Below are 72,089 nucleotides of genomic sequence, written 5' to 3'. Positions count from 1 at the left end.
AGATAAATTAGCCGCATGTGAATATCTTGTTGAGGATCCACCCAGCAAAGTGAAGAATGGTCGTAAGAAAGCTTCGGATGAGGAATGCGCTGTTGCCAGTAACTTAGATGACGAAGCTTCTGTTTCACGGACCCGAGGTACTCGAAAAGGTGCGAAAAAGAATAGTAATAGTGTTGATAACTCCGAAAAAAACAAAAATTCAAGTGCAACAGAGGATGATAACCTGTCGATAGAAATGCGATCTACCCGTGAGAGGAAAATAGCCGAATCGTCTGAAACCGATGATAAAAAAGCTTCTGTACCCCGTACAGTGAGAGAACGCAATGATCAAACTGAAAACAGCGATATCAAAGCGGCTAGCGAAAACAGCCTTCCCGAAGAAGTGAAAATAACGCGTTCGTCGAGGAGAATAGGACCTACTCGTGCAACAAAAGGACGCAATAATAATGCTAAAGATTTCGACCAAGTCAACACTGAGGAAGTAAAAAATACGCGTTCTTCGAGAAGAAAGGAGCCTACTCGTGCGACAAAAGGACGCAGTGATAAGGCTAAAGATAACGACCAAGTGTCCACTGAGGAAGTAAAAATTACGCGTTCTTCGAGAAGAAAGGGGCCTACTCGTGCAAGAACAGGGCGCACTGACGATGCTGAAGATAACGACGGAGTTTCCATCGAAGGCAACTTGTGTGAGGAAGTAAAAATAACGCGGTCGTCGAGGAGAAAAATCGTTGATGGTACTTCGCAGTCTGAACCTGTGAGAAAATCACGCCGTCGAAATGTAGATTCGGCAGAAAAATCGGCGGAACCAACACAGGAGAAGGGTGGCGCTAAGTCGGAAAAAGTTGACGATACAGTGAAAAAGACCAAGAAACCTTCAGGAGAAAAGCGAAAGCTAAAAGAAATTAAAGCAAACATCAATGAGCCAGTTAAAAGGCCCCGCCCAAGAAGAGGGAAGACTCGAGACACAGAAGAGGAGGTTGTTCCGCCAGTGACTAGGCGAGTAACACGAAGCAGGAAATGAGGATCATGAATATATCTTTTCAAGTTTTTTAGCGCAGTATATATTTTATTTGTACTTTTACTTGTCTGAATGTAATTTTAAATAATTCTTTTAAGCGTTTTAGACTCATTTCTGGTAATTTGATTATTCATATTCTAATATCCAAACAGTTGCTATATCTATGAGATCAGGTGTTATATTTTGTACATAAACCAGTTTCAACATATGTGTATTCTTCATATGTAACAATATAATGTGTGTGTATATGTATATGTAGGTTGTATTCTTTTATCGTCTGAGGTTTTTGTCTTGCATGTCTAGCCAGGAGACCCAGCATAATTTTTCTTGCCACGAGGACATCAGAACAATTAAGTGGGAAAAAATTCCACTTGGTCGCTAGCGAATTTCACTCCAAAAAATTATTTTGTGTCAATTGATATATAAGTTTGTTGATGTCAGAATTTTCGCGAATCAAAGATTAAAAAGATAAACTGTACAAAAACAATATACCTGTTCATTCATTAAATTAACTTGTATTTACCTTTATTAATCAAATCCTAATTCATTTCACAAAACTCAAAATTGTTTCCCCCGAAATTAAAATTGGCGATCAAAAAATGTCTATACGCAAAATTTTATTAAAAATATCTTACTGCAGTAGCCGAAAATTTTTTTCTTGAAAAATATTTTGTGTCCATTCCCAGTTTAATTATTCTGATATATAAATCCAATAGAGTGGAGGATAACATCAGTTATCTAAAGTTTTACTTTGACTTAAGTTGATAAATTTTCGCGAGGTCCAAAAAACGATGTTACTGACGAGACAGGTTCTCTTATTGCTTCGCTCTTTCCTCCGGGTTCTCCTATTGCTTCGCTCTTTCCTCCGTTTCTATTTAAAAAAACACGACGAGAACGCGTAGCACGTGTAGTAGAAACATCTCCATTAGAATTGCTTGCAGTTCGCGATTTAGTTTCCTAATAAAAAGTAATGGCGACACTGGTGGTATTTTTTTGTCAAATTGGTGCGAGCTGGCCTAGTTGGGCGGCCGGACTGGATTTTCAGCATTTCGGTACACGAAACATTCTTTCTGCAAATAAATATCTTTTTCATGCGCAAAAATAACGCGGAAAAGTTCCATCTGGGAAAAAAAAGTGGAAATGATCAGGTAGTCTAATCTAGACTTTTTGTATAGTCCGAGGTCTGCTCTACTAAAATGTTTTTTAGAGATGTGCTACCGCAGAGGCTCAAAAACATTGTTTTTATAGGAACTTTAAAGCTCGTGCGATAATGGTAATTATACATCGCTTGCGACAATATTGGCGCATACGCACACTTTTCCTGCCATAAATGAAGTTTTTTGAACCATGTCGAGATATCTGCTAATAGGTCCAGCCGGTCTCAACAGTAATATAAAAACCCGTTTTTTAGAAATATTGATGCTTATGTAAATAACCTTAGTACATCTGTGCGATGCGGCATTCTAAAGGCTGGTCTCAACTTGTTCAAATAGACGAAAAATTCCCATTGGACGGAATTCTAAAAGTTGAAAACTTTCATCTTTTGTAGTTTTTAATCACTTTTCACAGAATACACATGTATAAGAATATGCTATCCTGCTCTGATTTTTATCATTCATATAAATAAGGTTGTGTATGATGTATTGCTCCAACAGATTTTAACACGAATATGCATGTATGTACACTTGTTTGGTAAGGTTTTGATTTGGGTCAATAAGGTTCATGCGACCTCAATGGTGTGGAATAACCTTTGTCAGGCATGTCTAGTGTTGAAATTGTGTGACTTTTTCTAACTTTTTTTAGCAGGGCTCTCCGTGCCAAAATATGACAATTTCTTTCAGTTTATAACATGAACCGAGCATATGCACCTAACTTTTTATCAACGTGCATTTAAAAATGGAGTGAATCTTACAAAGTTTAATGGTCAAATTAGATTTCTATTTATTTATGATCCTGTATATACTTTCTCTTGTATTCTTAGCATTGATAACCAGATATAAGCTTTGATTGAAATGTGTGTATTTTGCATTTACAAAACGTAAAAGGTTTATTAACAATAAAAATAAAAACAGTAAATTCTGTACTTTCTTTTCTATATAGTCTACACAAGCATTATAGCGATTTCCAACATGTTCCACTGCTTTTTTTCCCTTTTTATTCTTTCTGCTGCAACACAGGAAAATAGTTGCAACAGCATTTCCAATGCATCAAACAACGTTGCACGCTGTGCTACCTCCTTTTTCGTTTTCTCGTTCTTACTTGAGCACGATCAATATTTTTATGTTTTAAGTTCGCATGTACGGCTCGTGTAATAATTCTTTCTAGTTCAACCTGCAAGGCTTCAACTTCTCGTTCAGTGAAAATATCTTCAAAGCGAAAGCTAAAACAAAGATAGATTATCCGAAAAAGTTTATCCGGCGAGTAGACATAAAAATCTCTTTTGCTACCATTTCGGAAATATCATTTTTCTCTACAAAAATAGGGGAATGCAGTGAAACCTCCTTATAGCAGACATCCTTTAGAGCGGACACCTCTCTACAAAGGATACTTTTTTTGGGAACGGATGAAACGACGATCAAATTCTCATAACAAAACCTGTAGCGTGTAGCGGACACCTCTATATAACGGACTTCATTTCAAGGTCCCGATTGACATTACCCCCTGGAACTGACCTCTCTACAGTGAACAGGCTTAAGAATGGGTCATACAAAATAAATTTTTGTAAAGAATTTGTTTATATTTACTTAAAACAATGTTCTTATATTAATCTTTTGTATGTTATCTTTCAGCCAGTTTATGGCTTTTTCAGGGCCATAAAAACTTGCAGGGATTTCCAGGCCGTATCCACCTCCGCGGTTAACGCGTTTCCCGGTCAATATAATTTATATAGAGCAATAAAGGTGGGATAGAAACATAAACACGACTTGTCTATCTTTTAATTAAAACTTTGATTCATTGACAAAGTGGAAGATATTAAATTGTCTTCGCAAAGACGAAGCAATATCTCAATGTTTTTTGTCAAGTCCTGAGATTGTTTTAGTTTTGAAAGAAAGGTAGAATAACTTCAATATATTGTCTCAATACGCCCCAATAGAAATTTGAGCTCATTTTTAGGAAGAACCTCTATGTAGCGGACATCTCTCTATAGCGGACACTTTTTTAAGGTCCCGATGTGTATGTAATCTGGAAACTAATCAATAAAAATTACATCATCAGTTTCGTCATCAATAACATCATCGCTATCACTGGCAACGCTCGATTGCTCGTCCTCTCTGAAAAGTTTTCATATACACCTCTTGATTATCAATTTCAATGCCTTCTGGAAAATCTACATTATAGTTAGTGGATATAATTTCTTTCAAGCGCTCTATATATTTTCGGTTTTCATCGGCTATTTTAAAATGTGACCATCAATAATATTTCAAGTTCCCCTTTAGGAATCGGAGAGGGATAACATTGTTTCTCCAAAACTTGCCCAATTACTTTGCCGCCTCTCGACATGAAATAAAATGAAATTTCCTTGGGAACATGTCCAACTACGTCACAAGTTATTTTACTGTTGTTTTTCTATTTCCAAGCGATGGAGTAGGGATCATCTTCTAAGGCTGTTGAGTTTGTTTCTTTTTCAGCAAATGCGCTCTCATTCTTTTTTGGTCGTTTCCACGTATTCTTTCGGTAGTAATTCCATCCACGACTTGCAATTTTGCAACTCAGAACTGACTCCATTTTTAACTCTCGATATTTACATCAGTTGGTTTGAAAGGAACAACAGTTTCGAATACATCTGTGTTATGCACTCCTCGGCAGCACAAGCTTTTTTTAACAATGCCACGCACGTGCCATTGAAACAATTAAAAATGAAATACAAAAACAAATGCGAAAAAAAATAATTCAACAAGGAGGAGAGCAGATTATTTTTGTTGAAGAACGTTTGTTATATTCTTTGATAACTGAAGCGAAAAGAAGCAGACTGAACAAAAAATATGTCGTTGTTAAATTATTTTCAAACACTTCCAACAGATGCTGCTCGTGTTACTACGTCAGTTTCCTCCAAATTGATGGGTCAGGAAACAAAAGAAGTTTCTAAAGAACCAAAAAAGGTACAAGACAAAGGGAGAAAAAGGAAAAAAGTATTGTGTCTGGACACCACAACAACGGCTTGAAATTGGCGAACATGCCGCAAAAAATGGAAATGCCAGCACGCTCCGATTACTTTCTACAAAGTATCCGCGTTTGACAAAGCAATCCATTACTGATTTTAAAAAAGCTTACACAGAGCACAAGAAAGGGTACTGATCTTTCCGAAGGAATTATCATGAAAAACAGGGGTAGACCAACATTGCTTCCAGAAGAAATTATGAAAAAGACAATAGATACTATCAGTGCGCTAAGACTATCAGTGCGTTAAGAGGAGCATCTGTCACCTCTTCCATCATCAACGCTGTTGCAAGAGGAATTGTCTAGGCTAACGATAGAACCCTACTTGTTGAAAATGGAGGACATTTGTCCTTATCAAATGATTGGGCGAAAACGGTTTTGTACCGAATGGACACCTTCGGACGGAAGATGACGCGACATATCGTTACCACTGCCAGAATTCCTGGAGCACCAGCGCTTTTATCAGAAACAAAGTGCAAGATTCGTCAACTGCAACTGGCGCATAATGCCTAAAGGTTACCTCCCGCGAAAAATAAAGTTAATTGCATATGAAAGAGCTTGAAAGGTTGTCTAGGAATTTAAATATTGTATTTGAAATTCTTGATTGGGGTTTTTTAGACTAGGAAGATTCACTAATTATGTATGCTCTGCAAGGGGTTAATTTAACATTTTTTACAAGCCATATAGATATATACATTTTACATAAATTTTATTATTTAGTTACCATAATTATCCTCAATGCATACTCATGACGTCATAATTTCGCATAATTAGCACAACTTTTAAGACAAATATCTCGAGAACGAATAAAGATTTTTCAAAAAAATAAAAAGATTTCTAGAGAACTTTCAAAGAACTTTCATATGAGCTCAACTTGATTTTCCGCGGGAGGTAACCTTTAACAAATTAATAATTACCTTTGACCAAACTCCTTTGCCGTACGTTGTTACTGGTAACAGCACTTTACATGAAAAAGGCGCTAAATCTGTACCATTACAAGGAAAGGGAAAAAAGAAGCAAATAACGGGAACGTTTGCTGTTTCAATGACAGGCGACTTCCTTCCAATGCAGCTAATTTATGAAGGGAAAACACCCCGCTGTCTTCCTAAAGATGTAAATTTTCCAAATGACTTCGATGTAACATTTACTTCAAACCATTGGAGTAACAAGGAAAAAGCTAAGTAATTGTTAGAAAAGGTTATCTTCCCTTACTTGAAGAAAAAGAAACACGATCTTTGCCTACCTGATGATCAAAAATCTTTGCTGATATACAACGTTTTTGCTGGAAAACCCACTGCAAATATAAAGGAATTTGTTGAGGAAAATGACTGTGTCATGGTTTATGTGCCAAATAACATGACTAACTACTTTCAACCATTAGATCTTACAGTGAATTCTGTTGCGAAATGCTTCTTAAAGGAGAAATTTGAGCTATCGTATGCAGATAAAGTAAAGAAACAACTTGACCAGGGAATCGAAGTTTATGAAATGAACGTTCCATTGTAATTGTCCATCATAAAGCCCATCCATGGACGCTGGCTTCTTGGTTTATATGACCATCTCAGAAATAATAGAGAAATGATAGTGAATGGGTTTGAAAGTGCTGGCATCACTGAGGCGATCACTCAAGAATTGCCAAATGAAGATCCGTTTGCTGACCTAGATTAGAACACAGAAAGCTAAGATCGATTATTGTTAATATTTGTTAAACTGTAAACCTTAAACCGATTTGGGTTATTGCAAAAGCATTTTGATTACCAAAAACAGTTTAATGTTTTATTTTTGTCCCTATGTGTAGCTTTGTACAATGTCTAGGTCATCTAATTTAAAAATGCAATAAAATAAAATCTCTTGTTGTCAAACAAGTAACATTTTTTAATCTGATAATTTTTCCTACATTATAAAATCTATCCGCAATTTTTTCGTCCGAAATTGGAAAAAATGTAAAAATTTCCGCCGAAGTTTTTCCGCCGAAATTTTATCTGCTGAAATTTTTGGGTGTTAATTATATAACTCCTAATATAATATGTCCATTTGTCTGCTTAATTGTTGTGCTAACACAGGTGTAATATAATATGTCCATTTGTCTGCTTAATTGTTGTGCTAACACAGGTGTACAGCTTTTGAATGATGTTCGTTATGTTTAATTAAATCCATCCTAAATGAGCACATTATGGTCATGCAATGTTGGGATAATATAACAACAAAGTAAAAACGAACAAAGGTATCAAGCATCACTGTCGATGCTGTCACTGCTAACATAAGAATCCATATCGGTTTCACCACTGCTATCAATTTTATTTCTCATCCACACTTTCTGCTGATTTTTAGTAGGTGATAACAATTGGACGCTCATCTTCTTTTGATGTTGCTGAAATTCTATTCCATTGCAATGGTTCTATGCTTTTTCAAATAGCTACTTAACGCTGCATGCAAAATATCGACCCTCTCAGTATCAGTCCACAAAGCGTCATTGCCGCTTATTAAGAGACATAGAGACATCCTCCATGGTTGAATGCTTTATGCGCAATCTTCGATTTGAGGGAAGGGTTGTTAAATTGCTGAAAATTCTTTTGACTGCAGAATTTGACAAAGACCAACACAACTCAGCTAATTTAAAAATACTTGGAATTTTTGTTTTTGCGATAAATGAACAACCTTTTCCACAATGTTTTGATGTTTCAAAGTAGAGAATTAACAGTGATTTGCAATTATTGCCATTCAATAAGCCCTGTTTTTTATTCGAAGCCAGATGCTTCAAGTGACACTTTAAATATTTTGCTCAATAGCTTGATGGAGTCTCGTCCGTTCTCTCGTTCGTCTATCCAATACTGAGAATCTATCTACGTCATGGAGTCAAACACATCTATTTTAAATGAGCAGAATAGTTCAATGATGAATGGTCCCCACACTTCTATGGCATGTTTTACATGGAGTCGTTGGTCGTAAACCTCATCTTATCCGTTTTTAGTTCAACAATTTTGTGGTTTGCTGACTTTCTACGCTTGTGACCTTCTTTGACATAAATCAAGTGACTGTTACCAATCCATCTTAATTCCTTACTACACACTTCCCCAAAAAGCTGTCAATGGCTTCAATTTCATTTTTATCTTTCATGCCACATATGTAATTCAGCCTTATTTTGTTTATAATATATACGGATTTATTTCTCAAACCTATGTTTGCATTAAAAATTTTGTATTTTGTTGCTAATGGAGCTCTATATGATGTTCATGAATAATCAAGCCAGAGAAAAAAAACTCACATACAATCTTTAGCTAAGTAAATTCATATCCCGGATCTTCCTAATTTTTATTTTGTTGTTATAAAATTGTTCTGTACTTTCATCCCGCCTTCAAAGTGCACATGTGTAAAAAGGGGAGAAGGACTTGTTTTGTGCATTTTATATTTTTCCAAAAAAACAATATCATTCACTGATTGACTGTTTAGGCGATTCCAATTTAATTAGTTGTTCTACAGGCGAAGTCGATAGTAACTTACGGTCGGTCGGCAAAATAAAAATAATTTTATCGAGAATGTATGGTCGGAACAACAAAAAAATAATAAAATATAACAACGGAGGAGGGTGTTACGACAACAATTTTTTTCTATGTTTTTTCGCATAATATTTTCACATGTATTTTCGAATAATAATAATTTGTCTCACTAAAAAATATGTAGCTAGTTTGCAAGGTGAAAACATAGTCATAAGAAAAACAGATAGTGTGGTGACAAACAATAGCGCATTGTTCTCACTTATTAGTAAACGGCCGCGCTAGCGCCCAAACTTCCAATAGGGCACAGAAAAGTTCAAAATGGCCGGAGAGAGCATGTGTATTACTGCATTTTGATTTTGTTTTTTATTATATATATATAAAATGATATGCCTGGTGCAAACTGCTCGATACTTTACTTTCCAACGTCCCGTAGACACAAAGATAAAAGTATATTTAAAGTCCCTCTTCCCAATAACGAAGTGAATAAGAAGTGGAGAGGTGAATTGATAAATATCATTACAAAAGATCGTGTAATTGACGATGTATTAAAGAAAAGGATTTCTTCTACACAACTGTTCATATGTGAAAGACATTTCAGAGAGGATCAATATTGGAAATGTAAGTTGGTCGGTGTCCTGACTGCTATAGCTTGTCGCTATAACTCGTGTAAACTTCTCATTACCAATCCAAGTCCTTGTTCACTTTGTCAAAGTCATGAATTTAAATTTATATATGAGGAAAATAGGAAAAAAGTTAACTTATTGGAACCTGCAAAACTGCATGCACCTCTTAAAAACACATCTCAACAAAAAGTTAGCCTTGCATTACAACAAAAGCGTTTATATTGTAAAAAATTAAAGTCAGAATTGAATGAAAGAAAGTTGCCTTAGAAATGCAAAGCAAAGAAGTTTCTTTGTTCAATGAATGCGATAAACAAAAAGTCCCTCATTTCATGAAGCTTTTTTGGGAGGAACAACAAAAATATATCAATTCTTCATGTGCGAATAGTGTTCGCTACCATCCTATGATAATAGAATACTGCCTATCTCTAGCTGCTAAATCATCATCTACTTATTCTAATCTTCGCTATGACAGCAAAACTGGTTCTGGCATATTAATCATTCCAAGTTTAATAACATTGAGAGATTAACGAAACTATATACGACCACAAAGAGGATTTAATCATGAAATTGTAAGGGAACTAAGAAAAAAAACGGAATTATTTTATTCTCCAGAACGTTATGTAACAATTTTGTTTGCAGAAATGAAGGTGCAGCACGATGTCGTATGGGATAAGCACACTGGGGAGCTAATTGGATATGTAGATTTAGGAGATGTAAGTGTTAACTATGCTACATTGAGTGATGTTAAAGAACTTGCTACACATGTTTTGATTTTTCTTGTAAAAAGTGTTGTGAATCCTCTTTCCTTCAGTCTTGCAACTTTTGCTACAACAGGTGCAACATCATTTCAAATTTTCCCCATATTTTGGAAGGCTGTCAACATTCTTAAAAATATCAATTTGAAAGTAATAGCAGCTACTGCTGATGGTGCCTCACCCAACAGAAAATTCTTTAGAATGCACAAAAATCTTGATGGTAATGGTGGAAAAAACGTTGTGCATCGTACAAAAATTCTTTTTGCTCGTGATGGTCGATTCATTTACTTTTTTGCTGATGTACCACATTTGATCAAAACCACATGGAATTGTCTTTCAAACTCTGGTGCTGGTCGTGCAACACGGTTCATGTGGAATAGTGGTTTTTTCATCCTATGGTCTCATATATCTTAATTTTACTATCAAGATTTAGACTGTGGTCTAAAGATGCTTCCAAAGTTAACCAATGATCACATTAATTTAAACCCCTAACGTGTGATGAGGGTGCGGTTAGCAGCGCAAGTGCTTAGCGAAACAGTGGGAAAGGTAGCGTATTACTGACTACTACAAAGTATTACAGTGTATTACTGAATACTACAAGGTATTACAGTATATTACTAAGTATTACAGTGTATTACTGAATACTACAAGGTATTACAGTGCATTACCGAATGCTACAAAGTATTACAGTGTATTACTGAATACTACAGGGTATTACAGTGTATTACCGAATACTACAAGGTATTACAGTGTATTACGGAATACTACAGGGTATTACAGTGTATTACCGAATACTACAAGGTATTACAGTGTATTACTGAATACTACAAAGTATTACAGTGTATTACCGAATACTACAAGGTATTACTGTGTATTACTGAATGCTACAGGGTATTACAGTGTATTACCGAATACTACAAGGTATTACTGTGTATTACTGAATACTACAGGGTATTACAGTGTATTACCGAATACTACAAGGTATTACAGTGTATTACCGAATACTACAAGGTATTACAGTGTATTTCTGAATACTACAAAGTATTACAGTGTATTACTGAATACTACAGGATATTACAGTCTATTACCGAATACTACAAGGTATTACAGTGTATTACTGAATACTACAAGGTAATACAGTGTATTACTGAATGCTACAAAGTATTACAGTGTATTACTGAATACTACAAAGTATTACAGTGTATTACTGAACGCTACAAAGTATTACAGTGTATTACTGAATGCTACAAAGTATTACAGTGTATTACTGAATACTACAAAGTATTACAGTGTATTACTGAATGCTACAAAGTATTACAGTGTATTACTGAATGCTACAAAGTATTACAGTGTATTACTGAATACTACAAAGTATTACAGTGTATTACTGAATGCTACAAAGTATTACAGTGTATTACTGAATACTACAAGGTATTACAGTGTATTACTGAATACTACAAGGTATTACAGTGTATTACTGAATACTACAGGGTATTACAGTGTATTACTGAATACTACAAAGTATTACAGTGTATTACCGAATAATACAAGGTGTTACAGTGTATTACTGAATACTACAAAGTATTACAGTGTATTACTGAATACTACAAAGTTTTCCGTTTGTTAGTCAGCTAACAGCTTTATGTAGCACTTTGAATTTTAGGACAAATACATTAGTTACACGCCAGGGCACACATTAATTATGGACCAAAAAGTCTATAAAAGGGCTACTTTAAGAATTTGAGGCTTTTGGGTGGGTGGCTTTTGCTGAAAAAAAGGAAGCCTGCTTGCTCCAGCCACATAAAAACCAAACGTCTACAAATATCAAAGTTCTTACTATCTGTGATTTCAAATCAACTTCAAACTCTAGCCTTTATTTTCTACTTCTAACTTTCTTTACTTCTACAACCATCCACATAATCTTTGAGACAAAATAGAAATTCTATCAAAAAAAAAGAAATGGCCGTTGACGCAAATGTCCATTTTTCCAACAGAGACGGTTTAAACATGTAAAAAGCTATAATTTAGCCTATAGCAGCACCGTATTATTATATAAGATTATTGACGTCGCGCCGTAACGTCAGAAAATTTAACATTTGAGACATAACTTTTTCGGCAACATTAAAGGAAAATAAACACACCCACTTTGCCTGTCACAGACACACAGACACACTTAGCGTATTATTATAGAGACTAGCTGTTTCCCGTGGAAGATCCACTGATTTCTCATTTAATTCATGTAACAGATATACATCCATCAAAAAGCAAACAATACAGCAGTGGCAAATCTTACAATCTGCATTATTATATAACTGACCAAAAAATTGAAGGTATCCAACAACTGCAGTATAATGTGACATTTAAAATCTAAATCTACTAATATTACTTGCTCTGACCCTCTGAAAATGCAAAAATTATTCGGAAAGAAGTTTACCAAAGCATTTCAAACTACATCTCATCCATAAAATTTATGCCACTCAAAATGTCACATACAAGAAAAGCTGATCAATGTCAAAATCAAATCTTTGTCAATGTATATGTTAAATCAGTTAGTTCATTACAAACCCTGCCAAAGGTTGACACAAAATGTGAAAAATAAGCAATAAATTGTGCCTCTGGCAAAAATTTTTATTTGGGTTTAAAAAACTGGATTGGATAAATTATAATGCAACAAAGTTTTTTTTATATATTGCATACAGTCCTTCCTCAACCGACTGTTTTGGGCAAGAAACTTTGGCCTGTGGGACCTAGAACTCGAAGAACTTCGAAAAAAAACCTCGCAGGAAGCCATGAATGTCAAATTCTGACAATCTGAGATCCTATTGTTTAAATAATCAAATAACGCATTTCTATTGGCTTTTTAGAAATTGAACAATTTCCAAGCCGAGAGTAAATACTTTATCCTGGACACCGCGCGTCCAGGCTCTAGGTGGTCCCTATCTCTCTATCTTCCAAGGCGATTTTAAAGATTCCGCCTTATGCGGCGGAAAGAAATAATCTAGAAAAATGAGTTTAGCGAATTATGAAGAACGCCCCAAAAATTGTTTAGTCTTGTTTACTTTAATAAGATTATACAGGGCGAATTGTTCAAAGTTCTAAGCAAAGCAAATAGCTTAATTTTTGACCATTTTTTCACCCCATGCAAATTGTTTAGCAATTGTTTAAAATTTTTTTCAATTTTCTGGCTAATTATTTAAATTTGTTTATAGAAAAGTGTTATAAAAATAAGTGATCACCTCACTTTCCATATTACTGTCATTTTGACCGGTGTACATGTATTTGTGTATCTGATTTGATTGATCCACTCGCATTTATTTGGGCGGTATGAAACTCTGATCCTTGCCATGTTTTTATTCATTCATGTTAGATTCATTTTGTCCATGGTTCCATTTCATTGTAGTTTTGAAATTTTCATTATATTTATGAAAAAAGAAGGTTTTGATTATCACAATACAAGACCATCACAATACAAAGAAAAATATGCCATTTTTTTTAATTTATTCACCCGTTTGGCAATGTTTAAAAAATACTTAATTATAAATAATTCAGCACTCACAAAAATATAAACGCAATTTATGGGGATTTTTCATGAAGCAGACGACCAAGCTTTAAAATCAACACTCATCATGAAATTTTATTCAGCAGCCGTGCCGCAGCGCAGTTCGCCTGTCCTTTGAAGATGTGTTTCGTTACCTACTTGGTCCTGTTCCCTGGGCACTTCTCACAAGCATTGAAGAACTGGTGAAAACGAATAAAGCCTAAATCTTGCAGGAGCTAGTGAGCGGCAAAACTACTATTGACCATGAGAAATGCGTTTGCATTACCGATGATTCGCACAAATTTATTCACAAACTCTTGAATGCAGTCAAGAGGAGGCTAATGCTAAAATTAAAACGAACATTGCTGCATCAACCGAAAATTTCAAGACGCGATATTTTCAAAGAAAACTAGGCTTAATTTTACATGACTTCTTTTTGTTTTAATATGTTCTTGTTTAAAAAAACGTTTTTTTTATCTTTTAAAGCTTTTAAGATAAAATTTGTTGTAACATAAAAAATAAAGATAACTTTGCAATCGCCAAATTAAATGCTCGCCAAAAAAATCAATTTGGTCTATCGCCAAATTAAATGCTCGCCAAGATTTGTACGCATAACGTAGTTTTTCAAGTTTTAAAAAAATAGTCAAAATATCGAAACGCGAAATTAAGTCCCCGCGACATGCTTGATTTTCGCAGATGAGCTCAAGCGCGAAATTAAATCCGCGGAAAAATTTATCACTATAACCTATTTGAAGAAGAAAAATAAGAGCATGGAGAGAACCAAAAGAACGAAAGTTAAGGGAAAAGAAATTGGAAATGATAAGGCAGGAAATAGAATTTCGACGCGATCAGGCACATGCTCAGAGACAGTTGATGGAAAAACATTACTAACATCAGCAGACACAAATTAATAAGCAACAAGAATACTTTCAGCAAACTTTAATGCAAAAGCAAGTACAACAAACAAACGTTACTACGAAGACATGATAATAGTAAATATTTTTTAACAAAATGAAAAACCGCCGTGGTGTATAAATAAAATATTAGCTATGTACAGGGAAGTTTTGTCCCTATGTTACATTAGTGTAGTCCCGTTGATCCATATCCATTTTCTCCTCTTTCAGTTTCGGTTAATTCCTAGAAAAGAGTTTTATAAAAACCTTAAACTGGAAACAAAAAAGGCAAATTTTAATCAAATTTACAAGAATTAGGCTACTCGATGATATATTAAGGTGCGAGTCGGTCTGCATTTTATGTTTGAAACATTCGTGGGGCAACGCGCAATATTCTGCTGTTAAATTCTGGTCTGTGAAATTACTATGGCTAACGCAAGAATTTCAAAACAAGCTGCCAATGGATAAAAATAGTATTATTGTTCTGGGAAAGAAGAAATGGATGTATCACCGTGTTAACCCCTTCTTCTCTTTTTTTCCTTACTTTTAACATTGTATGCATCCGGACTTTTGTGATGCCAGATAGATGCTTTTATAAAGTACTACTTAGGGATTGATCAGTTACTGTAAAATACAAAAAACTTTCAGGAACTTGAGGTTTAAAGGTTTCTGTCATATGAAATTAATTGATCAGGGTACGTATTCCATTCAGAGAAACTTTTCGTGAGAAAAACTTTTCAAATATCTGTAGAAAGTTAAACTTTAGCAGTCTATTTTGTAAAATAAAAAATTGAATTTTGATATCTACAAAAAAAGTTAAGTAGGCTATGTGTAAATCCCTAAGCATATATAATACACATCTGTATAGTTTTGCATATTTATACCCTGTTGGTCTAATGGCTATGCACTCATGCAAATGAGAGATCCAGGTTCAAATCTTGGACAGGGCTAAATAAAACATAATTATCTTGCATCTACAACACAGTCAGGTAATAATGAGTATATGATATGTATATAGCTATGTGAGGATAATTGATATTCTTTAAATTGTAGGGGAAAGTGTTTAATGCATTCATCACTTTCGTTTAAAGACCACAAAAATGCCATGTCTGGAGGATAGTGAACTGAACTGATCTAAAAATATATTTACCTCTTGTATTTTACAGATCAAAACATTCAATAGAACTGATAAAACATAGAAATAATATGTTTGTTGGCTCATTGGACGATCTTTATCCAATGTCAAGAAAAGGCAGCTAGTTATATATATACTTGTTTGTCTTGCCATGTCTCAAATCGACTTTTAAGTGGCTGCGAGAAAACACATTATGCAGCTACCATATTTTTTTGATTTCATTGTTGTTCTCGGCTTTTGATTGGCTTACGATTTAACATTTATTAGACACTGCACTTTCTAAACTTGCGGACTAAGCTTCAGCAGCTTATAGCTGAAACTTTGTCATATGGCTAAGAAAAGAGTTTGGGGCAACATGTATGCACTAGATACGTATATATAATTATTATTCGTAATAAGCCATAGAGTGAATGCTACAAACTATGTCTCCCTTAATGTAGTACCTGATCTATAAACCATGTTATTCACACAAAACTTTGAGTCAAAGAAATTTTTGAGGTGGTTTTTAGCACATTACGTTGAAGTAAAGCTCTCCTGGATGTTAAGGAAAACGTGATTTTGAAAGTTATATTGATACAGTTCTCATAAGCCAAAAAATGCCTTTCAGAAACGTGTCAATGTGCTGCCCCACCTGATTTTCTGTGAAAACCATGTATTGATCACAGGCCTCTTACGTCTCAACAGCTACGTGTGAGCCATTATGTTTACAACCAAAAAAAAGAACACAAAATTTGCTGAGCAGCGGTGGTTCACTTTTTATCAGACTATGAAAAACAACTGAGAAACAGCTCATCAAAGTTACGCCTTTTTTAATTTACGAAAAATGATAATTTCTGCACTCGCACCTTAATATCATTGAGTATTGACGACAATTACCTATAGCAGTCACACGGAATTAAATAATTAATTAATTAATCCAGCTTAATTAATCTGTAGTGTGATCATGGGAGTTTTCAAATAATTAATCTTTATCTGTTGAATCCATGTAATGAATCAAAAAGATTCATTACATGAAGTAACTAATCTGAATTTTCTACTGAATTGAATGAAGAAATAGTTCGCTGAAGTCACACAGATTAATTAATTTCAGATTTATTAGATTTAGATTAATTAATTAATCAGACTTATTAATTAATTTGGTCGTGTGACTTAGGCTAATGATTTGTTCATGGCACAAGAGTGTTATTTTTTAATAAAACATTTTATACAAACTTTTCATTCTTCTAAAGAAAATAGGTTAAAAATTCCTGGTTTAAGCCACATTACTGAACATTACAAATTTACCTCAACTTGTACAAGTTTTGGCATGCATATTTTTTCGACAATAAACTGTGCCACTCTCATTCCCTTGGTAACTTCAAAGTCCTTGTGCAGATGGTTAAAGAGAACAACACCAACATTACCACGGTAGTCGTAATCAACCACACCAGCACCAACGTCAACAAAATTCTTCACTGCCAATCCAGACCTTAGGTCATAAGATTACAGATAATAAATATTTACATTAAGCTTCCAATGGATCCAAAATAAAAGTTTAAATGCACATAAATAATCTTATCAAAACAATTAGCCAAATAACTAATGAAATGAAAACCTTTACACTTATATCCTAAGGTTTATAAACAAACTTACTGACAGGTCAGATAGAACTTTTCACTTATTCCACAATGCTGTTATTTATAAATTTTTTAATTAAATATTGTAGTAATAAAAATATTCACAAATATCGGAAGTACTACACCAACTTATATAGTGTCTGTACCTGGGTGCAACTCTACCATATGTGCCTTTGGGTAACATAACTGCTATGTCAGTTTTAACTATGCCGTGACCATTTGCAGCAATTACTTTGTTTTCAGCACTGCATAAATCAAAACCTTTAAAATAAATTAATAAAGTCTTAATTTAAGAAAAAAGAATTGTGAAACAATAACAAGTAAAACTAGCTATAGACAAGCAGTAAACAAACCTGCAGCATTTTGAGATCCTCGAATAGGAGTTGTTGCATTTTCTGATAACTTCTTAAACTTTAACACAGTGTTATCATCACTAATGTCATTGTATTTGGACTTATTTTGTCTGCTTGTGTTTACAATATTATGGGCTGCTTTAACTAAAAAAGAAATATTATTATATCATGAAGGTGGAGATACATTAAAGAATCATAACCACACATTCCAACAATGCGCAATACCCATGACAACAATTTTCCTCAAGAAAACGCAACATGCCAGACACAGGCGAGTGGACCACAACACAGGCTAGCTCTATTTTGAACCTGATCATGTGTCTTTCATGGGCATATTCCAATAAATATTTTTGCCATAAGCATAACCTAAGCATATTTTGAGCCTGAAAAAGTACTTTTCATGAGCATCCTTTAGCCTCATTTCAGAATTTCAATTGCTTAAACGTTATTTTCGTTGTGGAACAAAAAATGCTATTTTTCGTCGGTCAGTGTATTCAATAATCTAAAATGGCGATTCTTAGCAATACAAAGTTTTGAAGAATTTAAAGTTTATTCCCTAAGAAAGTCAAAAAATCTATGTTTGTAATTTTTGTATTTTTCAACTTTTGAACACCTTTTTTCAAATCTTGAAAATTATATTTTTTAGCTCTTGCAAATAACAAACAGGTTTTTTTTGCAATGTACTGTTTTGAGAACATTTTTTGAAGAGTTTACGAGGCGATAATTTTAGTACATAGTTGCTCCACAGTTCTTTAGCCACCCAGCTGTCCTTTTTGTGTTTTTATAACGATGAGGATTATTGTTTTCTTTTTTTGTAAATTTTCGAACTACACATGTAAAATTTTAAATTTCTATCCATGGAGGTATAAAAGAACAGGAGATACAACTCACAAATCTTCCATTTAAATTGTATTTAAATTTCTATAAAACTTCTGCATTTTTGTGAGAAAGTGGAAAACATTTAAAATATGTGTTGATGGCGTAAAACATAATATACATGTGCAGTTGTAACACCGTTATGGCCATGGCGCAAAAGATGTTTAAGAAAACGTCAAATTTCAAGTCGAGCCATTGATGTTTGCACAGTTTATGTTGCGGTTTGCTGAATGACTCTTTTGTTTCATTTCTGTATGCTAAAGTTTTGTTTATTTGAGATCACTTATCGCTAAAAAAGAGCATGATTTTCAGAAAGCATCTAAGATTAAAGCCTGTAATTATAAGACAAATGTGACATGTTTCATGTGAAGGAAGAAACGTTTTTTTAGAATGATCCTTTAGAAGATTTCTCGAAACAAGCATGAGGTTGAAATAGAAATCCAAATATGTATTTTTGTTAACATTTTCAGTCTGTGTGACGACAAACTATTTTTTTTATTTGGTTAAGGTGTGAGAAGGGAAAGAGTGTGATGTTTTAAAATAGCTTCTATTAAAATTACATGGAAGTTGTAATATTATTGTATATTTTCTGAAAGTTTATAAAATTGCCTAAAAGATGATATAAAAATTATTGGAAACGAAATAAAATTGAAGACGTTTAAAGACGCTAAAAAATGACCCCTCCTTTACTAAATGCATCTCCATTTACAAAACTTTTAGTTTTTCATGATTGGTGTTCACTGTTTTGTAATCACAACACATTGGTCTAAAAACGATCTGAAAATTATAGTGTAATTATTTTTCGTTTTGAAGATATCTTCAATTAACTTTTTTTATTGAATTACAAACCTTAATTTGCTAAAAAATACGTCATAACTCGAGATCTGTTCACACTTATGAAATAAATTTAAAATTGTTCTTAGATATAACATCTATCTTTAAAAGCCGCTCACCCTCCACCTTGTACCTTTTATAGTTTTGTATATGAAGATGAAAAGGCTAGCAGTACTAACACAAAAAATGAACATTGGGAAAAAGAGCTTTAAATATTTTTAAAAATATCATCACTTTAGTATAGTTAAATGGTCACTACGGATGTTTTTAACAACTTCTGTATAACGCGCGTGTCTGCTCATATTCGCACTTAAAACATATTCACAAGAAGAGAGATGTGCAAAGTGAAAAATAAACTAAAAGGAAAAATATAATATGTTACAAAATCTGATGGAATAGAGATTAAAAAAAAATGATATGATAACAGAATTGTCTGAGTCGTATTCGCTATTGTTGGATAAAACATCCATTATTTTCTTTGACTTACACTTTTGTTCAATTAGCGGATTATTTTTTATTTTCAATCTTCACTTGCCCGGAGAGTTAAAACACATTTTTTTTTTTTTTTTGAAGGAGCAAAGGTTTTATGACGCTAAGAAGACATTTTTGAATATTTTATATAGCTTGATATTGTTAGTGTTGCTCGCTTGTAGAATGAAACTTTTTCTCAAAAAAGCATAAATGAAAGTCAAAGTGAAACAAGTGATTTTTAATTGATCAAATAAAAACAAACAAAAGAAAAGCGATACAAGAAATTCAATGGTATCGTTTTTTACAAAGTTGGTTGTGATTACGTTATTGTTACAAAATATGCTAATATCACAGTTCATTTCCAAAGTGATAAACACAAACATTTACAATTATATTTGACCTTTTTAGCACATTCAGCTGGAAGACAAATGATGAGGATTGTGTTGTTGGAAAAAAGTCGCATTTTTATCCTATTTTATAAAAAAACAAGAAGCCCTGGGGGCTCTAAGAATTTCCGCGCGTTACCAAAATATCTATGAAAACCTGCTAATTCGTTGTATTATTGTGCCAAACATTCGAAGAGGTTTGGTGCATAAACCTCTGAAGATAAAGCACACCAGTGACATTATATCTTACAACAAACGCAAACAAAACGAAACGTGTCATAATAAACTCACATTTTAAAAGAAATTGCTAACAAAAAATATAGCCTATCATTCATGGTTGAAAGTCTTGCGATTGAAACGTTTATGGTCTTAAACGGCATTAGTTGACAAGAAATTTTGATGTGACCATCATTTTCAGCATACTTATTTTATTAACTGTGTCAATTTTTGTCGAAAATAAACAGTTTTAATTTTTGGATAAATTTTGGCCTGAAATGACATTTAGGTGACAAAAAATCAAACTTTTGTACCATCATCATTTTCAGCATACTTTATTTGTTAACTGTGCCAGATTTAGCTGAAAATGAAGTGGTTTTAATTTTTGGACCAATTTTGGCCTAAAATGACATTTAGGTAACAAAAATCAAAATTTTAATGTCACCATTATGTTCAGCATACTTTTTTTGTTAACTTTGCCAATTTTTGTTGAAAATGAAGTAGTTTTAATATTTGGACCAATTTTGGCCTAAAATGACATTTAAGGTGGCAAAAAACCAAAATTTTGATGTCACCATCATGTTCAACATACTTTTTTGTTAATTGTGCCCAAATTTGTCAAAAATAAAGTAGTTTTAATTTTTGGACCAATTTTGGCCTAGAATGACATTTAGGTAACAAGAAATCAAAATTTTGATGTCACCATCATGTTAAGCATACTTTTTTTGTTAACTGTGCCAAATTTTGTAGAAAACAAATACCAATTTTGGCCTGAAACGTGAATACGAGACTTCCCAGTAGTTAAGGAGCTTGGGTACGAAGTTTACATCTGTGACGGAGGAATGTGAAATCCCAGGGTCGATTTTTTCTCAAAAAATGCTCCGAAAGAAAAAAACGACGGTTTTAAAGAATTTCCTACGCCTTTGGGCGCGGAAATTCAATATTTTCACAATTAAAAAGTTCACTTTTTTTTATAAAAGAAGTTAAAAAAAAAATTGCAAAAAAAAACTATTTTTTTCCTTACTCACACCTGAACTCTTTTATGAAGACTGCGTTCGTAGTTTTTGTTAGCTACTGCACCTTAATTTTTCAGTCGTTCTCACAATCCTTTTTGTCTGGAATTTAAAATATAATAAGTAATTTTTATAAATTTAGCTACATCTGCACAATACTTGGCGACTATTTGCACGAACTAAATTGATTAACATTGGCCAATAACAAGCAAACTAACTTCTTCCAGGCAAATTTAAAGATGAGTTTGTTTTCTTTGAATGCGGCACCTGTTTTAAAATAAAACTTCGAAAATATTAAACACCTTATATTATTCTGTTTCTCACCCGTTATTCAAGGATTAAAAATAACGAAAAACCTAATTCAAAACCTCATCCGCAAATTTTTTTGAGAATATCGATCTGCAAAATATACCACTTTCCCCACCCGCGAAATTAAGTACATAATTGTGAAAATTTGTACCCTTAAGGTATTTTAAATTGATAGAAATGGTGTCATAAGATGATGGCAGCATTCAAATGTGAAATAAAAGGGAAAAAATCTGTTAAGTTTAATACAAAAAACGTTTACTTTTGTTGTTCATTTTGATTTGTTACAACAATCGAATTAAGGGATCACGAATCACAATCAGTTTTTATGGACTAGCGATCTCAAGATGCTCTTTAAATAAAAAATCGTAAATTTAAAATTATAAGTTTTTCATATTTTTACAGGAGTCTATATCATGGATGTAAAAGAATTGCAACGCACACTGTCAGTGACACCATATTGTTTTGATTATCACAACAGGATATCTTACATGCTCTCTTGTATATTTTTCGGATATGTTTTCGCAATTTGCCTACCGGCGATACAGTTCCAAACAAATATAAATATGGTAGCAATTTGGCGATGACAGGAAGAAGCGTGTTTGTTCAGCTACATGAATAAAAAAGAGAGCGTAGCGTCAATTTTGAGGTAGTGATTACACCATTAAACTTATGGCAAAAGCATTAAAAAAGATCACATCGCGAATCAGATCGCGAAATCAACAAACTTGTCACCGGAGTTGGAATTTTTTTGTTGTGCAAAAAAATTTGTTGATTTATTTACACTTAATTCGCTCCCTGGGTTATTAACCATATTTGTTATTTTTTATTATTAACCAGTCATTTGTAACTTTCTTTGTTTTTATTTAAAAAGAAAAGATTTTATATAACAATTACAAGTTTGTTTGCTCCTGTTTTGTTTCCTTTTTTCCTGTTTTATAATTTTTTTTTAGATCTGAAATTTTGAAATTCTGTCAGAAAATTTTTACACCGAAACTAATGGGGATCAATGTAGTCCTGAGTCCCTAGAAACGGAAACATATGGAAAACCTCGCCTGCTACCAATAGTTTAAAACTGCATGCTCTACATAAAACATTAACATTATTTTTAGCAACTTTGATGCTAAATATCCCCATATGACTTAAAGATAGGACAAAAACTTTTTACTGTTCCTAGAGCACATTTACATGTTAGCCTCATCCCGGAATGAAAACAGCATAATTTCATACCAGGATGAGAGATCTCGTCCCGGGATAAAACCTTACTTTTGCTAACTTAGCGCATGATAATTCAAAGTGTTTTTTTTTAATTTCTGAGTACAATTCAAACAAGAAAAGCAGAATGATGGTGCCTGAGAGAAAAAACATAAGAACCATAAATAATGATTGAATGTTTGCACTGGTTTAAAATTTATATGGAGCTAAACATAGTTTATCTCATGTTAATTGCAGTTTCCAGTTGGGTTGCTAGCTGGTTGAGTGAACTAAAATATAAAAACACTATATTGAGCTTCAAAATTGGTGCATGTTGTTTACCCACATTGGGTATTGCCTCAATTAGCCAGGCCACTGAGCCTAGCCTGTTACCAATGGCATATAAATTAGGAATTTCACATCAAATTGGCCTCTCTAAGCTGACAAGATTGCCTTGAAAAAACAACTAAAGATTTCTTTAGACTTCGTTTTGTGGTGTGTGCGTACTCATGAGATAAGGGCAATTTTACAGGACTAGTTTCGAAAAAGAGAGAAAAGAACCAACAAGAAGTTAAAGAGAGAAATTAAACAATGAGAAGTTGTAAAAAAGAGAGAGAAAGGAAACAATAAAAAGTTAAAAAAGAGAGAAAGGAAACAACAAAAAGTTGTGAGAAAAAGAGAGAAAGAAAACAACGAAAAGTTATTAAAAAGTTATAAAAAAGAGAAAGAAAACAACAAACATTTGTAAAGAATTTCGAGAAGTTGTTTGAGACATACGCTTTACGAGACTAGGATAGGTGTCACTGGAGGAGAGTGTTATTAAATTGGAGTCTGACAAAGATTATTTTGTGGTGCTGGACGAGCTAGAGAATACAACTATCACATAGCTATATTTGTGACCATATTTTTGTCCAGGATGGCAGTTAAAATAAAACAAACAGTCTGATTCTAATTTTCGTACCTTATGCAAGAAAGGAAAAGAAGATAAGTCATAAAGTTATTGCCTAGCTACCGTAGTCAAATTATGCGTTTATCCTCTGCCTGGAAGTGATGAAATAATCTACTTGATAGAGAGATAGAGTTGCTATGGTATCAAAATAAAAAAAGGCTAACTACCTGCTGTTTTAAGTTCTTCAATACTTTTATCTGTTTTAATTGTCAAATGACTGCCATTTGTAGTATCAGTCATCTTTCTAGCTTTGTTTACAGGTTCACAGGACATCTAACATGTAGCACCCGCTGTGCAAACCTCGATTTTTAATGTTTTGCGCGCTTTCATGTTTTTGTCAATGTTACACGTTTATAGCCAATCAAGGACTTTTACAAACAAAGTTGACTTTTTAAAAAAGTTTCGCACTCGGAATTGGAAGTTTGGACTCTAATTACCTTGGTTAGAAAATATTAGCGCGGGTCATTTTAACTAGAAAACGAAGCAAAAACATCACATTAACTAATTGCCTTCATTACAGAAGCCCATTAGTGCCATTGCTCTTGTCTATTCATAATTTTAAAAAAGTTAATAAGCTAATAACTATTTTTTTCTTGGCTAGTCACATTTTCAAAAAAGTGAATAGACGGGAATCTTTTTTCGCGTTTTTGGCTATTCATAATTTTGAAAGTGAACTCGTTCGCAGAGTTTTATATAATAACGGTGGAGGAATCCAGACAGAACAAGAAAATAAATATGGCCGCCGCAAACACACTGGAATTAACGGAAAGGCAGTCATTGCCCCATTCTCTTTTTAATTTTTTTTGGACGCACGCACCGTGGGCTTAGCCAGATGCGCTTTAGGGCCCTTAAACAAATGCGTGCGTAGCGCGTAGTAAGAAAAACAGAAAAAAGGGAATTGGAATATTTACAATCAAGTTAATTTTTTCTTCTTATAATAATAAGACGAATCTCTCTTTTCACCGCACTCCCATAGGTTTTTATATAAAAACAACAAAGTATTTTGTGTTATCTTGTGTTTTAAAAAGTTTAACTAGATAGTTGGTAGATCATTTTATTTTATTTTGATTTATTTCCAGGTAAAGATAATTAACTCCTATATGCGGAGGTGTGGCACTCGAGTGCTAAAATATGCTGATATCAGCAGCAAAAAACTGAAAATCATAAGGCAGAACCACATTTTTTCAAAATTACCCAGGGTTCCTCGACGTTGTCCGTCATATTGGCCAGCGCTGAAACTTGTGAAAGAGACGCGGTTGGTACTAAGAAAGTCTTAGTAAATTTTTTTTTCATTAGATACACAAGAATTTGAGGAACCCCACAATGAGAAGTAAAGAACAGAAACGCCTTTCTGATGTCTGATGATGAAAGATGGTCGCATCTGGATAATATTTATTTTGTGATTTTTAGCTACCTAGCTAGTACCATGCTAGCACTCCAGGGGCACATTTGTTATTAAACAATGACGTGATAAAGTACAAGAGCTAAATATATTATTTTTATGTAGCTAGCTACACAAAAGATTTTTCAAGGCATTCTTTCATTTTAAATAAAGATAGCTAGCTAGCTATTTGGACCTCCCATAACAGTGGACAGTCATGACTTGAGTATATAGCTAGCTAGTTAGGTATGTAAGGTATTGCATGTTGGTTAAATAGATTGTCGCAACAAACAGAAACCTGTATTGCATAAATAAATTTCTGCAAATGTTCAGGTTTCTTTTATCGAAGGGGAACCTATTTTCCATAAATAAATTTTAACCTAACGGTTTCTTTTATGAAATAACAAAATTTGAGAGAGTAGTGATAGCCAGAAGTAATATTCGCTTGGAGCGGGAAGACCTAAAGTCTCTGTCCAGGTTAACACTCAGTAAAGGGTAAACTGTGTCACACGGAGGACACTTCGTGTAATGTGTTACAAATCCAGTGGAGCACTTATTGCATTAAAGATACAGTATATTTTTCATAAACCAACATTCACAGGACTTACGATGAATCCTATTGATACTTCTGCAAAGCAAATACAGTTGTTTAGCATTTTTCATTTTACATAAAAAGTTCCTGTGGATATTCAAAAATTAATTGTGAGTGGCACTAGGCTGAGCAATTAGTGCAAGTAAACGTGTTGCAGATCCCAGTGAAAAAAATAATAACTTTTTAACCACTTTGTATATATACACATTCCCACTATCTCTGAGCTGGATAAGATATTTGGTCCTAAACCTGGGACACATTATATCTCTTTGAATTATTTTTAATCCTGAGAATCACTTTGAATGTTTTCTGTACACATGGCTTGTCAAAATTGATATGCTGTCAAAAACAGTTTATCGGAGTCTCCAAAAATGGCTAAATTCAGGAACTCAGAAACTATGATAGTAGTAAAAAAAAATTTTGGGTTCATTTCATCAAACTGGTCTAAAAACATATAATACCAAGTTTCAAGTCATTATTTCAATTTTTACTGAAGTAATAGGACTTTTACTTAGTATAGCTTTTCACACCGCTTACACCAAAATGGCTGCAGGGACTAATTGGTTTGAAATTAATTTATAATATTTTAATAACAACCTTTTTTTCTGATGTGTTTTTATTTTCCTGCAAAAGTTGTTGCATAGCTTATGTAATGACATTAGGATAAGGATGAAAAAGTTACTGTGGGACATGGGTTTCAAACCTTCAAAATTTCCAGTGAGAAATTTTAAAACTAATAAATGACAAAATTGCAAAAGTTTATCTTAAAAATTTTAATTTTTGTTAATGTAAAAGTAATTCACATGAAAAAATCTTCCATATTACCCATATGGGATAACTTGATAAACAATGAATTTTCCTGCAGGTGTTCTCATATATGGATAATATAATTTTAAAAACTGTGATTTAATTTTCCTTTTAAGTTTTGACTTTTAACCCAGCTAAAAAGCTCAGCCTTGTCCTTTCATATACTTAGTCTAGCTAGCCAGGGCCAAAAAGTTAAATATTCAAACTTGGCCTATTATACCTAGTATTAAGTAATAAAGGCTAGAATAATCCTAAATCTAGCTATAGGCTAGCTAAGCTACCTGTAAGAACAATTCAAACAACGTCGAAGCTGTTCTCTTTTGTAAACAAACCCAGTGGTATTTTGTAATAAGTACCAAATTTTATGTGTGCATTTATTGCACTTATGAATGTTACCAAAGCGCCCTGTACGTAAATCCTAAAAATTTATGTCATTGGCTTACTCTTTATGAATGACACCACGTAACAAAGACACCGTCACCGAGATGTGGGTGTGATATATATCAGAATTAATTGTCTTTAAGCAACAAAATGATGATGACCTAAAAAACATTTAAAAATATTAAAAATAATGTAAGGTCCCTAGATATAACTAGAAATAACAGATAAAGTCATCAGCAACGGAAGTTGACTGCCAAATCGGCTTGTTCCGCCGTAAACTAAGCGCATTTGCAATGATACCATTGCGGAAATCGTATACATTGCACCCAGTCAATTTCGTTGTCTTTTGGGTTTTTTTAGACATGCCTGAAATCAAGAAGAAGAATCATAAAAGTTCGAACTCATTACGACAATTGATTGCTTGTGTAGCTACTCATAAATATGAATATAAATGCACTTACCCGACACATTGAATGTTCTTTCTGAATATTCTTCCATGTACGTCCAGATGGAATACAATTTCCGACAATCGTCCTTTACATTTGTCTTCTAAAGCCCATTGGATCGCATTTGTCAGTTAGCTTGCCACCTTAACGAAAGTCATAAAATTTTATTAACAAAACTTTCGAAGGTATTTAAATTATACGTCTTCATTTCTTAATTTCGCTTAGACAAGTCAGTACTAAATAAAATTTTTGACATAAACATCCTATAAATGAAACACCTGACATTATCTTAGACGCATAGAAGCAACAGTATACACCACAGCTGCGTGCATCTTTCTGCATCACATGTTCTTCTGTTATTATTATAGCAAGTTATTATTATAGTACTATAGCAAGTACCTCTGCCGGATCAAGATATATCATGTCGGTGTTTTTACAGCGTAGGTGAAACAAATAGGCTGTAATGATCTCATCTTGTAGCCAACCAGGTCTAAAACCACGTTCGATATTCTTGAGTTCGCGCAGTTCAGATTCAGTGAATGTGACCTTAGTTTTTCCAAAAACAGCAGAATGTGCGTTCCATCCGGAATTATCATCGTCTGTCATCAAACAGTTAACTGTGAAGTCGTCAGGACATCTGCTTTTTATTTCTTCTAAGAATGGCCGGAGAGTTAATTCGTCATTTCGATTGGATATCAGCCAACCCACCGGATAACCTTTATTAAATTCATCCGGCACGATCACATTTGTTAATGGGAACTCATACTTGTTTGTGCTGTGGGTGCCATCTATACAATGCACTTTGTTTGCACCCTTAATGAACATTTCCAGCTGTTCCCTTGTTTGAATTCCGATTGCAAAGAGATCCGTTTTTATATCGATATCATCGTACATTTTTGTCCCAGTAGCAACTGACTGTCCCTGTGGTTTATACACAATAATACAGTTGTAATTTTCCATTTTCAATTTTTTCACCAACAAGTGAGTTGATGTGCTGTCATCAGGGTGTAGCCTTCTACCGTATTTCATGTGTCTTTTTATGTCAGTAACATTACTCTTACTGACCAGATGTACCCGCGTTATTTTTGAGTCGTTTTCCCTGGTATTACGGTTACCCATCCCGTCACGTAACTCCTTGTATACTTCGTTAACTGGTATACCAATAGACAGTTTTGCCTTTATTTCCCGGCGGATGGTTGATGGTATGGGTTGAAAAACAGTATTTTCTAAATTGACTGCGTGACTATGAGATGTGATATACTCTACTCTAATTTCTTTATTAACTTTGTCCATGTGACAGGTCAATCTAACTGGGCAAAAGCGTCCTGTTTTAATCTGACCGCGTTTAATTTTTTTCTCTGTTTTTCGAGCTGGTTCACTTTCTTCTCTATGCCATCTTCCGTCCCCGTCATGCTGGCAAACGTAATAAGCGTATTTCGTTAATTTAGAGTCGCCATCCCCTCTTTGCTTTGAAAAATATATGTGTTTATCTAATTCTTCTATTTCTTTCCATTCCATGAACATCTGTTCGTCCTCAAATACCAAGTTACGAACGTTTGTCTTCGTACCATGGAATGTGTTTAGGTATGATATCATTCTACTTTTGTGGTAAAAAGTCTCTTCACAACCAGGGAATGTACATTTTGAACGCTTACCCTGGTCAGTTAACGTAGTGTTATGTTTCTTCAACATATGCGCTTTTAACTTATTTTAGCGTGTATAGTTTGCGTCGCATTCATCACATTGAAAGGTGGTTACATTTTTTGTGATGACCTTTTCAGGGAATTCCGTATTAATTCCATCACTTTGCGTTTTGGCAGGTGAATCTGAAAACATGAGTAAAAAGGTTAGAAAAAAAGGAAAATATTTATCATTTAAAACATTTATCTTTATCGTATTTTTTTACTTACCCGATCTTTCATCATGGGTAATTTTAACTTCATCTTGAAGTGCTTGAAGCTTCTTTTCTCTTCTGCGCTTGTATCTTTTAGTTTTGCTCTAAAATAATAAAAACGTGCCTTGCCTAAAAACTCAGAATTTTTTTACTTATTTTCTCGCAAGGACGCTACTTTCTAGACGTATTACAAATGCGAAAGGTAGCTGGAAGTGCATACATAATTTACTAGAAACTTCTTTTTCAACATCTGAAAATATTTTATCTAGCTCAGTGTTGCATTCATCTTCCGAAAAACTGTCAACTAAAAGAAAGTGTATAATACTGTATATTGGAAACAGTTTAGCGATTACTTTTTAACATTGAGGATACTTTACTCATCTTACTCACTCACCGATTATTGAGTACTTTGCTTTGTTTATATTTTGCTTCAAGCAACCTTGTGAAAAATATTTTTAAAAGACTAAAACATTTTGTGACAGTGTCTATGAAGTAAAAAATTACATTTTAGAGACCTTACCTAATTCTTCCCTAGTTTCCCTTATAATGGCTTTGTATAAAAGCTTCTCCCCAATAACGTTCGAACTTGATTCTTCTACAAACAAGAAAACACTCATTGAAAAAAAGATAAAACATTTGGCAAAACAACTAAAGAAAATACAGTTTTTCTCACCTGTAGTTTTTTCTGTTACCATAACTAATTTTTCCACAAACTAACTACAACAAATAGTTTAGCCGAGAACAAGCACCCAGCACAAAGTAAATAAACGTTTTATATATAATTTTTAATATTTCAAAAAATGGACTAGCTTCAAATATGTGCTAACTCAATTTCCTTGATGGTATGATTTTCCCGCATGCACGTGGGGTTTGTTTTGATGTTTAAGCCTATGACTTTGAATCCTTGATTCCATATTTGTTGTCTGATAATAACTTACAACGGAGTGTAACGATATCTTCATCTGAGAGGTTATTTAAAAAATGGGGCAATGACTGCCTTTCTGTTAATTCAACACACTGTCAGGGCCAACTGCTACTACTGTGACAAATGAAGAGGTATATATCTTAATTCTTCACATTACATAATATGTTCTATAGCTTAATTTCGTGAATGTGTCTTTTTTTCGTTTGTTAAATTAACTTTTTAAGGTTCTTTGTGGCTAACAACTGTTGGGCAAAGTGAAAGTAGGTTATGGATTTTGGTATCAATCAATCAATCAAATCAATCAAAGAACGTATATTTTGATAGATACTCAAAAAAAATAATGGAAAAAAAATTACATGGCCTATGGATAAATTATGGAGTACCTATCCTGGAATACCAACACTGTTAGCAAGCTATTGAGTCATATATTGGTAACCAGGAACAATACAAAGAGCAAGAAGGAGAACTAGCTAATGATGGTTTTAGCCTTGTTAGGTAGCTAGAACTTATTTATCTCGCTGTATTTATCACTAGTTAAAGTGGATCAATATTTTTTTAGATAGTTTTATTCCTAAAAGACAGAGGTTATGATACAGATGTTTTGGACAATATTAAAAAAAGTCGAGTGAGTTTTAAAGCTCTTGTAATTTCGTTTATAGCGACTGTTTTTATTTATTTCTGGCTTTCATTGGTTGAAAGAGGTTTTCTTAAAACCGTTATTGCACATTTAGGTTTGTGGTGATAGTATGCATTTGCTGTGTAAGACGGAGATTTGATTCTTATAAAAGATGTTCTTAGGAGATTTTGTTATAGCTTAGCGTTTCTTTTGGTCAATTTTATTAATAACTAGATAAATCGGAAGACAATTTTTCGGCGATTTTTGTACCCGCAAAGCTTAAAATTTAGCCCCCAGCTGCTAAATTCAAGACTCAGTCTTGACTAAGTCTTGAAAAAGTCTGGATCCGCCCCTGATTTGTGTACATCTGGTTTATCTAAGAAAATAATAATAGCTATACACCTCTCTCGATATTCCGCATTTTTTAGAATTCCTACATTCCTAAATTATCCTCAAGCAGAACCAGTAATAAATGTAATAAATAAATGAGCGCAGTTTTTCTTATGTTTATTTAACCAATTTTAAGCAATAATAAGAAATTGCAAAAGCTTTTATAGAATACCACTAAAAGCAAAACGTGAATCCGTACCTTTTTCCATGTCTTCAATTGGCCAGAATGGCATAACTCATGCACATGCACTTTTTCAATGATGTTAAACAATTGAGATGCGATTGCAACTCTCTTATAAGCCCTTAATGGAGAGTTACTATTTTAAAGAAATAAATGAATGGACGTTTTTAGAAAGCAGCAAATGCAGAAGTATAGTTGATGTGTCTATTCTACATGCTTTATTTGAAACAAAACAAACTACGGAGTTACTATTCTAAAAAAATAATGAATGAACATGTTTAGAGAACAGACAGTACAGAAATATAGTTAATGTGTTTATTCTGTATGTTTTATTTCAGGGAGATGTGTTATCTTTGTAAGTAAACCAAACCAAAGCAGTACTCAGCTGTTTAAATAACTGGGAAATGCGAATTAAACTTGAAGGTGTTTAAATTTCGCGGGATTTTAGTTTTGCGAGAGAGCAAAACATTTTCTAATTAAATTTCTTTAGCGTAGTTTTAAATTTTCATACACTTTTGGACAAAAAAAAGTGTTTAAAATAAAGAAACAATGCCCTTCAATTTCGTTTTAGTGATTCCTTTACCTTCTTTATGTTCTCGCAGATTCTTTCCGAAAAGGTTTTGAGAAATTCACTAAACACCATACATGCGTTTTTTGCATCATCATTAAGATTATATATGGAAATATTGGAAAAATATAAACTACCTGTTGGCATACATAAAACGTTATGAAGCCCGGGTGTTGGATAATCCATCAATTTATAATTATGTCTTTTTACACGCTTTTCAATTTTCCGATCCCTATCTAAAATTTCTCGTTGGGTACCCGTCAACTTTTCCTTATTTTGAGCCTCCAAATATGCAACAATTTCATCATGCATATCTTGTTGCATGATGCCTCCATTACGCTTCCCCTCCTCAGATTTTAACCACTCTTCAAACTTTTCTCTGTTCTCGTGTGTGCTCATGTTAGTTGATTGGTCGAGTGGGAAACTTTCAGAAAACACCTACATGTGAACAGAAATTGACCAACCTTGATCTCCTTTTTCTGAGCTTTTGTCAACCCATACGGAGGAATATACCTGGGCACTAGTCTAGAAATTGTGCAGGGAAGTAGAAACAGATTTTGGCTAGCCAGGATTTGCGGTACCTTTGATTGCTTTTTAAAAAAATCACGCAAAACACTATGCTCAAAGTAAGTCGAGATCTTATGTAAATACGCATCTTTAATAGGCTCTAAAGCGTTACGTTAAAGGCTGTTAGTTTAATACGAGTGTCCTTTTTTAGTTTTTTTTAAAATTATTCTTAACGTTAAAAAATAAGAACGACAAAATCTACGACATATCCAAATATATCTTTCACCATGCTTTCGCCAACGCCCATTCTTAACGTATTAATTTCATGAACGTGATAAAAAACTCCCTCTTTGACTGGGCCTAATTTGGTTTAATAGCACAAAGCTGACCAAAAGGCACTTTTTTGCAATACAGTGGTTTTCTTACACTTATGGTAAAAAGTTTCACTTTATTTTGTCGTAAATAATTTCTTTATTTCTTGCAAATAAAACATTTAAAAAGTGCTCTCTTTTTTTAATCAGTACTGTAATTTTTCATCCATGCACCACATAGGGCAAAAACTTTAACAGTCGGGCGGCTAAAGCCAGACAAATATTTTCGCCCGACTTTGTATAAGGCCCGACTTTGTGTGGGACAAGCCTTCATTAAAAATTAATGGGTTTCGCTGTTAGTCGAAAACAAAAGAAGAATTATAACAACTGACTTTTACGTAATAGACACCAGCCATAGAAACTTATTGAGTGGCGCTACAGCAATAGCTTTAAACTTAATAACAATGCCCAAAAAGAAAACACCAACAATAGCCACGTGCCTACCAACTTTGAAAGAAGAGCTTAAGAAAATTCCGACCCGCCTACAACCACTTATTAAATTTTACACACCAACACTTTTTAACGGGAAAATTTGAAAGTTTACCGACTTTAGAATAAAACAAGAAGCCCTGGGGGCTTTAAGAATTTCCGCTCGCTACCAAAATATTTGATGACAACCTGCTAATTCATTGTGTTATCGTGCCAAACATTAGAAAAGGTTTGGTGGATGAAGCTCTGAAGATAAAGCACACAAGTGATATTATATATCTTACAACAAACGCAAACACAACAAAACGTGTAATAATAAACTCACATTTTAAAAGAAATTACTAACAAAAAATACAGCCTATCATTCATGGTTGAAAGTCTTGCAATTGAAACGTTTATGGTCTTAAACGGCATTTAGTTGACAAAAAATTGAAAATTTTGATGTGACCATCATTTTCAGCATATTTTTTTTATTAACTGTGCCAATTTTTGTCGAGAAGAAAGTAGTTTTAATTTTTGGACAAATTTTAGCCTGAAATGACATTTAGGTGACAAAAAATCAAACTTTTGTACCATCATCATTTTCAGCATACTTTATTTGTTAACTGTGCCAGATTTAGCCGAAAATGAAGTGGTTTTAATTTTTGGACCAATTTTGGCCTAAAATGACATTTAAGGTGGCAAAAAAACAAAGTTTTGATGTCACCAAAATGTTCAGGATACTTTTTTTGTTAACTGTGCCAAATTTTGTCAAAAATAAAGTAATTTTAATTTTTGGACCAATTTTGGTCTAAAATGACATTTAGGTAGGTATATATACATTTCTTAGAAATGCGCATAATTACGGTAATTATACCCAACCAATCAAATGCAGAATTCCGGCCTACGATTCCAGTGTCTTTTCGTCTCGCCGTTCAGTAAAAAAAAGAGACAAAAGGCGCTGGAGATGAGTTTGAGAGAGAAAGCACAGAAAGAAATAGAAAGACTAGAGGAATTAGATATAATAGAAGACGTATTAGGACAACCAACGCTTTGGTTAAATCCTCTTGTCGTTGTACCAAAAGGAAAAAATGATTTGCGCATTTGCTTAGATATGCGTAGCGCCAACAAGACTATAACTAGGACACGATACCCCACTCCAACCGTCGAAGATCTGTTAGTAAAATTGAAAGGAGCGAAAAAGTTTTCGAAATTAGATCTAAATGCTGCATTCCATCAACTCGAGTTAGACGAATCATGTAGATATGTTACAGCGTTTAGAACAGAAAACAAAATTAAACAATATAAACGCTTAATATTCGGGGCTAATACTGCGGCAGAAGGGTTGCAACACACATTGGGAACACTGCTTTCCGACATACCAGGCGCTCTCAACATTGCTGATGAAATTCTGACTACCGTGTTTAAACGCCTCGCTGAGAATAAGCTGAAATTAAACTTACCAAAATGTATTTTCGATAAACCTACAATTGAATTCTACGGATACGAATTTTCTAGCGAAGGGATGAAGCCTAGCACTTCTAAAATTGCGGATCTGCAGAACGCTGACCGACCAAACGACATAAAATCAGTAAGAAGTTTCTTAGGCATGACAAACTACCTCAAGAGGTTTATTTTAAACCAGCCCTGTCGGCATCTCACCGATCTTACTGCAGAAAACGAAAGGGAAAAATGACGTTAGTGTGATAACCTATTCATCAAGAGCGTTGAGCGAAACGGAAATGAGGTACTCACAAATAGAGCGGGAGTGCCTTAGTGCAACATATGCATGTGAACGAAACCGACTGTACTTATTCGGACGACCTTTCACAATTATCAATGACAACAAATCATTAGTGACCATCTTAAATAACCCCAAAGCGAAACCACCTGCACGAAACGAACGAATGGTCTTACGTCTACAAGAATACACCTTCAACGCCGAATATGTTACTTCACAAGACAATATATCTGACTATTTAAGTAGACATCCGGGACGTATGTCAATCGACTTAACAAACTACATCGAAGAACACGTTAACTTTATTGCCACAAACGCTAGCCCAATCGCAATTACATTGGAAGAAATCAAAATCGCCACAGGAGCCGACCCTTTCTTACAGAAAGTCATACATCATACCAATGGTCGCTCCTGGTACAAACTAGACCAAATGTTGGATACTGAAGATGCACGATCGCTGAAACAATACAGGAAAATCAAAGATACACTGACTGTCAACTCAGAGCAGAGATTGATCCTTAAAGACAATCGCATAGTGTTACCAAGATGTTACCAGAACCTTGCCATTAAACTTGCACATCAAGGTCACCGGGGCTTATCAAAGACCAAAGCCCTACTGCGTAGGAAAATATTTTTCTTTGGCATGGGCAGCCTAGTAGCCCAGAAAATAGATTGTTGTATACCTTGAGAAGCAGTCTCCAAGAAAACACGTTATGTGCCTTTACATTCAACACAGATTTCACCAAATGGTTTAAAGCATCGTCAACTACGTGCACAAACCTCTAACTACTGTAATATGCATTTTTGCGCCTTAAAAAGGCCCTTATACGTAAATCTCGTCCTTCCACGCGCCTGCACATGCTACCACCGGTCTAGTCCTTCCACTCTCCATGGGCTATAACGTCCCAAGTCAATTTCCTTGGCGCCATGGCTTTAAAACATCGTCAACTACGCGTCCAGGTCTCCAAAGTCTCAAATATGGCCTTTTGATGCCTAATAGATGCGTTAGGCGTAAATCCCGTCCTACCACGCACCTGCACAGGTTACCGCCGGTCTAGTCCTTCCACTCTCAAATCGCTACGACGTCCTAAGTTGTTTTCCTGGGCGACATGGCTTTAGAACACCGCTAACTACGTGCACAGGTCTCTGAAGTCTCTAATATGGCCTTTTGATGCCTATAAAATGTCATTCACGTAAACCACGTCCTTCCACGCGCCTGTGCAGGTTACCATCGGTCTAGTCCTTCCACTCGTGATGGACTATGACGTCCCAAGTCAATTTTCTTGTCGTCAGGTCTAAAAAGCACCGTCAACTACGTTCACATGTCTCTAAAATCTCTAATATGGCCTTTTGATGCCTAAAAAATTTCATACACGTAAATCACGTGCTTCCACGCGCCTGCACAGGATACCATTGGTCTAGTCCTTCCACTCTCCATAGAATACCGCGTCCAAAGTCGTTTTCCTTGCCGCTAAGGCTCTAGAACACCGTCAACTACAAGGACAAGTCTCTATGGCCCTTAATATGGCCTTTTGATGCCTAATAAATGCGGTAGACGTAAATCACGTGCTTCCACCCGCCTGCGCATGTTACCATCAGTCTAGTCTTTCCACTCACAATGGACTACGACGTCCGATGTTGTTTTTCCTTCGCGCCATGGCTTTAGACCACCGTCAAGTACGTGCAGAAGCCTGTAAAACTGTAATATGGCTTTTTGCGGCCTAATAAGGGCCTTTTACGTTAATCCCGTCCTTCCACGCACCTGCACAGGTTACCACTGCTCTAGTCCTTCCACTCTTAATAGATTACGAGGTCCGATGTCGTTTTCCTTGGGGCCATGGATTTAGAACACCGTCAAGTACGTGCACAAGCCTCTTAAAACTGTAAAATGGGTTTTGCGGCCTAATAAGTGCCTTATACGTAAATCACGTCCTTCCACGCACCTGTACAGGTTACCGCCGGTCTAGTCCTTCCACTCTCAATTCGCTACGACGTCCCAAGTTGTTTTCCTGGGCGACATGGCTTTAGAACACCGTTAACTACGTGCACAGGTCTCTGAATTCTCTAGTATGGCATTTTGATGCCTAATAATTTTATTTTATTTTTATTTATTAACTGTCTTTCAGGCACTTCCATATTTTACAATGGCTATTCGTCCTATTAAAATAATAATAATATTTAAATAAAGAAATAAGTTATTCTATAAAAAAAGACACTGTAAAAACTGTAGACAAGATTAGCAGAGTTTAAAGTGGCGAAGGATTGGAAGACATCGATATAATAGATTCTGACGGAGAATTAAGACCAGAACATATGAAAATGAAAATTATACACCAAAATATATAATAAAAAAAATATATACATATATTAAATATATTTATTAATCGACGGGCTTAAGAAATAAAAACAATCGAGCAAATGAACAAAATTGAGACTAAGTAGAGCAGAAGGAATAAATCAAAGCATAAAGTATTGCTCATGGATTGGTCTCAATCGGTCAGTAGATGTTAAGTTAGGATATTGAGAAATTGTCGTTTTTTAAAAAAAAAAAAAAAAAAAAAAAAAAAAAAAAAAAAAACTAGGTATGTTGCATAATAAAAATCGCAAGACCATGGTCTAATAAATATTTTTTCAAAAAAGTACGAAATTTTTTGTGATCAGGTTCTTCCCTGATAGCTTTGGGAAGATCATTTAGAAGGCGACTTGCCTTACCAAGAAACAATTTCTCCGACACATTGATTTCATACTTAGAAATAACTTCGTCAACATTACGAGTTCCACGTCCAGCAATTCTCAACTTGAAACCTTTCAAATACGATGGAAACTCATCCTGGTGAATCGATTTGTGGGCAAGTTTTAAAATTTCAAAGTGTATTTGTTGCTGGATTGGTAGCCAACCAAGTTGTATTACATCCTTGAGCGTGGAATATCTCAGCGTTACAAAAGACGCAATTCTGCACAATAGCTTATCAAGTTTTTTCAGCTGGAATAGTGGCAGGTTCCAAAACAATGAACAGCAATAGTGAATTTTTGAAATTAGAAGGGCTTCTGCCAGTTGCTTCCGCAAACGAAATGTTGCTGTGCGACGAAGATAGCGAAGAACGTATAGTTTCGCATAAACTGATTGAGAGAGTTTATTGATATGGGTTTCCCAGGTTAGATTTTGATCGAACTGGATGCCAAGAAGTCTGTAAACGGTAAATTTCATACACGTAAATCACGTGCTTCCACGCGCCTGCGCATGTTACCATCGACCTACTCCTTCCACTCTCAATGGACTATGACGTCCCAAGTCAATTTACCTGGCGCCATGGCTTTAGGACACTGTGAAGTAGGTGCACAAGCCTCTAAAACTGTAATATGGCTTTTTGCTGCTTAATAAGGGCCTTTTACGTAAATCCCGTCCTTCCACGCACCTGCACAGGTTACCACCGTTGTAGTCCTTCCACTCTCAATAGAATACGACGTCCCAAGTCATTTTCCTTGGTGCCATGGTTTTAAAGCATCGTCAACTACACGGACAAGTCTCTAAAGTCTCAAATCTGGCCTTTTGATGTATAATAGATGCGTTAGGCGTAAATCACGTGCTTCCACCCGCCTGCGCATGTTACCATCGGTCTAGTCTTTCCACTCACAATGGACTACGACGTCCGATGTTGTTTTCCTTCGCGCCATGGCTTTAGACCACCATTAAGTACGTGCACAAGCTTCTAAGGACTGTAATGTGGGTTTTTGCGGCCTAACAAGGTCGTTTTACGTAAATCAAGTCCTTCCACGCACCTGCACAGGTTACCACAGGTCTAGTCCTTCCACTCTCAATGGACTATGACTTTCCAAGTCAATTTACCTGGCGCCATGGTTTTAGAACACTGTGAAGTACGTGCACAAACCTCTAAAACTGTAATATGGCTTTTTGCGGCCTAATAAGGGCCTTTTACGTAAATCCCGTCCTTCCACGCAACTGCACATGTTACCACTTGTCTAGCCCTTCCACTCTTAATGGACTACGACGTCCGATGTCGTTTTCCTGGGCGCCATGGCTTTAGAACACCGTTAACTACGTGCACAGGTCTCTGAAGTCTCTAATATGGCCTTTTGATGCGTAAAAAAAGTCATACACATAAATCACGTGCTTCCACACGCCTGCGCAGGTTACCATCGGTCTAGTCCCTCCATTCCTGATGTACTATCACGTCCCAAGTCAATTTTCTTGTCGCCATGGGTTTAAAGCACCGTCAACTACGTGCACAAGCCTCTAACTACTGTAATATGCCTTTTTGCGGCTTAAAAAGGCCCTTATACGTAAATCTCGTCCTTCCAAGCGCCTGCACATGCTACCAGCGGTCTAGTCCTTCCACTCTCCATGGGCTATGACGTCCCAAGTCAATTTCCTTGGCGCCATGGCTTTAAAACATCGTCAACTACGCGTACAGGTCTCCAAAGTCTCAAATATGGCCTATTGATGCCTAATAGATGCGTTAGGCGTAAATCCCGTCCTACCACGCACCTTCACAGGATACCGCAGGTCTAGTCCTTCCACTCTCAAATCGCTACGACGTCCTAAGTTGTTTTCCTGGGCGACATGGCTTTAGAACACCGCTAACTACGTGCACAGTTCTCTGAAGTCTCTAATATGACCTTTTGATGCCTATAAAATGTCATTCACGTAAACCACGTGCTTCCACGCGCCTGTGCAGGTTACCATCGGTCTAGTCCTTCCACTCGTGATAGACTATGACGTCCCAAGTCAATTTTCTTGTCGTCATGTCTTAAAAGCACCGTCAACTACGTGCACATGTCTCTAAAATCTCTAATATGGCCTTTTGATGCCTAAAAAATGTCATACACGTAAATCACGTGCTTCCATGCGCCTGCACAGGATACCATCGGTCTAGTCCTTCAACTTTCAATGGACTACGACGTCCCAAGTCATTTTCCTTGGTGCCATGGTTTTAAAACATCGTCAACTGCACGGACAGGTCTCTATAGCCCTTAATGTGGCCTTTTGATGCCTAATGAATGCGGTAGACGTAAATCACGTGCTTCCACCCGCCTGCGCATGTTACCATCGGTCTAGTCTTTCCACTCTTAATGGATTACGAGGTCCGATGTCGTTTTCCTTGGGGCCATGGCTTTAGACAACCGTCAAGTACGTGCACAAGCCTTTAAAGACTGTAATGTGGGTTTTGCGGCCTAACAAGGTCGTTTTACGTAAATCAAGTCCTTCCACGCACCTGCACAGGTTACCACAGGTCTAGTCCTTCCACTGTCAACAGACTACGACGTCCCATCTCGTTTTCTTTGGGGCCATGGCTTTAAAACACCGTCAAGTACGTGCACAAGCCTCTTAAAACTGTAAAATGGGTTTTGCGGCCTAATAAGTGCCTTATACGTAAATCACGTCCTTCCACGCACCTGCACAGGTTACCGCCGGTCTAGTCCTTCCACTCTCAATTCGCTACGACGTCCCAAGTTGTTTTCCTGGGCGACATGGCTTTAGAACACCGTTAACTACGTGCACAGGTCTCTGAATTCTCTAATATCGCATTTTGATGCCTAATAAATTTCATACACGTAAATCACGTGCTTCCAGGCGCCTGCGCATGTTACCATCGACCTAGTCCTTCCACTCTCAATGGACTATGACGTCCCAAGTCAATTTACCTGGCGCTATGGCTTTAGAACACTGTGAAGTAGGTGCACAAGCCTCTAAAACTGTAATATGGCTTTTTGCTGCTTAATAAGGGCCTTTTACGTAAATCCCGTCCTTCCACGCACCTGCACAGGTTACCACCGTTGTAGTCCTTCCACTCTCAATAGAATACGACGTCCCAAGTCATTTTCTTTGGTGCCATGGTTTTAAAGCATCGTCAACTACACGGACAGGTCTCTAAAGTCTCAAATATGGCCTTTTGATGTATAATAGATGCGTTAGGCGTAAATCACGTGCTTCCACTAGCCTGCACAGGTTCCCATTGGTCTAGTCCTTCCACTCTCCATAGAATACCGCGTCCGAAGTCGTTTTCCTTGCCGCTAAGGCTCTAGAACACCGTCAACTACAAGGACAAGTCTCTATAGCCCTTAATATGGCCTTTTGATGCCTAATAAATGCGGTAGACGTAAATCACGTGCTTCCACCCGCCTGCGCATGTTACCATCAGTCTAGTCTTTCCACTCACAATGGACTACGACGTCCGATGTTGTTTTCCTTCGCGCCATGGCTTTAGACCACCGTCAAGTACGTGCAGAAGCCTGTAAAACTGTAATATGGCTTTTTGCGGCCTAATAAGGGCCTTTTACGTTAATCCCGTCCTTCCACGCACCTGCACAGGTTACCACTGCTCTAGTCCTTCCACTCTTAATAGATTACGAGGTCCGATGTCGTTTTCCTTGGGGCCATGGATTTAGAACACCGTCAAGTACGTGCACAAGCCTCTTAAAACTGTAAAATGGGTTTTGCGGCCTAATAAGTGCCTTATACGTAAATCACGTCCTTCCACGCACCTGCACAGGTTACCGCCGGTCTAGTCCTTCCACTCTCAATTCGCTACGACGTCCCAAGTTGTTTTCCTGGGCGACATGGCTTTAGAACACCGTTAACTACGTGCACAGGTCTCTGAATTCTCTAATATGGCATTTTGATGCCTAATAAATTTCATACACGTAAATCACGTGCTTCCACGCGCCTGCGCATGTTACCATCGACCTACTCCTTCCACTCTCAATGGACTATGACGTCCCAAGTCAATTTACCTGGCGCCATGGCTTTAGAACACTGTGAAGTAGGTGCACAAGCCTCTAAAACTGTAATATGGCTTTTTGCTGCTTAATAAGGGCCTTTTACGTAAATCCCGTCCTTCCACGCACCTGCACAGGTTACCACCGTTGTAGTCCTTCCACTCTCAATAGAATACGACGTCCCAAGTCATTTTCCTTGGTGCCATGGTTTTAAAGCATCGTCAACTACACGGACAAGTCTCTAAAGTCTCAAATCTGGCCTTTTGATGTATAATAGATGCGTTAGGCGTAAATCACGTGCTTCCACCCGCCTGCGCATGTTACCATCGGTCTAGTCTTTCCACTCACAATGGACTACGACGTCCGATGTTGTTTTCCTTCGCGCCATGGCTTTAGACCACCATTAAGTACGTGCACAAGCCTCTAAGGACTGTAATGTGGGTTTTTGCGGCATAACAAGGTCGTTTTACGTAAATCAAGTCCTTCCACGCACCTGCACAGGTTACCACAGGTCTAGTCCTTCCACTCTCAATGGACTATGACTTTCCAAGTCAATTTACCTGGCGCCATGGCTTTAGAACACTGTGTGAAGTACGTGCACAAACCTCTAAAACTGTAATATGGCTTTTTGCGGCCTAATAAGGGCCTTTTACGTAAATCCCGTCCTTCCACGCAACTGCACATGTTACCACTTGTCTAGCCCTTCCACTCTTAATGAACTACGACGTCCGATGTCGTTTTCCTGGGCGCCATGGCTTTAGAACACCGTTAACTACGTGCACAGGTCTCTGAAGTCTCTAATATGGCCTTTTGATGCGTAAAAAAAGTCATACACATAAATCACGTGCTTCCACACGCCTGCGCAGGTTACCATCGGTCTAGTCCCTCCATTCCTGATGTACTATCACGTCCCAAGTCAATTTTCTTGTCGCCATGGGTTTAAAGCACCGTCAACTACGTGCACAAGCCTCTAACTACTGTAATATGCCTTTTTGCGGCTTAAAAAGGCCCTTATACGTAAATCTCGTCCTTCCAAGCGCCTGCACATGCTACCAGCGGTCTAGTCCTTCCACTCTCCATGGGCTATGACGTCCCAAGTCAATTTCCTTGGCGCCATGGCTTTAAAACATCGTCAACTACGCGTACAGGTCTCCAAAGTCTCAAATATGGCCTATTGATGCCTAATAGATGCGTTAGGCGTAAATCCCGTCCTACCACGCACCTGCACAGGATACCGCCGGTCTAGTCCTTCCACTCTCAAATCGCTACGACGTCCTAAGTTGTTTTCCTGGGCGACATGGCTTTAGAACACCGCTAACTACGTGCACAGGTCTCTGAAGTCTCTAATATGACCTTTTGATGCCTATAAAATGTCATTCACGTAAACCACGTGCTTCCACGCGCCTGTGCAGGTTACCATCGGTCTAGTCCTTCCACTCGTGATAGACTATGACGTCCCAAGTCAATTTTCTTGTCGTCATGTCTTAAAAGCACCGTCAACTACGTGCACATGTCTCTAAAATCTCTAATATGGCCTTTTGATGCCTAAAAAATGTCATACACGTAAATCACGTGCTTCCATGCGCCTGCACAGGATACCATCGGTCTAGTCCTTCAACTTTCAATGGACTACGACGTCCCAAGTCATTTTCCTTGGTGCCATGGTTTTAAAACATCGTCAACTGCACGGACAGGTCTCTATAGCCCTTAATGTGGCCTTTTGATGCCTAATGAATGCAGTAGACGTAAATCACGTGCTTCCACCCGCCTGCGCATGTTACCATCGGTCTAGTCTTTCCACTCACAATGGACTACGACGTCCGATGTTGTTTTCCTTCGCGCCATGGCTTTAGACCACCGTCAAGTACGTGCACAAGCCTCTAAAGACTGTAATGTGGGTTTTTGCGGCCTAACAAGGCCGTTTTACGTAAATCAAGTCCTTCCACGCACCTGCACAGGTTACCACAGGTCTAGTCCTTCCACTGTCAACAGACTACGACGTCCCATCTCCTTTTCTTTGGGGCCATGGCTTTAAAACACCGTCAAGTACGTGCACAAGCCTGTAAAACTGTAATATGGCTTTTGCGGCCTAATAAGGGCCTTTTACGTTAATCCCCTCCTTCCACGCACCTGCACAGGTTACCACTGCTCTAGTCCTTCCACTCTTAATGGATTACGAGGTCCGATGTCGTTTTCCTTGGGGCCATGGCTTTAGACAACCGTCAAGTACGTGCACAAGCCTCTAAAGACTGTAATGTGGGTTTTTGCGGCCTAACAAGGTCGTTTTACGTAAATCAAGTCCTTCCACGCACCTGCACAGGTTACCAGAGGTCTAGTCCTTCCACTGTCAACAGACTACGACGTCCCATCTCGTTTTCTTTGGGGCCATGGCTTTAAAACACCGTCAAGTACGTGCACAAGCCTCTTAAAACTGTAAAATGGGTTTTGCGGCCTAATAAGTGCCTTATACGTAAATCACGTCCTTCCACGCACCTGCACAGGTTACCGCCGGTCTAGTCCTTCCACTCTCAATTCGCTACGACGTCCCAAGTTGTTTTCCTGGCCAACATGGCTTTAGAAAACCGTTAACTACGTGCACAGGTCTCTGAATTCTCTAATATGGCATTTTGATGCCTAATAAATTTCATACACGTAAATCACGTGCTTCCACGCGCCTGCGCATGTTACCATCGGTCTAGTCTTTCCACTCACAATGGACTACGACGTCCGATGTTGTTTTCCTTCGCGCCATGGCTTTAGACCACCTTTAAGTACGTGCACAAGCCTCTAAAGACTGTAATGTGGGTTTTTGCGGCCTAACAATATCGTTTTACGTAAATCAAGTCCTTCCACGCACCTGCACAGGTTACCACAGGTCTAGTCCTTCCACTCTCAATGGACTATGACTTTCCAAGTCAATTTACCTGGCGCCATGGCTTTAGAACACTGTGAAGTACGTGCAAAAACCTCTAAAACTGTAATATGGCTTTTTGCGGCCTAATAAGGGCCTTTTACGTAAATCCCGTCCTTCCACGCAACTGCACATGTTACCACTTGCCTAGTCCTTCCACTCTTAATTGACTACGACGTCCGATGTCGTTTTCCTGGGCGCGATGGCTTTAGAACACCGTTAACTACGTGCACAGGTCTCTGAAGTCTCTAATATGGCCTTTTGATGCGTAAAAAATGTCATACACATAAATCACGTGCTTCCACGCGCCTGCGCAGGTTACCATCGGTCTAGTCCCTCCATTCCTGATGGACTATCACGTCCCAAGTCAATTTTCTTGTCGCCATGGGTTTAAAGCACCGTCAACTACGTGCACAAGCCTCTAACTACTGTAATATGCCTTTTTGCGGCTTAAAAAGGCCCTTATACGTAAATCTCGTCCTTCCACGCGCCTGCACATGCTACCACCGGTTTAGTCCTTCCACTTTCCATGGGCTATGACGTCCCAAGTCAATTTTCTTGTCGTCATGTCTTAAAAGCACCGTCAACTACGTGCACATATCTCTAAAATCTCTAATATGGCCTTTCGATGCCTAAAAAATGTCATACACGTAAATCACGTGCTTCCACGCGCCTGCACAGGATACCATCGGTCTAGTCCTTCCACTTTCAATGGACTACGACGTCCCAAGTCATTTTCCTTGGTACCATGGTTTTAAAACATCGTCAACTACAAGGACAGGTCTCTAAAGTCTCAAATATGGCCTTTTGATGTCTAATAGATGCGTTAGGCGTAAATCACGTGCTTCCACTGGCCTGCACAGGTTCCCATTGGTCTAGTCCTTCCACTCTCCATAGAATACCGCGTCCGAAGTCGTTTTCCTTGCTGCTAAGGCTGTAGAACACCGTCAACTACAAGGACAAGTCTCTATAGCCCTTAATATGGACTTTTGATGCCTAATAAATGCGGTAGACGTAAATCACGTGTTTCCACCCGCCTGCGCATGTTACCATCGGTCTAGTCTTTCCACTCACAATGGACTACGCGGCCGATGTTGTTTTCCTTCGCGCCATGGCTTTAGACCACCGTCAAGTACGTGCACAAGCCTCTAAAGACTGTAATGTGGGTTTTTGCGGCCTAACAAGGTCGTTTTACGTAAATCAAGTCCTTCCACGCACCTGCACAGGTTACCACAGGTCTAGTCCTTCCACTCTTAATGGACTATGACTTTCCAAGTCAATTTACCTGGTGCCATGGCTTTAGAACACTGTGAAGTACGTGCACAAACCTCTAAAACTGTAATATGGCTTTTTGCGGCCTAATAAGGGCCTTTAACGTAAATCCCGTCCTTCCACGCAACTGCACATGTTACCATTTGTCTAGCCCTTCCACTCTTAATGGACTACGACGTTCGATGTCGTTTTCCTGGGCGCCATGGCTTTAGAACACCGTTAACTACGTGCACAGGTCTCTGAAGTCTCTAATATGGCCTTTTGATGCGTAAAAAAAGTCATACACATAAATCACGTGCTTCCACACGCCTGCGCAGGTTACCATCGGTCTAGTCCCTCCATTCCTGATGTACTATCACGTCCCAAGTCAATTTTCTTGTCGCCATGGGTTTAAAGCACCGTCAACTACGTGCACAAGCCTCTAACTACTGTAATATGCCTTTTTGCGGCTTAAAAAGGCCCTTATACGTAAATCTCGTCCTTCCACGCGCCTGCACAGGTTACCACCGTTGTAGTCCTTCCACTCTCAATAGAATACGACGTCCCAAGTCATTTTCCTTGGTGCCATGGTTTTAAAGCATCGTCAACTACACGGACAAGTCTCTAAAGTCTCAAATCTGGCCTTTTGATGTATAATAGATGCGTTAGGCGTAAATCACGTGCTTCCACCCGCCTGCGCATGTTACCATCGGTCTAGTCTTTCCACTCACAATGGACTACGACGTCCGATGTTGTTTTCCTTCGCGCCATGGCTTTAGACCACCATTAAGTACGTGCACAAGCCTCTAAGGACTGTAATGTGGGTTTTTGCGGCATAACAAGGTCGTTTTACGTAAATCAAGTCCTTCCACGCACCTGCACAGGTTACCACAGGTCTAGTCCTTCCACTCTCAATGGACTATGACTTTCCAAGTCAATTTACCTGGCGCCATGGCTTTAGAACACTGTGTGAAGTACGTGCACAAACCTCTAAAACTGTAATATGGCTTTTTGCGGCCTAATAAGGGCCTTTTACGTAAATCCCGTCCTTCCACGCAACTGCACATGTTACCACTTGTCTAGCCCTTCCACTCTTAATGAACTACGACGTCCGATGTCGTTTTCCTGGGCGCCATGGCTTTAGAACACCGTTAACTACGTGCACAGGTCTCTGAAGTCTCTAATATGGCCTTTTGATGCGTAAAAAAAGTCATACACATAAATCACGTGCTTCCACACGCCTGCGCAGGTTACCATCGGTCTAGTCCCTCCATTCCTGATGTACTATCACGTCCCAAGTCAATTTTCTTGTCGCCATGGGTTTAAAGCACCGTCAACTACGTGCACAAGCCTCTAACTACTGTAATATGCCTTTTTGCGGCTTAAAAAGGCCCTTATACGTAAATCTCGTCCTTCCAAGCGCCTGCACATGCTACCAGCGGTCTAGTCCTTCCACTCTCCATGGGCTATGACGTCCCAAGTCAATTTCCTTGGCGCCATGGCTTTAAAACATCGTCAACTACGCGTACAGGTCTCCAAAGTCTCAAATATGGCCTATTGATGCCTAATAGATGCGTTAGGCGTAAATCCCGTCCTACCACGCACCTGCACAGGATACCGCCGGTCTAGTCCTTCCACTCTCAAATCGCTACGACGTCCTAAGTTGTTTTCCTGGGCGACATGGCTTTAGAACACCGCTAACTACGTGCACAGGTCTCTGAAGTCTCTAATATGACCTTTTGATGCCTATAAAATGTCATTCACGTAAACCACGTGCTTCCACGCGCCTGTGCAGGTTACCATCGGTCTAGTCCTTCCACTCGTGATAGACTATGACGTCCCAAGTCAATTTTCTTGTCGTCATGTCTTAAAAGCACCGTCAACTACGTGCACATGTCTCTAAAATCTCTAATATGGCCTTTTGATGCCTAAAAAATGTCATACACGTAAATCACGTGCTTCCATGCGCCTGCACAGGATACCATCGGTCTAGTCCTTCAACTTTCAATGGACTACGACGTCCCAAGTCATTTTCCTTGGTGCCATGGTTTTAAAACATCGTCAACTGCACGGACAGGTCTCTATAGCCCTTAATGTGGCCTTTTGATGCCTAATGAATGCAGTAGACGTAAATCACGTGCTTCCACCCGCCTGCGCATGTTACCATCGGTCTAGTCTTTCCACTCACAATGGACTACGACGTCCGATGTTGTTTTCCTTCGCGCCATGGCTTTAGACCACCGTCAAGTACGTGCACAAGCCTCTAAAGACTGTAATGTGGGTTTTTGCGGCCTAACAAGGCCGTTTTACGTAAATCAAGTCCTTCCACGCACCTGCACAGGTTACCACAGGTCTAGTCCTTCCACTGTCAACAGACTACGACGTCCCATCTCCTTTTCTTTGGGGCCATGGCTTTAAAACACCGTCAAGTACGTGCACAAGCCTGTAAAACTGTAATATGGCTTTTGCGGCCTAATAAGGGCCTTTTACGTTAATCCCCTCCTTCCACGCACCTGCACAGGTTACCACTGCTCTAGTCCTTCCACTCTTAATGGATTACGAGGTCCGATGTCGTTTTCCTTGGGGCCATGGCTTTAGACAACCGTCAAGTACGTGCACAAGCCTCTAAAGACTGTAATGTGGGTTTTTGCGGCCTAACAAGGTCGTTTTACGTAAATCAAGTCCTTCCACGCACCTGCACAGGTTACCAGAGGTCTAGTCCTTCCACTGTCAACAGACTACGACGTCCCATCTCGTTTTCTTTGGGGCCATGGCTTTAAAACACCGTCAAGTACGTGCACAAGCCTCTTAAAACTGTAAAATGGGTTTTGCGGCCTAATAAGTGCCTTATACGTAAATCACGTCCTTCCACGCACCTGCACAGGTTACCGCCGGTCTAGTCCTTCCACTCTCAATTCGCTACGACGTCCCAAGTTGTTTTCCTGGCCAACATGGCTTTAGAAAACCGTTAACTACGTGCACAGGTCTCTGAATTCTCTAATATGGCATTTTGATGCCTAATAAATTTCATACACGTAAATCACGTGCTTCCACGCGCCTGCGCATGTTACCATCGGTCTAGTCTTTCCACTCACAATGGACTACGACGTCCGATGTTGTTTTCCTTCGCGCCATGGCTTTAGACCACCTTTAAGTACGTGCACAAGCCTCTAAAGACTGTAATGTGGGTTTTTGCGGCCTAACAATATCGTTTTACGTAAATCAAGTCCTTCCACGCACCTGCACAGGTTACCACAGGTCTAGTCCTTCCACTCTCAATGGACTATGACTTTCCAAGTCAATTTACCTGGCGCCATGGCTTTAGAACACTGTGAAGTACGTGCAAAAACCTCTAAAACTGTAATATGGCTTTTTGCGGCCTAATAAGGGCCTTTTACGTAAATCCCGTCCTTCCACGCAACTGCACATGTTACCACTTGCCTAGTCCTTCCACTCTTAATTGACTACGACGTCCGATGTCGTTTTCCTGGGCGCGATGGCTTTAGAACACCGTTAACTACGTGCACAGGTCTCTGAAGTCTCTAATATGGCCTTTTGATGCGTAAAAAATGTCATACACATAAATCACGTGCTTCCACGCGCCTGCGCAGGTTACCATCGGTCTAGTCCCTCCATTCCTGATGGACTATCACGTCCCAAGTCAATTTTCTTGTCGCCATGGGTTTAAAGCACCGTCAACTACGTGCACAAGCCTCTAACTACTGTAATATGCCTTTTTGCGGCTTAAAAAGGCCCTTATACGTAAATCTCGTCCTTCCACGCGCCTGCACATGCTACCACCGGTTTAGTCCTTCCACTTTCCATGGGCTATGACGTCCCAAGTCAATTTTCTTGTCGTCATGTCTTAAAAGCACCGTCAACTACGTGCACATATCTCTAAAATCTCTAATATGGCCTTTCGATGCCTAAAAAATGTCATACACGTAAATCACGTGCTTCCACGCGCCTGCACAGGATACCATCGGTCTAGTCCTTCCACTTTCAATGGACTACGACGTCCCAAGTCATTTTCCTTGGTACCATGGTTTTAAAACATCGTCAACTACAAGGACAGGTCTCTAAAGTCTCAAATATGGCCTTTTGATGTCTAATAGATGCGTTAGGCGTAAATCACGTGCTTCCACTGGCCTGCACAGGTTCCCATTGGTCTAGTCCTTCCACTCTCCATAGAATACCGCGTCCGAAGTCGTTTTCCTTGCTGCTAAGGCTGTAGAACACCGTCAACTACAAGGACAAGTCTCTATAGCCCTTAATATGGACTTTTGATGCCTAATAAATGCGGTAGACGTAAATCACGTGTTTCCACCCGCCTGCGCATGTTACCATCGGTCTAGTCTTTCCACTCACAATGGACTACGCGGCCGATGTTGTTTTCCTTCGCGCCATGGCTTTAGACCACCGTCAAGTACGTGCACAAGCCTCTAAAGACTGTAATGTGGGTTTTTGCGGCCTAACAAGGTCGTTTTACGTAAATCAAGTCCTTCCACGCACCTGCACAGGTTACCACAGGTCTAGTCCTTCCACTCTTAATGGACTATGACTTTCCAAGTCAATTTACCTGGTGCCATGGCTTTAGAACACTGTGAAGTACGTGCACAAACCTCTAAAACTGTAATATGGCTTTTTGCGGCCTAATAAGGGCCTTTAACGTAAATCCCGTCCTTCCACGCAACTGCACATGTTACCATTTGTCTAGCCCTTCCACTCTTAATGGACTACGACGTTCGATGTCGTTTTCCTGGGCGCCATGGCTTTAGAACACCGTTAACTACGTGCACAGGTCTCTGAAGTCTCTAATATGGCCTTTTGATGCGTAAAAAAAGTCATACACATAAATCACGTGCTTCCACACGCCTGCGCAGGTTACCATCGGTCTAGTCCCTCCATTCCTGATGTACTATCACGTCCCAAGTCAATTTTCTTGTCGCCATGGGTTTAAAGCACCGTCAACTACGTGCACAAGCCTCTAACTACTGTAATATGCCTTTTTGCGGCTTAAAAAGGCCCTTATACGTAAATCTCGTCCTTCCACGCGCCTGCACATGCTACCACCGGTTTAGTCCTTCCACTTTCCATGGGCTATGACGTCCCAAGTCAATTTTCTTGTCGTCATGTCTTAAAAGCACCGTCAACTACGTGCACATATCTCTAAAATCTCTAATATGGCCTTTCGATGCCTAAAAAATGTCATACACGTAAATCACGTGCTTCCACGCGCCTGCACAGGATACCATCGGTCTAGTCCTTCCACTTTCAATGGACTACGACGTCCCAAGTCATTTTCCTTGGTACCATGGTTTTAAAACATCGTCAACTACAAGGACAGGTCTCTAAAGTCTCAAATATGGCCTTTTGATGTCTAATAGATGCGTTAGGCGTAAATCACGTGCTTCCACTGGCCTGCACAGGTTCCCATTGGTCTAGTCCTTCCACTCTCCATAGAATACCGCGTCCGAAGTCGTTTTCCTTGCTGCTAAGGCTGTAGAACACCGTCAACTACAAGGACAAGTCTCTATAGCCCTTAATATGGACTTTTGATGCCTAATAAATGCGGTAGACGTAAATCACGTGTTTCCACCCGCCTGCGCATGTTACCATCGGTCTAGTCTTTCCACTCACAATGGACTACGCGGCCGATGTTGTTTTCCTTCGCGCCATGGCTTTAGACCACCGTCAAGTACGTGCACAAGCCTCTAAAGACTGTAATGTGGGTTTTTGCGGCCTAACAAGGTCGTTTTACGTAAATCAAGTCCTTCCACGCACCTGCACAGGTTACCACCAGTCTAGCCCTTCCACTCTCAATAGATTACGAGGTCCGATGTCGTTTTCCTTGGGGCCATGGCTTTAGAACACCGTCAAGTACGTGCACAAGCCTCTTAACACTGTAAAATGGGTTTTTGCGGCCTAATAAGGGCCTTATACGTAAATCTTGTCTTTCCATGCTCCTGCACAGGTTACCGCCGGTCTAGTCCTTCCACTCTCAATTCGCTACAACGTCCCAAGTTGTTTTCCTGGGCGACATGACTTTAGAACACCGTTAACTACGTGCACAGGTCTCTGAAGTCTCTAATATGGCCTTTTGATGCCTAAAAAATGTCATTCACGTAAACCACGTCCTTCCACGCGCCTGCGCAGGTTACCATCGGTCTAGTGCTTCCACTCGTGATGGACTATGACGTCCCAAGTCAATTTTTTTGTCGCCATGGCTTTAAAGCACCGTCAACTACATGCACATGTCTCTAAAATCTCTAATATGATGCCTAACATGTCTCCAAAGTCTCAAATATGGCCTTTTGATGCCTAATAGATGCGTTAGGCGTAAATCACGTGCTTCCGCAGGCCTGCACAGGTTACCATCGGTCTAGTCCTTCCACTCTCCATAGATTACCACGTCCGAAGTCGTTTTCCTTGCCGCCAAGGCTCTAGAACACCGTCAACTACGAGGAAAAGACTCCATAGCCCTTAATATGGCCATTTGATGGCTAATAAATGCAGTAGACGTAAATCACGCGCTTCCACCCGCCTGCGCATGTTACCATCGGTCTAGTCTTTCTACTCACAATGGACTACGACGTCCGGTGTTGTTTTCCTTCGCGCCATGGCTTTAGACCACAGTCAAATACGTGCAAAATACTCTAAAAACTGTAATATGGCTTTTTGCGCCTAATAAGGGCCTTGTACGTAAATCACGAGCTTCCACGGGCCTTCACAGTTGACTATCGGTGTACTTCTTCCCCTCTAAACAGAGTACAACGTCCCAAGTCATTTTCCTTGGCCCCATGGCTGTGAAACACCGTCAACCACGTGCACAGGCCTCAAAAGTCTCTAATAGGTCTTTTGATACCTAAAGAATGTCATACACGTAAGTCACGTCCTTCCACGCCCCTGCACAGGTTACCACAGGTCTAGTCCTTCCACTCTCAATGGACTATGACTTTCCAAGTCAATTTACCTGGCGCCATGGCTTTAGAACACTGTGAAGTACGTGCACAAACCTCTAAAACTGTAATATGGCTTTTTGCGGCCTAATAAGGGCCTTTAACGTAAATCCCGTCCTTCCACGCAACTGCACATGTTACCATTTGTCTAGCCCTTCCACTCTTAATGGACTACGACGTCCGATGTCGTTTTCCTGGGCGCCATGGCTTTAGAACACCGTTAACTACGTGCACAGGTCTCTGAAGTCTCTAATATGGCCTTTTGATGCGTAAAAAAAGTCATACACATAAATCACGTGCTTCCACACGCCTGCGCAGGTTACCATCGGTCTAGTCCCTCCATTCCTGATGTACTATCACGTCCCAAGTCAATTTTCTTGTCGCCATGGGTTTAAAGCACCGTCAACTACGTGCACAAGCCCCTAACTACTGTAATATGCCTTTTTGCGGCTTAAAAAGCCCTTATACGTAAATCTCGTCCTTCCAAGCGCCTGCACATGCTACCAGCGGTCTAGTCCTTCCACTCTCCATGGGCTATGACGTCCCAAGTCAATTTCCTTGGCGCCATGGCTTTAAAACATCGTCAACTACGCGTACAGGTCTCCAAAGTCTCAAATATGGCCTTTTGATGCCTAATAGATGCGTTAGGCGTAAATCCCGTCCTACTACGCACCTGCACAGGATACCGCCGGTCTAGTCCTTCCACTCTCAAATCGCTACGACGTCCTAAGTTGTTTTCCTGGGCGACATGGCTTTAGAACACCGCTAACTACGTGCACAGGTCTCTGAAGTCTCTAATATGACCTTTTGATGCCTATAAAATGTCATTCACGTAAACCACGTGCTTCCACGCGCCTGTGCAGGCTACCATCGGTCTAGTCCTTCCACTCGTGATGGACTATGACGTCCCAAGTCAATTTTATTGTCGTCATGTCTTAAAAGCACCGTCAACTACGTGCACATGTCTCAAAAATCTCTAATATGGCCTTTTGATGCCTAAAAAATGTCATACACGTAAATCACGTGCTTCCACGCGCCTGCACAGGATACCATCGGTCTAGTCCTTCATCTTTCAATGGACTACGACGTCCCAAGTCATTTTCCTTGGTGCCATGGTTTTAAAACATCGTCAACTGCACGGACAGGTCTCTATAGCCCTTAATGTGGCCTTTTGATGCCTAATAAATGCGGTAGACGTAAATCACGTGCTTCCACCCGCCTGCGCATGTTACCATCATTCTAGTCTTTCCACTCACAATGCACTTCGCGCCATGGCTTTAGACCACCGTCAAGTACGTGCACAAGCCTCTAAAGACTGTAATGTGGGTTTTTGCGGCCTAACAAGGCCGTTTTACGTAAATCAAGTCCTTCCACGCACCTGCACAGGTTACCACAGGTCTAGTCCTTCCACTGTCAACAGACTACGACGTCCCATCTCGTTTTCTTTGGGGCCATGGCTTTAAAACACCGTCAAGTACGTGCACAAGCCTGTAAAACTGTAATATGGCTTTTGCGGCTTAATAAGGGCCTTTTACGTTAATCCCGTCCTTCCACGCACCTGCACAGGTTACCACTGCTCTAGTCCTTCCACTCTTAATAGATTACGAGGTCCGATGTCGTTTTCCTTGGGGCCATGGCTTTAGACCACCGTCAAGTACGTGCACAAGCCTCTAAATGCTGTAATATGTATATGACTTTTTGCGGCTTAATAGAGACCTTATACGTGAATCTCGTCTTTCCACGCGCCTGCAAAGGCTACCACCGGTCTAGTCCTTCCACTCTCAATGGACTATGACTTTCCAAGTCAATTTACCTGGCGCCATTGCGTTGGAACACTGTGAAGTACGTGCACAATCCTCTAAAACTGTAATATGGCTTTTTGCGGCCTAATAAGGACCTTTTACGTAAATCCCGTCCTTCTGCGCACCTGCACAGGTTACCGCCGGTCTAGTCCTTCCACTCTTAATTCGCTATGACGTCCCAAGTTGTTTTCCTGGGCGTCATGGCTTTAGAACACCGTTAACTACGTGCACAGGTCTCTGAAGTCTCTAATATGGCGTTTTGATGCCTAATAAATGTCATACACGTAAATTACGTGCTTCCACGCGCCTGCACAGGCTACCACCGGTCTAGTCCTTCCACTCTCCATGGACTATGACGTCCCAAGTCATTTTCCTTGGCTCCATGGTTTTAGAACATCGTCAACTACGCGGACAGGTCTCTAAAGTCTCCAATATGGACTTTTGATGCCTAATAAATGCGGTAGAGGAAAATCACGTGCTTCCACCCGCCTGCGCATGTTACCATCGGTATAGTCTTTCTACTCACAATGGACTACGACGTCCAATGTTGTTTTTCAGAGACCTGTCCGTGTAGTTGACGATGCTTTAAAACCATGGCACCAAGGAAAATGGCTTGGGACGTCGTATTCTATTGAGAGTGGAAGGACTACAACGGTGGTAACCTGTGCAAGTGCGTGGAAGGACGGGATTTACGTAAAAGGCCCTTATTAAGCAGCAAAAAGCCATATTACAGTTTTAGAGGCTTGTGCACCTACTTCACAGTGTTCTAAAGCAATGGCGCCAGGTAAATTGACTTGGGACGTCATAGTCCATTGAGAGTGGAAGGACTAGGTCGATGGTGCTTCCACTGGCCTGCACAGGTTCCCATTGGTCTAGTCCTTCCACTCTCCATAGAATACCGCGTCCGAAGTCGTTTTCCTTGCCGCTAAGGCTCTAGAACACCGTCAACTACAAGGACAAGTCTCTATAGCCCTTAATGTGGCCTTTTGATGCCTAATAAATGAGGTAGACGTAAATCACGTGCTTCCACCCGCCTGCGCATGTTACCATCGGTCTAGTCTTTCCACTCACAATGGACTACGCGGCCGATGTTGTTTTCCTTCGCGCCATGGCTTTAGACCACCGTCAAGTACGTGCACAAGACTCTAAAGACTGTAATGTGGGTTTTTGCGGCCTAACAAGGTCGTTTTACGTAAATCAAGTCCTTCCACGCACCTGCACAGGTTACCACAGGTCTAGTCCTTCCACTCTCAATGGACTATGACTTTCCAAGTCAATTTACCTGGCGCCATGGCTTTAGAACACTGTGAAGTACGTGCACAAACCTCTAAAACTGTACTATGGCTTTTTGCGGCCTAATAAGGGCCTTTTACGTAAATCCCGTCCTTCCACGCAACTGCATATGTTACCACTTGCCTAGCCCTTCCACTCTTAATGGACTACGACGTCCGATGTCGTTTTCCTTGGTGCCATGGTTTTAAAACATCGTCAACTACACGGACAGGTCTCTAAAGTCTCAAATATGGCCTTTTGATGTCTAATAGATGCGTTAGGCGTAAATCACGTGCTTCCACTGGCCTGCACAGGTTCCCATTGGTCTAGTCCTTCCACTCTCCATAGAATACCGCGTCCGAAGTCGTTTTCCTTGCCGCTAAGGCTCTAGAACACCGTCAACTGCACGGACAGGTCTCTATAGCCCTTAATGTGGCCTTTTGATGCCTAATAAATGCGGTAGACGTAAATCACGTGCTTCCACCCGCCTGCACATGTTACCATCGGTCTAGTCTTTCCACTCACAATGGACTACGACGTCCGATGTTGTTTTCCTTCGCGCCATGGCTTTAGACCACCGTCAAGTACGTGCAAAAGCCTCTAAAGACTGTAATGTGGGTTTTTGCGGCCTAACAAGGCCGTTTTACGTAAATCAAGTCCTTCCACGCACCTGCACAGGTTACCACAGGTCTAGTCCTTCCACTGTGAACAGACTACGACGTCCCATCTCGTTTTCTTTGGGGCCATGGCTTTAAAACACCGTCAAGTACGTGCACAAGCCTGTAAAACTGTAATATGGCTTTTGCGGCCTAATAAGGGCCTTTTACGTTAATCCCCTCCTTCCACGCACCTGCACAGGTTACCACTGCTCTAGTCCTTCCACTCTTAATGGATTACGAGGTCCGATGTCGTTTTCCTTGGGGCCATGGCTTTAGACAACCGTCAAGTACGTGCACAAGCCTCTAAAGACTGTAATGTGGGTTTTTGCGGCCTAACAAGGTCGTTTTACGTAAATCAAGTCCTTCCACGCACCTGCACAGGTTACCAGAGGTCTAGTCCTTCCACTGTCAACAGACTACGACGTCCCATCTCGTTTTCTTTGGGGCCATGGCTTTAAAACACCGTCAAGTACGTGCACAAGCCTCTAAATGCTGTAATATGTATATGACTTTTTGCGGCTTAATAGAGACCTTATACGTGAATCTCGTCTTTCCACGCGCCTGCAAAGGCTACCACCGGTCTAGTCCTTCCACTCTCAATGGACTATGACTTTCCAAGTCAATTTACCTGGCGCCATTGCGTTGGAACACTGTGAAGTACGTGCACAATCCTCTAAAACTGTAATATGGCTTTTTGCGGCCTAATAAGGGCCTTTTACGTAAATCCCGTCCTTCCACGCACCTGCACAGGTTACCGCCGGTCTAGTTCTTCCACTCTTAATTCGCTATGACGTCCCAAATTGTTTTCCTGGGCGTCATGGCTTTAGAACACCGTTAACTACGTGCACAAGTCTCTGAAGTCTCTAATATGGCGTTTTGATGCCTAATAAATGTCATACACGTAAATCACGTGCTTCCACGCGCCTGCACAGGCTACCACCGGTCTAGTCCTTCCACTCTCCATGGGCTATGACGTCCCAAGTCAATTTCCTTGGCCCCATTGCTTTAAAACATCGTTAACTACGCGGACAGGTCTCCAAAGTCTCAAATATGGCCTTGTGATGCCTAATAGATGCGTTAGGCGTAAATCCCGTCCTACCACGCACCTGCACAGGTTACCACCAGTCTAGCCCTTCCACTCTCAATAGATTACGAGGTCCGATGTCGTTTTCCTAGGGGCCATGGCTTTAGAACACCGTCAAGTACGTGCACAAGCCTCTTAACACTGTAAAATGGGTTTTTGCGGCCTAATCAGGGCCTTATACGTAAATCTTGTCTTTCCATGCTCCTGCACAGGTTACCGCCGGTTTAGTCCTTCCACTCTCAATTCGCTACAACGTCCCAAGTTGTTTTCCTGGGCGACATGACTTTAGAACACCGTTAACTACGTGCACAGGTCTCTGAAGTCTCTAATATGGCCTTTTGATGCCTAAAAAATGTCATTCACGTAAACCACGTCCTTCCACGCGCCTGCGCAGGTTACCATCGGTCTAGTGCTTCCACTCGTGATGGACTATGACGTCCCAAGTCAATTTTTTTGTCGCCATGGCTTTAAAGCACCGTCAACTACGTGCACATGTCTCTAAAATCTCTAATATGGCCTTTTGATGCCTAAAAAATGTCATACACGTAAATCACGTGCTTCCACGCGCCTGCACAGGATACCATCGGTCTAGTCCTTCAACTTTCAATGGACTACGACGTCCCAAGTCATTTTCCTTGGTGCCATGGTTTTAAAACATCGTCAACTGCACGGACAGGCCTCTATAGCCCTTAATGTGGCCTTTTGATGCCTAATAAATGCGGTAGACGTAAATCACGTGCTTCCACCCGCCTGCGCATGTTACCATCGGTCTAGTCTTTCCACTCACAATGGACTTCGCGCCATGGCTTTAGACCACCGTCAAGTACGTGCACAAGCCTCTAAAGACTGTAATGTGGGTTTTTGCGGCCTAACAAGGCCGTTTTACGTAAATCAAGTCCTTCCACGCACCTGCACAGGTTACCACAGGTCTAGTCCTTCCACTGTCAACAGACTACGACGTCCCATCTCGTTTTCTTTGAGGCCATGGCTTTAAAACACCGTCAAGTACGTGCACAAGCCTGTAAAACTGTAATATGGCTTTTGCGGCTTAATAAGGGCCTTTTACGTTAATCCCGTCCTTCCACGCACCTGCACAGGTTACCACTGCTCTAGTCCTTCCACTCTTAATAGATTACGAGGTCCGATGTCGTTTTCCTTGGGGCCATGGCTTTAGACCACCGTCAAGTACGTGCACAAGCCTCTAAAGACTGTAATGTGGGTTTTTGCGGCCTAACAAGGTCGTTTTACGTAAATCAAGTCCTTCCACGCACCTGCACAGGTTACCAGAGGTCTAGTCCTTCCACTGTCAACAGACTACGACGTCCCATCTCGTTTTCTTTGGGGCCATGGCTTTAAAACACCGTCAAGTACGTGCACAAGCCTCTAAATGCTGTAATATGTATATGACTTTTTGCGGCTTAATAGAGACCTTATACGTGAATCTTGTCTTTCCACGCGCCTGCAAAGGCTACCACCGGTCTAGTCCTTCCACTCTCAATGGACCATGACTTTCCAAGTCAATTTACCTGGCGCCATTGCGTTGGAACACTGTGAAGTACGTGCACAATCCTCTAAAACTGTAATATGGCTTTTTGCGGCCTAATAAGGGCCCTTTACGTAAATCCCGTCCTTCCACGCACCTGCACAGGTTACCGCCGGTCTAGTCCTTCCACTCTTAATTCGCTATGACGTCCCAAGTTGTTTTCCTGGGCGTCATGGCTTTAGAACACCGTTAACTACGTGCACAGGTCTCTGAAGTCTCTAATATGGCGTTTTGATGCCTAATAAATGTCATACACGTAAATCACGTGCTTCCACGCGCCTGCACAGGCTACCACCGGTCTAGTCCTTCCACTCTCCATGGGCTATGACGTCCCAAGTCAATTTCCTTGGCCCCATGGCTTTAAAACATCGTCAACTACGCGGACAGGTCTCCAAAGTCTCAAATATGGCCTTGTGATGCCTAATAGATGCGTTAGGCGTAAATCCCGTCCTACCACGCACCTGCACAGGTTACCACCAGTCTAGCCCTTCCACTCTCAATAGATTACGAGGTCCGATGTCGTTTTCCTTGGGGCCATGGCTTTAGAACACCGTCAAGTACGTGCACAAGCCTCTTAAAACTGTAAAATGGGTTTTTGCGGCCTAATAAGGGCCTTATACGTAAATCTTGTCTTTCCATGCGCCTGCACAGGTTACCGCCGGTCTAGTCCTTCCACTCTCAATTCGCTACAACGTCCCAAGTTGTTTTCCTGGGCGACGTGACTTTAGAACACCGTTAACTACGTGCACAGGTCTCTGAAGTCTCTAATAGGTCTTTTGATACCTAAAGAATGTCATACACGTAAGTCACGTCCTTCCACGCGCCTGCGCAGTTTACCATCGCTCTAGTGCTTCCACTTGTGATGGAATATGACGTCCCAAGTCAATTTTCTTGTCGCCGTGGCTTTAAAGCACCGTCAACTACATGCACATGTCTCTAAAATCTCTAATATGGCCTTTTGATGCCTAAAAAATGGTATACACGTAAATCACGTGCTTCCACGCGTCTGCGCAGGATAACATCGGTCTATTCCTTATACTTTCAATGGACTATGACGTCCGATGTCGTTTTCCTGGGCGCCATGGCTTTAGAACACTGTGAAGTCCGTGCACAAACCTCTAAAACTGTAATATGGCTTTTTGCGGCCTAATAAGGGCCTTTAACGTAAATCCCGTCCTTCCACGCAACTGCACATGTTACCACTTGTCTAGCCCTTCCACTCTCAATAGATTACGAAGTCCGATGTCGTTTTCCTTGGGGCCATGGCTTTAGAACACCGTCAAGTACGTGCACAAGCCTCTTAACACTGTAAAATGGGTTTTTGCGGCCTAATAAGGGCCTTATACGTAAATCTTGTCTTTCCATGCTCCTGCACAGGTTACCGCCGGTTTAGTCCTTCCACTCTCAATTCGCTACAACGTCCCAAGTTGTTTTCCTGGGCGACATGACTTTAGAACACCGTTAACTACGTGCACAGGTCTCTGAAGTCTCTAATATGGCCTTTTGATGCCTAAAAAATGTCATTCACGTAAACCACGTCCTTCCACGCGCCTGCGCAGGTTACCATCGGTCTAGTGCTTCCACTCGTGATGGACTATGACGTCCCAAGTCAATTTTTTTGTCGCCATGGCTTTAAAGCACCGTCAACTACATGCACATGTCTCTAAAATCTCTAATATGATGCCTAACATGTCTCCAAAGTCTCAAATATGGCCTTTTGATGCCTAATAGATGCGTTAGGCGTAAATCACGTGCTTCCGCAGGCCTGCACAGGTTACCATCGGTCTAGTCCTTCCACTCTCCATAGATTACCACGTCCGAAGTCGTTTTCCTTGCCGCCAAGGCTCTAGAACACCGTCAACTACGAGGAAAAGTCTCCATAGCCCTTAATATGGCCATTTGATGGCTAATAAATGCAGTAGACGTAAATCACGCGCTTCCACCCGCCTGTGCATGTTACCATCGGTCTAGTCTTTCTACTCACAATGGACTACGACGTCCGGTGTTGTTTTCTTTCGCGCCATGGCTTTAGACCACAGTCAAGTACGTGCAAAATACTCTAAAAACTGTAATATGGCTTTTTGCGCCTAATAAGGGCCTTATACGTAAATCCTATCCTTTCACGCACCTGCACAGCTTGCCATTGGTCTTGTCTTTCGGGCCTTCACAGTTGACTATCGGTGTACTTCTTCCCCTCTAAACAGAGTACAACGTCCCAAGTCATTTTCCTTGGCCCCATGGCTGTGAAACACCGTCAACCACGTGCACAGGCCTCAAAAGTCTCTAATAGGTCTTTTGATACCTAAAGAATGTCATACACGTAAGTCACGTCCTTCCACGCACCTGCACAGGTTACCACAGGTATAGTCCTTCCACTCTCAATGGACTATGACTTTCCAAGTCAATTTACCTGGCGCCATGGCTTTAGAACACTGTGAAGTCCGTGCACAAACCTCTAAAACTGTAATATGGCTTTTTGCGGCCTAATAAGGGCCTTTAACGTAAATCCCGTCCTTCCACGCAACTGCACATGTTACCACTTGTCTAGCCCTTCCACTCTTAATGGACTACGACGTCCAATGTCGTTTTTCTGGGCGCCATGGCTTTAGAACACCGTTAACTACGTGCACAGGTCTCTGAAGTCTCTAATATGGCGTTTTGATGCCTAATAAATGTCATACACGTAAATCACGTGCTTCCACGCGCCTGCACAGGCTACCACCGGTCTAGTCCTTCCACTCTCCATGGGCTATGACGTCCCAAGTCAATTTCCTTGGCCCCATGGCTTTAAAACATCGTCAACTACGCGGACAGGTCTCCAAAGTCTCAAATATGGCCTTGTGATGCCTAATAGATGCGTTAGGCGTAAATCCCGTCCTACCACGCACCTGCACAGGTTACCACCAGTCTAGCCCTTCCACTCTCAATAGATTACGAGGTCCGATGTCGTTTTCCTTGGGGCCATGGCTTTAGAACACCGTCAAGTACGTGCACAAGCCTCTTAAAACTGTAAAATGGGTTTTTGCGGCCTAATAAGGGCCTTATACGTAAATCTTGTCTTTCCATGCGCCTGCACAGGTTACCGCCCGTCTAGTCCTTCCACTCTCAATTCGCTACAACGTCCCAAGTTGTTTTCCTGGGCGACGTGACTTTAGAACACCGTTAACTACGTGCACAGGTCTCTGAAGTCTCTAATAGGTCTTTTGATACCTAAAGAATGTCATACACGTAAGTCACGTCCTTCCACGCGCCTGCGCAGTTTACCATCGCTCTAGTGCTTCCACTTGTGATGGAATATGACGTCCCAAGTCAATTTTCTTGTCGCCGTGGCTTTAAAGCACCGTCAACTACATGCACATGTCTCTAAAATCTCTAATATGGCCTTTTGATGCCTAAAAAATGGTATACACGTAAATCACGTGCTTCCACGCGTCTGCGCAGGATAACATCGGTCTATTCCTTATACTTTCAATGGACTATGACGTCCGATGTCGTTTTCCTGGGCGCCATGGCTTTAGAACACTGTGAAGTCCGTGCACAAACCTCTAAAACTGTAATATGGCTTTTTGCGGCCTAATAAGGGCCTTTAACGTAAATCCCGTCCTTCCACGCAACTGCACATGTTACCACTTGTCTAGCCCTTCCACTCTCAATAGATTACGAAGTCCGATGTCGTTTTCCTTGGGGCCATGGCTTTAGAACACCGTCAAGTACGTGCACAAGCCTCTTAACACTGTAAAATGGGTTTTTGCGGCCTAATAAGGGCCTTATACGTAAATCTTGTCTTTCCATGCTCCTGCACAGGTTACCGCCGGTTTAGTCCTTCCACTCTCAATTCGCTACAACGTCCCAAGTTGTTTTCCTGGGCGACATGACTTTAGAACACCGTTAACTACGTGCACAGGTCTCTGAAGTCTCTAATATGGCCTTTTGATGCCTAAAAAATGTCATTCACGTAAACCACGTCCTTCCACGCGCCTGCGCAGGTTACCATCGGTCTAGTGCTTCCACTCGTGATGGACTATGACGTCCCAAGTCAATTTTTTTGTCGCCATGGCTTTAAAGCACCGTCAACTACATGCACATGTCTCTAAAATCTCTAATATGATGCCTAACATGTCTCCAAAGTCTCAAATATGGCCTTTTGATGCCTAATAGATGCGTTAGGCGTAAATCACGTGCTTCCGCAGGCCTGCACAGGTTACCATCGGTCTAGTCCTTCCACTCTCCATAGATTACCACGTCCGAAGTCGTTTTCCTTGCCGCCAAGGCTCTAGAACACCGTCAACTACGAGGAAAAGTCTCCATAGCCCTTAATATGGCCATTTGATGGCTAATAAATGCAGTAGACGTAAATCACGCGCTTCCACCCGCCTGTGCATGTTACCATCGGTCTAGTCTTTCTACTCACAATGGACTACGACGTCCGGTGTTGTTTTCTTTCGCGCCATGGCTTTAGACCACAGTCAAGTACGTGCAAAATACTCTAAAAACTGTAATATGGCTTTTTGCGCCTAATAAGGGCCTTATACGTAAATCCTATCCTTTCACGCACCTGCACAGCTTGCCATTGGTCTTGTCTTTCGGGCCTTCACAGTTGACTATCGGTGTACTTCTTCCCCTCTAAACAGAGTACAACGTCCCAAGTCATTTTCCTTGGCCCCATGGCTGTGAAACACCGTCAACCACGTGCACAGGCCTCAAAAGTCTCTAATAGGTCTTTTGATACCTAAAGAATGTCATACACGTAAGTCACGTCCTTCCACGCACCTGCACAGGTTACCACAGGTATAGTCCTTCCACTCTCAATGGACTATGACTTTCCAAGTCAATTTACCTGGCGCCATGGCTTTAGAACACTGTGAAGTCCGTGCACAAACCTCTAAAACTGTAATATGGCTTTTTGCGGCCTAATAAGGGCCTTTAACGTAAATCCCGTCCTTCCACGCAACTGCACATGTTACCACTTGTCTAGCCCTTCCACTCTTAATGGACTACGACGTCCAATGTCGTTTTTCTGGGCGCCATGGCTTTAGAACACCGTTAACTACGTGCACAGGTCTCTGAAGTCTCTAATATGGCCTTTTGATGCGTAAAAAATGTCATACACATAAATCACGTGCTTCCACGCGCCTGCGCAGGTTACCATCGGTCTAGTCCCTCCATTCCTGATGTACTATCACGTCCCAAGTCAATTTTCTTCTCGCCATGGGTTTAAAGCACCGTCAACTACGTGCACAAGCCTCTAACTACTGTAATATGCCTTTTTGCGGCTTAAAAAAGCCCTTATACGTAAATCTCGTCCTTCCAAGCGCCTGCACATGCTACCAGCGGTCTAGTCCTTCCACTCTCCATGGGCTATGACGTCCCAAGTCAATTTCCTTGGCGCCATGGCTTTAAAACATCGTGAACTACGCGTACAGGTCTCCAAAAACTCAAATATGGCCTTTTGATGCCTAATAGATGCGTTAGGCGTAAATCCCGTCCTACCACGCACCTGCACAGGATACCGCCGGTCTAGTCCTTCCACTCTCAAATCGCTACGACGTCCTAAGTTGTTTTCCTGGGCGACATGGCTTTAGAACACCGCTAACTACGTGCACAGGTCTCTGAAGTCTCTAATATGACCTTTTGATGGCTATAAAATGTCATTCACGTAAACCACTTGCTTCCACGCGCCTGTGCAGGTTACCATTGGTCTAGTCCTTCCACTCGTGATGGACTATGACGTCCCAAGTCAATTTTTTTGTCGTCATGTCTTAAAAGCACCGTCAACTACGTGCACATGTCTCTAAAATCTCTAATATGGCCTTTTGATGCCTAAAAAATGTCATACACGTAAATCACGTGCTTCCACGCGCCTGCACAGGATACCATCGGTCTAGTCCTTCAACTTTCAATGGACTATGACGTCCCAAGTCATTTTCCTTGGTGCCATGGTTTTAAAACATCGTCAACTGCACGGACAGGTCTCTATAGCCCTTAATGTGGCCTTTTGATGCCTAATAAATGCGGTAGACGTAAATCACGTGCTTCCACCCGCCTGCGCATGTTACCATCGGTCTAGTCTTTCCACTCACAATGGACTTCGCGCCATGGCTTTAGACCACCGTCAAGTACGTGCACAAGCCTCTAAAGACTGTAATGTGGGTTTTTGCGGCCTAACAAGGCCGTTTTACGTAAATCAAGTCCTTTCACGCACCTGCACAGGTTACCACAGGTCTAGTCCTTCCACTGTCAACAGACTACGACGTCCCATCTCGTTTTCTTTGGGGCCATGGCTTTAAAACACCGTCAAGTACGTGCACAAGCCTGTAAAACTGTAATATGGCTTTTGCGGCTTAATAAGGGCCTTTTACGTTAATCCCGTCCTTCCACGCACCTGCACAGGTTACCACTGCTCTAGTCCTTCCACTCTTAATAGATTACGAGGTCCGATGTCGTTTTCCTTGGGGCCATGGCTTTAGACCACCGTCAAGTACGTGCACAAGCCTCTAAAGACTGTAATGTGGGTTTTTGCGGCCTAACAAGGTCGTTTTACGTAAATCAAGTCCTTCCACGCACCTGCACAGGTTACCAGAGGTCTAGTCCTTCCACTGTCAACAGACTACGACGTCCCATCTCGTTTTCTTTGGGGCCATGGCTTTAAAACACCGTCAAGTACGTGCACAAGCCTCTAAATGCTGTAATATGTATATGACTTTTTGCGGCTTAATAGAGACCTTATACGAGAATCTTGTCTTTCCACGCGCCTGCAAAGGCTACCACCGGTCTAGTCCTTCCACTCTCAATGGACCATGACTTTCCAAGTCAATTTACCTGGCGCCATTGCGTTGGAACACTGTGAAGTACGTGCACAATCCTCTAAAACTGTAATATGGCTTTTTGCGGCCTAATAAGGGCCCTTTACGTAAATCCCGTCCTTCCACGCACCTGCACAGGTTACCGCCGCTCTAGTCCTTCCACTCTTAATTCGCTATGACGTCCCAAGTTGTTTTCCTGGGCGTCATGGCTTTAGAACACCGTTAACTACGTGCACAGGTCTCTGAAGTCTCTAATATGGCGTTTTGATGCCTAATAAATGTCATACACGTAAATCACGTGCTTCCACGCGCCTGCACAGGCTACCACCGGTCTAGTCCTTCCACTCTCCATGGGCTATGACGTCCCAAGTCAATTTCCTTGGCCCCATGGCTTTAAAACATCGTCAACTACGCGGACAGGTCTCCAAAGTCTCAAATATGGCCTTGTGATGCCTAATAGATGCGTTAGGCGTAAATCCCGTCCTACCACGCACCTGCACAGGTTACCACCAGTCTAGCCCTTCCACTCTCAATAGATTACGAGGTCCGATGTCGTTTTCCTTGGGGCCATGGCTTTAGAACACCGTCAAGTACGTGCACAAGCCTCTTAAAACTGTAAAATGGGTTTTTGCGGCCTAATAAGGGCCTTATACGTAAATCTTGTCTTTCCATGCGCCTGCACAGGTTACCGCCGGTCTAGTCCTTCCACTCTCAATTCGCTACAACGTCCCAAGTTGTTTTCCTGGGCGACGTGACTTTAGAACACCGTTAACTACGTGCACAGGTCTCTGAAGTCTCTAATATGGCCTTTTGATGCCTAAAAAATGTCATTCACGTAAACCACGTCCTTCCACGCGCCTGTGCAGGTTACCATCGGTCTAGTGCTTCCACTCGTGATGGACTATGACGTCCCAAGTCAATTTTTTTGTCGCCATGGCTTTAAAGCACCGTCAACTACATGCACATGTCTCTAAAATCTCTAATATGATGCCTAACATGTCTCCAAAGTCTCAAATATGGCCTTTTGATGCCTAATAGGTGCGTTAGGCGTAAATCACGTGCTTCCGCAGGCCTGCACAGGTTACCATCGGTCTAGTAATTCCACTCTCCATAGATTACCACGTCCGAAGTCGTTTTCCTTGCCGCCAAGGCTCTAGAACACCGTCAACTACGAGGAAAAGTCTCCATAGCCCTTAATATGGCCATTTGATGCCTAATAAATGCAGTAGACGTAAATCACGCGCTTCCACCCGCCTGCGCATGTTACCATCGGTCTAGTCTTTCTACTCACAATGGACTACGACGTCCGGTGTTTTTTTCCTTCGCGCCATGGCTTTAGACTACAGTCAAGTACGTGCAAAATACTCTAAAAACTGTAATATGGCTTTTTGCGCCTAATAAGGGCCTTATACGTAAATCACAAGCTTCCACGGGCCTTCACAGTTGACTATCGGTGTACTTCTTCCCCTCTAAACAGAGTACAACGTCCCAAGTCATTTTCCTTGGCCCCATGGCTGTGAAACACCGTCAACCACGTGCACAGGCCTCAAAAGTCTCTAATAGGTCTTTTGATACCTAAAGAATGTCATACACGTAAGTCACGTCCTTCCACGCGCCTGCGCAGTTTACCATCGCTCTAGTGCTTCCACTTGTGATGGAATATGACGTCCCAAGTCAATTTTCTTGTCGCCGTGGCTTTAAAGCACCGTCAACTACATGCACATGTCTCTAAAATCTCTAATATGGCCTTTTGATGCCTAAAAAATGGTATACACGTAAATCACGTGCTTCCACGCGTCTGCGCAGGATAACATCGGTCTAGTCCTTATACTTTCAATGGACTATGACGTCCGATGTCGTTTTCCTGGGCGCCATGGCTTTAGAACACTGTGAAGTCCGTGCACAAACCTCTAAAACTGTAATATGGCTTTTTGCGGCCTAATAAGGGCCTTTAACGTAAATCCCGTCCTTCCACGCAACTGCACATGTTACCACTTGTCTAGCCCTTCCACTCTTAATGGACTACGACGTCCGATGTCGTTTTCCTGAGCGCCATGGCTTTAGAACACCGTTAACTACGTGCACAGGTCTCTGAAGTCTCTAATATGGCCTTTTGATGCGTAAAAAATGTCATAAACATAAATCACGTGCTTCCACGCGCCTGCGCAGGTTACCATCGGTCTAGTCCCTCCATTCCTGATGTACTATCACGTCCCAAGGCAATTTTCTTCTCGCCATGGGTTTAAAGCACCGTCAACTACGTGCACAAGCCTCTAACTACTGTAATATGCCTTTTTGCGGCTTAAAAAGGCCCTTATACGTAAATCTCGTCCTTCCAAGCGCCTGCACATGCTACCAGCGGTCTAGTCCTTCCACTCTCCATGGGCTATGACGTCCCAAGTCAATTTCCTTGGCGCCATGGCTTTAAAACATCGTGAACTACGCGTACAGGTCTCCAAAATCTCAAATATGGCCTTTTGATGCCTAATAGATGCGTTAGGCGTAAATCCCGTCCTACCACGCACCTGCACAGGATACCGCCGGTCTAGTCCTTCCACTCTCAAATCGCTACGACGTCCTAAGTTGTTTTCCTGGGCGACATGACTTTAGAACACCGTTAACTACGTGCACATGTCTCTGAAGTCTCTAATATGGCCTTTTGATGCCTAAAAAATGTCATTCACGTAAACCACGTCCTTCCACGCGCCTGCGCAGGTTACCATCGGTCTAGTGCTTCCACTCGTGATGGACTATGACGTCCCAAGTCAATTTTTTTGTCGCCATGGCTTTAAAGCACCGTCAACTACATGCACATGTCTCTAAAATCTCTAATATGATGCCTAACATGTCTCCAAAGTCTCAAATATGGCCTTTTGATGCCTAATAGATGCGTTAGGCGTAAATCACGTGCTTCCGCAGGCCTGCACAGGTTACCATCGGTCTAGTCCTTCCACTCTCCATAGATTACCACGTCCGAAGTCGTTTTCCTTGCCGCCAAGGCTCTAGAACACCGTCAACTACGAGGAAAAGTCTCCATAGCCCTTAATATGGCCATTTGATGGCTAATAAATGCAGTAGACGTAAATCACGCGCTTCCACCCGCCTGTGCATGTTACCATCGGTCTAGTCTTTCTACTCACAATGGACTACGACGTCCGGTGTTGTTTTCTTTCGCGCCATGGCTTTAGACCACAGTCAAGTACGTGCAAAATACTCTAAAAACTGTAATATGGCTTTTTGCGCCTAATAAGGGCCTTATACGTAAATCCTATCCTTTCACGCACCTGCACAGCTTGCCATTGGTCTTGTCCTTCGGGCCTTCACAGTTGACTATCGGTGTACTTCTTCCCCTCTAAACAGAGTACAACGTCCCAAGTCATTTTCCTTGGCCCCATGGCTGTGAAACACCGTCAACCACGTGCACAGGCCTCAAAAGTCTCTAATAGGTCTTTTGATACCTAAAGAATGTCATACACGTAAGTCACGTCCTTCCACGCACCTGCACAGGTTACCACAGGTATAGTCCTTCCACTCTCAATGGACTATGACTTTCCAAGTCAATTTACCTGGCGCCATGGCTTTAGAACACTGTGAAGTCCGTGCACAAACCTCTAAAACTGTAATATGGCTTTTTGCGGCCTAATAAGGGCCTTTAACGTAAATCCCGTCCTTCCACGCAACTGCACATGTTACCACTTGTCTAGCCCTTCCACTCTTAATGGACTACGACGTCCAATGTCGTTTTCCTGGGCGCCATGGCTTTAGAACACCGTTAACTACGTGCACAGGTCTCTGAAGTCTCTAATATGGCCTTTTGATGCCTAAAAAATGTCATTCACGTAAACCACGTCCTTCCACGCGCCTGTGCAGGTTACCATCGGTCTAGTGCTTCCACTCGTGATGGACTATGACGTCCAAAGTCAATTTTTTTGTCGCCATGGCTTTAAAGCACCGTCAACTACATGCACATGTCTCTAAAATCTCTAATATGATGCCTAACATGTCTCCAAAGTCTCAAATATGGCCTTTTGATGCCTAATAGGTGCGTTAGGCGTAAATCACGTGCTTCCGCAGGCCTGCACAGGTTACCATCGGTCTAGTACTTCCACTCTCCATAGATTACCACGTCCGAAGTCGTTTTCCTTGCCGCCAAGGCTCTAGAACACCGTCAACTACGAGGAAAAGTCTCCATAGCCCTTAATATGGCCATTTGATGCCTAATAAATGCAGTAGACGTAAATCACGCGCTTCCACCCGCCTGCGCATGTTACCATCGGTCTAGTCTTTCTACTCACAATGGACTACAACGTCCGGTGTTTTTTTCCTTCGCGCCATGGCTTTAGACCACAGTCAAGTACGTGCAAAATACTCTAAAAACTGTAATATGGCTTTTTGCGCCTAATAAGGGCCTTATACGTAAATCACGAGCTTCCACGGGCCTTCACAGTTGACTATCGGTGTACTTCTTCCCCTCTAAACGGAGTACAACGTCCCAAGTCATTTTCCTTGGCCCCATGGCTGTGAAACACCGTCAACCACGTGCACAGGCCTCAAAAGTCTCTAATAGGTCTTTTGATACCTAAAGAATGTCATACACGTAAGTCACGTCCTTCCACGCGCCTGCGCAGTTTACCATCGCTCTAGTGCTTCCACTTGTGATGGAATATGACGTCCCAAGTCAATTTTCTTGTCGCCGTGGCTTTAAAGCACCGTCAACTACATGCACATGTCTCTAAAATCTCTAATATGGCCTTTTGATGCCTAAAAAATGGTATACACGTAAATCACGTGCTTCCACGCGTCTGCGCAGGATAACATCGGTCTAGTCCTTATACTTTCAATGGAGTATGACGTCCGATGTCGTTTTCCTGGGCGCCATGGCTTTAGAACACTGTGAAGTCCGTGCACAAACCTCTAAAACTGTAATATGGCTTTTTGCGGCCTAATAAGGGCCTTTAACGTAAATCCCGCCCTTCCACGCAACTGCACATGTTACCACTTGTCCTGCCCTTCCACTCTTAATGGACTACGACGTCCGATGTCGTTTTCCTGAGCGCCATGGCTTTAGAACACCGTTAACTACGTGCACAGGTCTCTGAAGTCTCTAATATGGCCTTTTGATGCGTAAAAAATGTCATACACATAAATCACGTGCTTCCACGCGCCTGCGCAGGTTACCATCGGTCTAGTCCTTCCATTCCTGATGTACTATCACGTCCCAAGGCAATTTTCTTCTCGCCATGGGTTTAAAGCACCGTCAACTACGTGCACAAGCCTCTAACTACTGTAATATGCCTTTTTGCGGCTTAAAAAGGCCATTATACGTAAATCTCGTCCTTCCAAGCGCCTGCACATGCTACCAGCGGTCTAGTCCTTCCACTCTCCATGGGCTATGACGTCCCAAGTCAATTTCCTTGGCGCCATGGCTTTAAAACATCGTGAACTACGCGTACAGGTCTCCAAAATCTCAAATATGGCCTTTTGATGCCTAATAGATGCGTTAGGCGTAAATCCCGTCCTACCACGCACCTGCCAAGATACCGCCGGTCTAGTCCTTGCACTCTCAAATCGCTACGACGTCCTAAGTTGTTTTCCTGGGCGACATGGCTTTAGAACACCGATAACTACGTGCACAGGTCTCTGAAGTCTCTAATATGACCTTTTGATGGCTATAAAATGTCATTCACGTAAACCACTTGCTTCCACGCGCCTGTGCAGGTTACCATCGGTCTAGTCCTTCCACTCGTGATGGACTATGACGTCCCAAGTCAATTTTCTTGTCGTCATGTCTTAAAAGCACCGTCAACTACGTGCACATGTCTCTAAAATCTCTAATATGGCCTTTTGATGCCTAAAAAATGTCATACACGTAAATCACGTGCTTCCACGCGCCTGCACAGGATACCATCGGTCTAGTCCTTCAACTTTCAATGGACTACGACGTCCCAAGTCATTTTCCTTGGTGCCATGGTTTTAAAACATCGTCAACTGCACGGACAGGTCTCTATAGCCCTTAATGTGGCCTTTT

At 40.3% G+C, this 72,089-nt stretch overlaps 4 protein-coding genes across 18 annotated transcripts in view; 2 read left to right on the top strand and 2 right to left on the bottom strand.

The window, feature by feature from the left end:
* LOC130644964 (proliferation marker protein Ki-67-like) overlaps nt 1–1,272 on the top strand; it is a 19,582-nt gene extending 18,310 nt beyond the window's left edge. For all 14 annotated transcript variants that reach the window (XM_057450776.1, XM_057450780.1, XM_057450775.1 and 11 more), the window contains one exon: nt 1–1,272. This exon is cut by the window's left edge and continues 167 nt beyond it. In XM_057450776.1, the coding sequence (XP_057306759.1) occupies nt 1–1,021 (1,021 nt within the window). In that variant the 3' untranslated portion in view covers nt 1,022–1,272.
* A 13,301-nt stretch (nt 1,273–14,573) lies between these two features.
* Nucleotides 14,574–24,172, bottom strand: LOC130644963 (uncharacterized). The gene is made up of 5 exons (XM_057450765.1): nt 23,999–24,172; nt 17,587–17,730; nt 17,380–17,494; nt 16,902–17,085; nt 14,574–14,726 (listed from the first exon to the last, which is right to left on the bottom strand). The coding sequence occupies exons 1-5, from the start codon at nt 24,102–24,104 to the stop codon at nt 14,670–14,672; spliced, it is 606 nt and encodes a 201-aa protein (XP_057306748.1). The 5' UTR covers nt 24,105–24,172; the 3' UTR covers nt 14,574–14,669.
* A 2,940-nt stretch (nt 24,173–27,112) lies between these two features.
* LOC130644962 (uncharacterized) lies at nt 27,113–30,985 on the bottom strand. 2 transcript variants are annotated; one of them, XR_008982652.1, is made up of 4 exons: nt 29,727–30,985; nt 29,349–29,636; nt 27,454–29,264; nt 27,113–27,358 (listed from the first exon to the last, which is right to left on the bottom strand). XR_008982652.1 is itself a non-coding variant. In XM_057450764.1 (3 exons), exon 3 carries the CDS (start codon nt 29,128–29,130, stop codon nt 27,817–27,819), a length of 1,314 nt encoding a protein of 437 aa, XP_057306747.1. In that variant the 5' UTR covers nt 29,131–29,264; nt 29,349–29,636; nt 29,727–30,985; the 3' UTR covers nt 27,113–27,816. The 2 variants fall into 2 exon arrangements, 1 of the variants encoding a protein (XP_057306747.1); XM_057450764.1 differs by having other exon boundaries at nt 27,113–29,264.
* Nucleotides 30,986–35,040: 4,055 nt separating this feature from the next.
* On the top strand, nt 35,041–35,727 carry LOC130645988 (uncharacterized). Its single transcript, XM_057452119.1, has one exon. It carries the CDS (start codon nt 35,041–35,043, stop codon nt 35,725–35,727), a length of 687 nt encoding a protein of 228 aa, XP_057308102.1.
* The last annotated feature ends 36,362 nt before the right edge of the window (nt 35,728–72,089 follow it).

This window comes from Hydractinia symbiolongicarpus, chromosome 5 (assembly GCF_029227915.1).
Source record: "Hydractinia symbiolongicarpus strain clone_291-10 chromosome 5, HSymV2.1, whole genome shotgun sequence".
Lineage (NCBI taxonomy): Eukaryota > Metazoa > Cnidaria > Hydrozoa > Anthoathecata > Hydractiniidae > Hydractinia > Hydractinia symbiolongicarpus.
Note: the sequence above shows the minus strand (reverse complement) of the source record. Positions and strands in the feature narration are given on the sequence as shown.

Excerpts from the sequence above, each read along its gene's own strand:
- LOC130644963 (XM_057450765.1), bottom strand. The coding sequence starts at position 24,104 with ATGTCCTGTGAACCTGTAAACAAAGCTAGAAAGATGACTGATACTACA. Across the intron at positions 17,731-23,998 it reads TGAAGAACTTAAAACAGCAG|TTAAAGCAGCCCATAATATT; the intron begins GTAGTTAGCCTT and ends TTTCTTTTTTAG. Across the intron at positions 17,495-17,586 it reads AGGATCTCAAAATGCTGCAG|GTTTTGATTTATGCAGTGCT; the intron begins GTTTGTTTACTG and ends TTTATTTTAAAG.
- LOC130644962 (XM_057450764.1), bottom strand. The coding sequence starts at position 29,130 with ATGTTGAAGAAACATAACACTACGTTAACTGACCAGGGTAAGCGTTCA.
- LOC130645988 (XM_057452119.1), top strand. The coding sequence starts at position 35,041 with ATGAGGTACTCACAAATAGAGCGGGAGTGCCTTAGTGCAACATATGCA.